The sequence below is a fragment of the Odontesthes bonariensis genome, chromosome 20, assembly GCF_027942865.1.
Source record: "Odontesthes bonariensis isolate fOdoBon6 chromosome 20, fOdoBon6.hap1, whole genome shotgun sequence".
Classification (NCBI taxonomy): Eukaryota; Metazoa; Chordata; class Actinopteri; order Atheriniformes; family Atherinopsidae; genus Odontesthes; species Odontesthes bonariensis.
The window spans coordinates 26,322,695-26,394,783 of NC_134525.1; positions in this window are offsets into that span (position 1 = coordinate 26,322,695).

Below are 72,089 nucleotides of genomic sequence, written 5' to 3' on the forward strand. Positions count from 1 at the left end.
GAAGCTAACAGCAATTGGCATTGGTTAGAAGTCAAAAAGCTAAATTAGCCTAACATTGAATTAACATTGGTTCAATTTAAAAAAAAAAAAAAAAAAAACAACCTAGAACATAAGCTTTCAAAGCTAACATAGGCTAACCTTAACATTAGCATTGACAATATCCAATCCAATAATTAGCTGCATCTAAGCTAAATTTAGCCGAGCATTAAATTAGCATTGATTAGAGTTAAATAATTAGTTAATTTAAATTGACTTTCAAAAAAAAAAAAAAAAAGGGGGAATACGAATAATAAATAAGGAAAATTTAGAAAATAGATAAGTAAATAAAAAGGAAAAGTCAAAAGTCAATAGAAGGGAACTAACTAGGTGAAACAATGGATGTAACACCAACAATAACCATCAGCGCCAAACATCCTGAACATTCCAAAGATATTAAAAAGATATCTCTAAAATGGGAAAAACGAACAAAAAATAACGTCTCACCCTGGCCAAAAGGTGGCACTTTCAATGTAACGGCCTGTAAGATTATGGAACAAAGGATTAAAGCTTACAAACCAAAGGACAAAAGCAAAAAGAGACAGGAAAAGAGAGAGCTTGAATTAAAAGTTTTACATTTCTTTGAAAATGCAGAGCTATATCCAACACTGCCAGGAGCAGCAAACATACAAGGAGATTCTGAAATAAAAGATCATAAAATATCTCAGGAACGTCCAGAACCACAAATAGCTACATCAAGCAGTCATGGAGCTCCTGAGCCAGACGCCGTCTGTAATTCAGATCAGGCAAGGGGACAGCTCCCACAATACCAAAAATCACCCGAACTGGCACCACCAGTTCAAAAGGCATCTTCTGAAGAACATAAGAGCCCAACAGCGTCAGCACCGAGTTTGATGGAAATGACGCAGGGACAGTATGTGCCGTGGCAGACGCGCGTCCTAGGGGGGCTGGTTGCCAGACTGCCGGACATTCACACAGGTGCAAGCAAATGGATAAGAGCTTTTGAACAAGAGACTGTGCATAAACTGTTGTCTGTTGGACACATTAAGGCAGTGTTGGCACTGTGTTTTGGAACTTCTACCATGGAGGGCATTTTGAGACACAGTGAGAATGACTGGATGTTGAGCCACCGAGCTGATGGAACTGACTTTAATGCATATCGAGCTGAACTCTGGAGAGCGTTACGAGCTGAGTTTCCTGCGGGAGTGGACCTCGAAGCATTAAAGGGGGAACCACTGTCAGGAACAGAGAGTCCGGCTGTGTACATTGCACAACAATTGAAGAAATGGAGACAAGAGTCTGAGGGAGAAATCGAGAAGAGCCCAGCTTGGGTGACATTGTTCAGAGTTTCCATCAAAGAGGCTCTGCCTGCCCCAGCTCAGGGGAGGCTGGAGGACGTGGTGGGGTTGAATTCAATGTCACATGGACAATTCCGAGACCATGTGGTGCATGCAGTAAACAAATACAGAAAAGAACTGAAACGGAAGGAGCAGGAGAAGGATATGCAAAGGGAACTTGCACGGTTGCAGTTAGAAGAACTGCAAGCGAAGCAAGAAGTACGAAATGAGGCCATGACAGCGGGGGCCGCTGAACAGCCATCACAGGGGCAAGTCCATCGTGGACCCTGTCAAAGGTCAAGAAGAGGTGCACCTGGAGGACGAAGGTCCTCGGGGGCATGTTGGGCCTGTGGCGAGAGGGGACACTTTGTTTACAGCTGTCCGAGAGCACCGAGAAACCCGAATGTTCGGCAGGACCGTGGCCAGTCCCTGCGGGGCGGAGCAAATGGCCCGGCAGGTCCAAGGCGTTCCTCTGGCAGAGGAATCCCAGTATTGGTTTACATTGACATATAGAGGTAAGAAGTACACTTACATCGGACGTACTCAAAAGGGTTTAAAAACCGCCCTCAGGTGTGTCATCATTACAAAACAAAACAAAGTTTTTAAGTTAAATGTGTCACGACTACTAAGTTTCTAAAACGTGAATTTAAATAGGTCACTGTTACTAGGACACAACAAAACAAAGTTTCTGAATTTAAAATTTAAATGTGCCACCATTACGAAGTTCTAAAATGTAAACGGAACGAAGTTTCGAATTTAAATTTTAGCATTGATAGCCTGAATTAGAGTATCTATTTAGCCCATAGGGAATTACTGATATCTCTCCATCCCACTTGGAGGGAGTAAGAAAAGCGCCATGTCCAAAATAAATTAATAAATAACTAATGAATAAATAAATAAAATTAAAATACAACAAGTATGATCTTCTTTTGGGAGGATTATGCAATAAAATGCGCTTCCTCTGGAAGGAATCATGAAAAATCCAAAGATCAAAGGTTGAAAGCACAACTGGAGAGGACAACCGAGGCTAAGTTAGCCTTTGAAAATTTGAAACGAAATTAGCAAAAGTCATCCAAAACGGCCAACACTAGTCTATGAGAAGCCATTTTTCTTATATGTCTCCAATAAAAACCATAAGATTTCAGAACTAATAAATCAGAGTAGGTATGTGGTGACTCGGACAGGATGTTTGCAGGTTGTGCATCTTTTGACACGTCCAGATGTGAATACAGGAGGGTACTACATCGGGATCTGCGGATGTCATTCCACGTGAGTTTGAAGGAGAACCACATGAGCGTGTGTCAGAAGCTGTGAGATACATTAAAGCTATGGTAGGTAATCCTAGAGAGCTAGCAAGAGAGCTAGCAAGATTCGAAAGTGTCCCCTCCTCTAAGCTCCACCCCCCCCTCCCCATTCCGTCAGTGCTTCATCCAAAGCCGGTAGAACCGCATGCGCACATGGAGCAGGGAGCCGGCAGAGGGGGGCGTAGGCAGAAAGCAGAGGCATCTGATTGGTTTTTTGTAGGCGACCAATCCGAGATCAGCGTCCCGCTGATCTCGGATTGGTCAGCTTTTTCTCAGTCCTGCAGCTGCCACAGAGGTCTGATTATTTTCGTCCCTTTTTCTAAATACATCTTGTATAGATTTCTCTCAGGATAGATGGACCATTTCACCCAGTATTACAAAATGTGTTTCTGAACAGGATTACCAACCATGTCTTTAAACTGAGACCTGACTTAGGAGCAACTCCACTTGTTCAGGCTGATGTCACTTATGTTGTGTGTGGATCATGTTGTGAGATCATTTGGGTGATCATGCAGGTTTTGCAGTTGTGAAACAGGAGGGTGGAAAACTTTGTGACGGTGAAAGCTGAGAAGTGTGACCGGCCATGTTCGGCACAGTTGGCTGAACTGAAGGCACTAACGGAAGCATGTTGACTGGTGAAAGGTAAGGTTACGAATGTGTACACAGATTCTGCATATGCTCATGATATTTGCTATTTGTTTGAAGCAGTTTGGAAGCAGAGAGGGTTCAGGAGGTCAGACGGAAGTCCAGTGCGACAGGAGGTCCAAATGAAGGAGCGGATTGCAGTCATGAAAATTGAAAATTGGCAGTGATACAGTGTCAAATAATCGTAGAGGTAACAAAATGGTTGGTAAAGGTAATATCGCGGCTGATGAAGCAGCGAAAGAAGCATCAAAGTGCCAGCTTGCTGTTTTGGCACCAATGGTGTTACTGGAGCCAGAGGTCGCGCCATAACAAGGATATTGGTCATACATATTGGATAAATAGTCGTAAATTTTTTTTTGGTAAGAGAATTGATTCATCTGTTTGTCATTCCATCAGAGATTAGCTCAAATAATGGTTAAGTGTTTGTTTATAAAAGTGCAAGAGGCATTCTGCAGCAGCTGCGAATCAAGCAGCGCTGTGGGGCCGTTTATCATCCACAGAGTCAAGGGATGGTGGAGAGGATCAATGGAACCTGGAAAGTGAAATTGAATTGAATCTGTGCTTCAACTAAACTAACTAGATGCTTTGCCGCTTGCACTAATGAGATGTCCTATGCAGACTCATAGAGTCACGCACTAACACCGCATAAAATGCTAACGGGTCGACCCAGGCCGGCACCTCAGTTCCCACTTGAGCAGGTGCAAACAGAGTGGACAGCTTACATGAAGCAACTAACTGCAATCCACAGAACAATCTATCTACAGGAGGAGTCAAGAGACTTGAGTTTCGAACAGCTGGTTGAGAGGCCAGTGGTGCCCGGCGACCAGGTGCACATCGAAGTGTTCCGAAGGAAGTGGCTTGAGCCAAGACGGAAAGGGCCGTACACAGTGGTGCGAGCAACGCCGACGGCAGTTCAAGTGGAAGGTAGCAACACATGGTACCATTTGAATCACTGCACTAAGGTTCGGACTAAAGACACAGACGGAGTTAAGTCCGAGGGGAAGGATGAACAAAAGGAAGAGGTTAAGATTTCTGACACTGTGAGCATCCAGGTGTGGGTGTTGGCCGACAGCATGGGCTCAGGAGAACGAAGCCTGGAGATGTTGGGCGGGATCCCGCAGACAGCAGAGGCTGGAAGGGTCCCGTGATGAAGCCACCCTGCAGGGGAAGTAGCCAGCCTGGGTCAGATGAGTATGATGCAACAATACACACCCACTCAGACCATGCCATGCCACAAACTTTGCCAGCAGTACACACTAGAGCTAGTCGTGAAGAGGTATCTGCTAAGCTTGAATTTAAGTTCATGGAATAAACGATTTGAGGAAGTGTGGATCATGGGTCCGGTGGAGGAGACGACCAAATCACCACCTCCGGACGCCACAACAAAGGGGCAATCTGGTAAGATCATGTCAGATCGGGTCAGAAGTAGTTGTTCACAATGGTTGTAAGAATAGAAAGATTTTTCGGGAAAGGCTAGGGGGATTTGCTACCATTAGCACTACAGGACAGAATAATCATGTTAATCCAAGAACAGACGGAGTGTACATGCACAGGTGGAGTCGGGAAAACAGTGTAACTGTGGAAAATGGGTTAAGGCAGCACAGGATACGTGGTATAGTTGGGCATGGTACACTACGAGAGAACTGACAGCGACGGAGTGTCTCATATGAGCAGACGCTCCAGGAGCATTGCCTGTTGTTGTTCCAGAGCCACACACCTTCAGGGATTGTGCAGTGGTCCAGCAACAGGAATGAAGAGAAGGTAGGTTCACATCGGAAGAGGATAAATGGTTATTGTTTCCTATGTGTGGTATTAAGTGCGGATTGATGTTTGGGCCAAATAAAGTACATAGTTATTTTCAAAATAAGGGAGGGCCACAAATTGGAGTCTTCTTGTGCTGAATTTAATCTGAGTACATCACAGGATGGGCCTCCGTCTGATGATAGAGTAGATTACGATGGTGAGTTTGAATGCTTTTGGAACTCGCGTAGGTAATACTACTGTTAAATGAAAACAAGATTTATTGGGATTTATTTATTTGGATCAAATTGTGAAAATATAGTAATGATCATTTTAACTCTATATCTTTTTGGGGATCAGACACACCCAGTAGCTGAGAGTTACTGGATGTGTGGAGATGATGTTTTGTTAAATGTGCTACCCAACAGGGAGATAGGTCTTTGGGCACTGGTGAGGAGGAACACATCAGTTGTGGTAGTGTATGACAAGGTAAACGAGATGCGAGGTTTGGATGTGGAAAAAGGGAGAGTTAAAACATATAGTGGTAACTACATCATGGATAAGCACGTTTACCTGGATGCAATATGGCAGCCGAGAGGGGTTCCTTTTGAGCTCAAAGCACGCAGGGAGATTGCAGCTGGATTTGAGTCTATTTTGCCGTGGATCATATTTAACAAAATGGGGAATGGACTAATTACATATAATACAACCAACAGGGAATTCTTAGCTACACGAGTGAAGGGTTTGCAGGCTTTGGAGAACAACTACATGAGACGAGTATGATGGCTTGGTAGAACAGACAAGTTTTAGAATGGATATTAGAAGGGAAAATTGGTGTTTGCCAGATGGTTGGGGAAAATGTTGTACATTTATACCCGGGAACACTGCAGCTGATGGGACGTTTACAACGGCCGTGAAGGAGTTCAGAGAACGGAGAGAGGAGCTGACGTGTGATGCTGGTGGAGGTGAACGGTGGTGGACTGGTCTGTTTGGGATTTTGGGAGAAGGGGGAGCGATGACAGTTAAGGCGGGAATAGCAATATTGTTGATAGTGAGGATGGTTTCCCTATTGGGGTGTTGCATTATACCCATTCTGAGAAGGTGTTTGCTGCAAGTGATGTTCAAACAAACAGTGGAAGGAATCCGGAGGCAGATGACCATGCGAGACCAGGTCTGAGGACCAACGCATGGGAGAGCGGGTCAACGAATGAAGGTTATCAACGGAGGGTTCACAAGTTTCTTTCCTCGAGGGTGGAACCAAGTATAGTCTAATAGGGAGAAGAGATGCTGAAGATCTCTTTGATTGGGAGTGACGTACTGGCGACCTCTCCTCCCAGAGTTAGCTTAGCAGTTCCAGACCCAGCCGGACGGATGTTCGGCCAGAAGCAGACGACACCAGAGTACAGGAGATGGGACGGGACTGGAGGAGCTGCATTACATTGCATTTTATTACTATTGTTGTGTGATAATCCATAATTTTATGTATTGTACTTGATACAAAACGGTGATTAACTGATTTGAAGGTGATGTATTCAGTCTATGTGTATTATCAATCAGAACTGATCACTAATATGTCCATTGCCAATTGTGTCGGTCAGCTGTTCGGAGTGCGACCTTGGTAAAGTGGTCGGTCGCCAAGTGGGGGGGGGCCGTAGGTGAATTTTCCCAAGATAAGAACATGAGTTACGAAAGTAGCAGCCGGTGGGTTTTTCGCACCTATGCACTGCAAACAGTGGACAAGTGTGATGGCAATGTAAAACTTGTAGTGTTGTTGAATTCAATATCGTTTAATTTAATTTAATCATTTAATGTGATTCGAGTACACGCATATATATATTCCTTTTCATTTATTCAAAATGGTCCCGTTGATTGATATTGTAGAATTATTAGAATAATTTAGTGTTGATTATGTTAATTAATTCTTAATTAACTATGTGGGATGATTTTCTTTCATTTTAGATTATTTCTTTATTAAATCACTGATAAGTGATTTCAGGGGGGACTATGTGGGAGAAGGATGTCATGACATGCTCATGACTTCTGGCCTAGTTACATCCTGGGCCTTGTTGACTGGTTCATATGAATATTGTTGATAGTTAGAATGAGCGTGTTTATGATAAACTGCGAAAGCTCGGCGCCTCCAGAGAGGGCCACGTACACTTGTTATGATAAAACGGTATAAAAGGGTGTCACAAAATGAGCTCGTCGGACATTTTGTACATTCTGTATGCATATTTGCTGTGACAGTTTGTTCAATAAACTCCCCAATGGACGGCTGACCAACGCGGGATTCGACTCTAATTTCTCCACAACAGTACTGGCACTAATGGCACTTATTTTTTTTTTTGTTCATCTATTATGATCAGTTGCGCTGCCAACAGTAAAGCTGTTTACATGTCGGGGTTGCTGACTGAGCTTACCAACTAATAGGCAGGTAAGATCCCTAATCCAGAAAAGTTGAAGATGAAACATTGTGGACATAGAGCTGGAGCACAGTGGAAATCAAGGAGAAAAAGTTTTAAATTAATTTCTTCTCAACATGAGGAATGTGAAATTGCTGGCAAATGAAATGGAACAGTTTAAGCTTCTAAAATGTACACAGTGGTAATGTTATTCATACAGTCTTATCAGTTTTTTCCAAGATATGGCAAAGGGAACATTTTCCAGACTCAACTGGCTGTCAGACTATACAGGCAGAAAGATACTCCAGGCCAAGCAGCATGAGGAATTACAGTGCTTGTAAACTCCAGATGGTGTAATCCTGAACATGTTACAGAGAAGTTTACCATTGCCTACTGAGAGAGTTCACTTTTGTTTCCATGCAGATGCTGCATGTGATTTCATCAGCTCTGTTGTCACCCAGCAATAATTGTAGATTCATCCACCATCTCTGCTAGTCTTAAATATTAAAAGCTTGTGAAGCGATTTTGTTCATTTTTATTCATTTATTTCTTATCTATTTGTTTATTTTCCCTCAATCGTTTGTACTGCAACAAAGTCATTTCTCATATGGTTATTTAAAACACTGATAAATTCAATTTCATTTCCAGTCTCTGCTAGAGCCCTGTAGCAGCCACAGATGTGAGTTGATTCGATCTGATGATTTGATTTAGTGCAATTCAACGCAATCTGATGCAATGGAAACACAGTTTTTCCCCAAAAAGAAAATTACTATGGGGTAGATTCTGATATAATTTTGACACAAATTTTCAGGATTTTTCAATATTTAAATTAAATTGAAATGACGGTGGTAGTTTGTTTGGTTCTGCCCACAGTCACAGTTTTCATAATTATAAGAATTAGTTTAAACCTAAATTTGAAGAGTATAAAATGACAAATGTGTTTTGGATTCAACAACACTACTGTAAATATGAGCAGAAATTTAATAACAAAAGACATTACATATGCTGCAAATGATACCCTTTGACAGGGGTCTATGTGAGCTGTATATAAATATATCTCTTATTTTAAAAAATCTACCTTGAGATGGCCTTCTCAGATCAAAGTGTCAGATGTACTAAAATCTGAATATATAATCTAACAAAATCCGTAGGCCTACATAGGGCATGTAGCCAAACCTCTCTTTAAACAACAGAGAGAAGTGCCGTTGAAGTGAACAGCTAATTTTAATAAATAAAGACTAATCAAAGGTTGTGCAAGTCAGTAGTTAACTAGCCCCTGATCAGATGTATAAATCTTCACAAAAGTCACATCTTATCTGTTTAGTCCATGCCATTTAGTTTTCCTTTTTGTTAGTCATAGTCTTTAAAACCTCAGTTTGCTGTTATTAACTAATATTTCTGATTACACTCGCTGCTGAAATAAGTCATTAGAAGCACTGAAAACAGTCTTCTAGTCTATGTAGAAAGCTTAAAAGCGTTTCTTGCAAGTATGTTAAATCAAAATTCAATATTATAAAAAAGGATTTTTGTCTGTAACGGTGTTTAATGTCAATGCAACAGATGACAGCACGGAGAGGCAGTGACACTGTTGAAAGCCATTGTGGTTTGATGTAAAAAAAAAAAAAAAAACTCAAAATAAATTGCTTCTGACATTCTGACACCATCTGAAAGGATTTTGATTTTGTTGTGGCATGTCAGAACTAAAGGTAGCTGTGGCGAAACCTTTTATATTTTGCCCACAACATTAATTTTGCCGCACAGTGTCAGCTGCCTTGCTGTGCATTTCTGAAAGATCAGCACAAGTATGATTTATTCATGTTCACACAAAAGGAAAGCATCTCTTTTTAGTCATTTTCCCGCTGTGCTCCTGCAATGTCTTCATACTGTTTAGGTGGATGCAGTTCTTTCAGAACCTTAGCATTCTTTTAAAAAATATTCCGGGGTCCAAAATCTGAAATATTTTATAGCATGTTGAAGCATTGAACTGTAATGAACTTATATAAACTGCTTTAGTCATCTTCGCAGGTGTCATATACTTTGTCCTTGAGTCTGGAAAGGTGGAGGTACAGGTGATATATGTAGTGATTGCCATAATGGGAATAGAGTTGTGGAAATTCCTTCAACTCTAAGGTGCCACACAATAAATTAAATCATCATGTCCTTATCATGTCTTGAAATTAGATAAAAAACAACCTCAGATCAACAACATGACATATTACACTGTGTCATTATTCAGGTAATGCATTAAAAAAACAAAGTACTCCCCTTGATTTAATATTTTTCAACGTCTTAAATAGCAATAACTTGAGGTGGTCATTTTCTATATGACATTATCACTTAGCTCTTGGGTTTTTTGCAGCTTCTCTGAGAATTGCATTGAATCTGACCTTGGGGTGAAATATACTGGCATGTCAACTCCTGGGTAGATTTGCAACTGTCTTGAATGTTTCCACTTTTGAATAATCTATTTAACTGTAGAATGATGGCCCTGTGATGGACTGGAGACATGTCTAGAGAGTATCCCGTCTCTTGCCCCATGGTGAGATAGGCTGCAGCCCTCAGTGACCCTCAACTGGTATGGAAGTGGAAATAGAAAATGGATGGATGAACTGTAGAATGATCGACTCCAAATAGTTTGGAAAAGGCTTTATAACTCTTCCCTGATTGATGGGCATTAGCAATTGCTTAAGATGACTGCTGATGTCTTTCCAGACGTCTGCTTTTATAGAGATGCTCACACTTGCTGATGATCAGTTAATCAGATGCATATGATCAGCAGCAGTTACTTACCCAGTCAATTCTTATGGAAGAAGTAAGGGTGTAATTAAGTTGTTTTCCCACTGCTTCCGAATTTGCTATTTTTGTTAAGATACCCATGTCACAATTATTCACCCATTATAATATTGTTGTTTTTAAAGCGTTCTGTCCATGTGACTGCAAGACACCTACAGGATGACCTAATGAAGTCATCTTGAATCACTCAAGACAAGTGCTTCAGTAGCAACAATAAGAAGTGCACTAAATAAAAAAAAGAATTCATGGCCAGACACACTCTATTCTTGACCACAAGGAACATCAAAAGTATACTAGAACATGTCAGAAGGAATTTGGATAAGACTAGAGAGTTTTGGGAGACAGTTTTATGGACTGATGAAACCAAACTGGAACTGTTTGGACATATGGACCAGCAGTATATCTGGCGTGCGAAAGGCCAGGGTAATGACCAGGAAGAATACCATCCCCACAGTCAAGCGAGGAGTTGAGTCATTGATGATGTGGGGCTGTTTTTCTGCAGCACAAACTGGCAATCTTGATCATGTACCTGGCTTCATGTATTCCCAGAAATACCAGGCTATTTTAAAGAGGAATGGGATGTCTTCTGTTGACTAATTAAAGCTTGGTGATCATTGGAGTTTCCGGCAAGACAATGATCCCAAGCACACCTCCAAGTCAACCAAAGCTTGGTTGAGAAAAAGATTGTGCAACGTTCTGGAGTGACCTTCTCAGTCACCAGATTCAAATCTGATTGAAAATCTTTGGATTTAGAAAAGGCAGTTGCAGCACGTCATCAAAGATCACTGTGCTGGAGGCAAATATTCCGATCGAGAGGTGTAAGAAGCTTCCCGGGACTCACTAAAAACGTTTATTAGAAGTTATTAAAGCAAAAAGATTCTCAACAAAGTATTGAAGTTGGGGGTTGAATAATACTTCACATGCAGATTGGAGAATTTTTTTTATCATTTTTATTTCAATGAAATCCAGGATATTTAAGTGGAGGGTGTGGCCCATGTGAGCCTTTTGAAACCAGGCGGTAATTTAAGGTGAGTTGGCCTTGTTTTTGTTGGCATTTTTAGTGACTGTAGGACTGTTTAGGTGCCTCCACCTCTGGTACCCTCTGTACTTTCATTACCCCCTACCCAAACCAGGGTTTGAATCCCATTCCTACTTATCTTTACCTCTTCTATTTCTACCCCCTACCCAAACCAGGGTTTGAATCCCATTCCTACTTATCTTTACCTCTTCTATTTCTACCCCCTACCCGAACCAGGGTTTGTATCCCCACCTCGCTATGCTGGTGTGCAGTTGGTGAGAGGCTGGGGTAGCTTGTGGTTGTGAAAAAAAAAAAAAAAGATGGTTGTTGTGGTGCGAGGAGCAGTGATGGTTGGCATTAGGGGGGTGACTCTGGGACGCCAGTGATCACTGTCTAGCCTCCTGGAGGTGTTGTGGGCCCAACTAGACGAAACACTGATGAAAGGAGGTTCCCACCTGATTATTACCAGAAAAAAAGCATTTCACTCTCTGTTGTACTAAGTAGAACTTCAAGTGACAAATAAAACTCTTGACCTTCTCAATTACCTCACTTCTTGATTGGCCAAACAAAATGTAATCGTGAAATATAAATTGCCTGCTCTGGAATAAGACTATCACCTATTGGACTGGACCTTATTTACTGAAACTGCAGCTGCAGGCAAATCCTGTACGTTTCAGGGCAAAGTCAATACAACATCAGATAAATATCCACCACTGCCATAAGTTTATCAGTTGCATCCCTACTATACACACACACACACACGTATACATACAGTATGTATATATATATATATATGCTGTATGTAGAGAAGAATTGAAGAATTTCAACAATTTTAAAACTTCTCAGGTGATAACCTGAAAAACCGAATGACTATTTGTGAAGTGTGCTGGTGAGGAGAACAACAGCTTAGACTTCCTTCAGTGGCTGACGGTATCCATAGCAATACTGTGCTCCTTTAACCTTTCTGTTCCAACATAAATGCTTCCAAAAATAGAAGAACCTAATGAACTGAAACTATTTTCAGGTTTTGGAGGGAATGTATTGCAATTTCTTTTCCTGTCAAGTGTTTGGTCTTTTTAAAAGATTAAACTTATAAAAAAAAAAGAAAAAAGAAAAAAAAAAAAATCAGGAAAAAGTTACAAGTAAATTGAAATGGAATTTCAGCTTGTTCAAGGTTTATCTTAATGCATGCAAAATTATTTTTTTCTCAGCACACTCATCTGTCCTCCAAAAAGGGGATTCTTTGTATCAGAAGGAACACTGGGATTCAGAGAAAAAAGCCTTGAGGCACATCACCAATTTATCCAAATCAAATTGTACCCAAATCTTATTATTTTCTCCCTCTATATATAATGAGGAGCTTGACATGCAGTAAAATGAAAGACTGATCAAACAGCTCCCCCTTGGCCACCATTGACTTGCTTTTCGACGAAATGTTTATGAAACCATACGGTTTGAAGGACAGCGCATTATTTAAAAAGGCTCGTCCAATGAGTGAAATCAAGGCCTCTCTATTTGTGCTGCAGATTTTAGAGACTTGATGAATGACAGACAAAATTTGTAGAGAGGAGGAGGCTGTAAGCTATTCAGGGACTTTCTTCATTGGTTTTGATGTCATCTCATTTAGAGTGTGCCAAGCCTGTGTCTGTGCAGCTAAAGCAAAGAGAGTAATAGAAAAGTGGAAATTAGAAAAGTCCTTTAATAAAGTCATAAGGTAGTCCAAAGCCACCAAATTAGGTCTGCAAGGAACAAGCAGAGAAAAAGGGGATAGGAGGAAAAGAGTTTAACTTTGCAGAATTTATCAGATGACAATTTTTAACAATAGCCACCAATTAGGAATTGTTGAAGCTGGTGTGGATGATTGGTCATTTTCTGCTCTTAGTCCAATACAATAATTGGTAGTCTACTAGCACACAGCACAGACAGGACCAGAAAAAGGAAGCACGCCACTCTGAAAGTAAGATTCCTCAAAAAGTTAGAGAGCATGATAAATCTCCTTTGCAGCAGAATCAAAGTTGATTACTATTTGATGTAAAAGATTATAAGCTATTAGTGTGTTTAAACATAGTAACAAATGTATAGAATACAAAAAGCCTATCGAAACTTCAAACATCACCAGCCAAAAGCAGATAGACAGATTTGACGGATGTTTTTTACCGTGCCTGGAAGTGGCAGCAGTTGCTGTGGAATGAGAGGTCACTGTCGATCTGTTTCTTCCTTAGATGCTGCATTATCTGGGAATTTCATCCCAGGCAACGGCTCGACAATCAATGGCCTCAAGCTGGCCCTGGGAGGGCTTTATAAAATCTATGTGTGTGTGTGCAAGTGAGGTTATTAGTAAGGTTAGACCAATATGAGTCTGTTATTGGCCTTTTTTGTCTGATATGAAGGACATGATGCGCGATGGCTGATCACACAAATTCTGGTCCTCAGTGCAGTAAATTGCAAAGTTATGCAACCGATCATGGCTAAACTGGTGGTCATAGGAAACTAAACAGATTCATATGACACGTTATAACCACCATATGGGCTGTAACAAGACTTTCCTGTTATCAAACCATTTAACTGTATTGTACTTGAATAAATATTGACTTGCACAGACTGCTGCCAATGTCAGTATAATTAATTAGCATCTACTGCCAAACCCGTATTATCGCAATAGGTTATTTTCTGTTATTTGTTATTATTTGTGCTTAAAATAAGTATAGAGATATGAGATTTCTCATGTGTCTACATTTTGAAATCCTCATTGCTGGTTTTTCCCATGTGACAACTGAATCATGGATGACTGATGATGAAAGCAATGTACAGTAAAGCATAGCAGAGTAAGGAGTATGATCCCAAAATAACATTATTTAGACCCCCAGATGAAGCTGCTAGTTGACTTTGCAGGGCCATCTGCCATTGATTACACCTCCACACCCACCTGCTATAATTTCTGATTGCAGGCAAAGACATAAAGCTATTGTTCCTCTTTGTCGTTGGCGAGGATGCTGCCTATATTCAATCTGAAATGAATGGCAGATACTATGGCAAAGAGCTGCCTGTGTAGATCTCCTATGTTCTTAAAATAACTTCCATATTCTTCCCATCAAATCTTGACATTTGATAAGTGCTCATTTATCCTAAGCCACAAAACAACAAAACCAGCTTTCAGTGTGATTACATTCAAATTTTACCTTACAGCACAACAACATTATGATCAAGAACAGGATATGGCAGATGATACCAAACTTTAAACAAAATTTGGACAAAAATAAAAACAAATTGTTCATTAAAAAGGAATTTATGTGCAGTCGAGTGAATTTTTCCCTTTTGTTACACTTATCCTAAATTGGCTAGTCTCCCTTATGATACATCACTGCTAGTTGTACAAATCCTTGAAACTAAAACATCTCAACATGTTGTTGGGCAAATAATGTCTTTATATATCTATATATCTATAGCTATATAGATATATATCTATGTATATCACATATATAGATATATACCTATATGATATAAAATCCTAGTTTTGTTCCTACACATTAAGCAGTCAATGGGTTATTTCACTTTCTAGTTACACTTCAAAAGATAGTGTTATAGTCTGCCCAATATACATAGGAAGTTTGTTCAAAGGTTTAGAGACAACAAATGTGATGGCCCGGTCATGTCTATGCATGTCTTGACATCAGGACAAGTTAAAGCTGAGTTACCTTAAACGTAGGTTTTTAGGAGGGAGGGTTTTTTAGCTATTACACCTGGGTACGTTATAGTCATTATGATGACAATAAAGTCAACTGTGTACCGAAATTATTCTAAAGACAGATGTGAGGCAATATGTCTGAAAGCTGAAACTTTGCTGAAATTGATAAATATAACAGGACAATGATCCCAAGCGTAGTCAAAGTCCATAACTCAACCTGATTGAAATGCTGTGGTGGACCTTCAGAGAGTTGTGCATTATTGAATATCTGCAAAGCCCTCTTGTCAGGATCTGATGTTTGCAGCATACATCTATATTGTTGATGGGGTCAATTTTTTATCCCCCAACAGATAGGTCAGCATGAGTGGGGATCCAATGCTGATACAGTGCAAGGTTTGAGCCTCTTTTAATGCATCAACATTGAGAAGTGGATCATTTACTTGCATAATAGGCTGTCGTTGAAGGAGCTCTTCATCTATGGGGTCTTTCTTGCTGTGACTTCCTAACTAGCAGCTATCCAGTAGTTGAGAAACATGACACACCAATCTTCCAGGGCCCACCAGAATGACCACCAGATTCTTCTTGTAAATGCAAAAGAAGCTATATACATTTGCATCCATATCATATCGGATTTCTGAAGTAGATAAAAATGATTAGGTATGTTTTGGTCACAGTTTTACCATACTATCAATACACACTTCCAGCATAGAACCCTTCCTGGGGTTCTATTCACATTATCAAGGGGATCATTACAAACCCCTTTATTGAGTGCTTTTGGAAAATAGGACTCTTTTTTTATAGGTCTTGAAACTACTGGAGTAGTTGTTTCTACCTTTTTGTATCCGTACAGCAGGACGCACAGCTGAGCACAGTTCTTAGAACTGCCTTCATATGGCTTTTTTTTAGCCACTTTTAAGTAGGGGCTTTCCTGAGATTAAATAAATCATCTCTATTGCAACAGTATGGCGAATATTGGAACCCGCAATTACGAGAAAATATTGGTAAGAAGTTGACCATATAAATGACAGTTCAGTTAGCGTTAGTTTCTAAAAACCTAAGGAAAACAAAGGAGGAATAGAAACCCAATACAGTAAAGGATACATGAAGCCAATACAGAAGCCAGTAATTTATATTGTTCTACCACCTGCTAGGTAGCCATTACTTCACTTCAGTGTTTCTGTTTGAAGTGCGAATGTAAATGAATGTGTATTTACATTATTCACAGAATTATACATTCAGTACATTAATATATATTTACTTTCAGGGTGCTTCCCAGTTTCCAATAATCCTCAGAGATCAATTAGAGCTGTTTGGTGTGAATAAACCTCGCACATACTTCAAGAAACACTGAGCCTCCCTCTACCTCGCTTGTATACCTCTTTTGAAAGACATCAACACAACACAAATAATGGGTTAGGGCATTATCTTGACACCAAACTATGGTGTCAGAGCCAGGAATGAGAAACATAATCTCAACCTGAGCTGGAAAAAATAATCCAGTTATGCAGGAGACAGATGACAGTTTAAAACAAAACATGAAAACAATCAGTGTATTGTTTTAAACCCATAATAAACATCTGTTTGAAAAAAACAACCGCTAAAATGGTAATTTGTAATTTAAACACATCAAAAGAAGCTTGATAGGTGTTAATTATTCAGTACTATTTATATTTAATGCATAGAGTTATAGACACCTCTTTTGCAGTTCTCGAAATCACACTACATAATGTATCTTTAAGCATTCATTATGTTAAAGGCCTAGACTTCCTGAGTCTGGTTCTGCCGGAGTTTTCTTTCTGTTAAAAGGGAGTTTTTTCTTTCCACTGTTGCTTCGTGCGCACTTAGAACGGGGAATTGAATCAAGGAGAAGTTTTGATGCAATCTGTTGGTTTCCTTCTAGGCAACTCATTTTCTTTAATTGGCTTTGTATGAATTGGACTAATTTGGAGTTTAATCTGATTTAATTATGATTGTGTTATAATGAAACATCGCATCAGTGACCCGTTACTGCCAATTCCTCCTCTACAACATCCGGAGGATTCGCCCCTTCCTCACCGACAAGGCAGCACAGGTGCTCATCCAGGCTCTTGTCATCTCCCGCCTGGACTACTGCAACTCCTTCCTTGCTGGCGCCCCGGCTTCTGCCATCAGACCTCTGGAGCTGGTTCAGAAAGCTGCTGCTCGTCTGGTGTTCAACCTCCCCAAGTTCTCCCACACCACTCCCCTTCTCCGCTCTCTACACTGGCTCCCTGTAGCTGCTCGCATCCAGTTTAAGACTCTGGTGCTGGCCTACAGGGCAGTGGAAGGAACAGCTCCTTCATACCTCCAGGCTATGGTCAAGCCCTACACCCCCGCCCGACCACTTCGCTCTGCGGCCACCAGGCGCCTGGCTGCCCCGTCACTGCGCACGATCGATACGGTCACGGCTTTTCTCTGTTCTGGCGCCCCGATGCTGGAACGATCTCCCGACTGATATCAGGACAGCTGAGTCGCTGCCCATCTTTCGCCACAGGCTGAAAACCCACCTCTTCAGGAAAAACTACCCTGCTCCGTCCTAGTTCCTTACGCACTTATTGTTTCCTCCACCACTGGCACCCTCTATATTTTCATTACCCCCTACCCGAACCAGGGTTTGAATCCCATTCCTGCTTTTCTTACCTCTTTTATTTCTTCCCCTACCCGAACCAGGGTTTGCATCCCCACCCCGCTGTGACTGGTGTGCAGTTGGTGAGAGGCTGAGGTATCTGACTTATCGCACTTACTCTAGCACTAGTTTTGCTCTTAGCTGTTTGGTATTGGATTTGGTATTTGGTATTATGATTTCTTGTGACCTGAAGTTTTTTTGTCTACCGATGTTGAACGCACTTATTGTAAGTCGCTTTGGTTAAAAGCGTCTGCAAAATGACCGTAATGTAATGTAATGTAATAATGAACTGATTGAAATTGGTTTGAACTGTACTGCATCTTTGAAGTGCCTTGAGATGGCACTTGTTGTAGTTTGGAGCTATATGAAAAAAACTGAACTGAAATGTATTTATATATTAGCTGTAAACACACCCTTTAGATGTTCAGTGGTTCTTTAAAAGTCTAGTAATTACCACCTATGTACCTCTTAGATCTGTTCTAAATGCACCCACCTCTGACCATACTTGCTGTGCCTTGGCATGTACAGTTGAGCATACTTGGAGATCTTCAACTCACATAAATAAATATACTGGTGTGTCACTGTCATAAGGGAAGCCATTAAACTCTGCCCACCCACTCCCAATCCCCAACATAAATCTGCAGTGCGGTAAATGCTGTCTGTGCTCCTGAAAGTTATGTCACACAATAAAGAAGAATAAGGGGGCATCTTGAGAAGAATAATCCACTGACAAAATTAGACTGTCCTTTTATTTCATCTATAAAAATAGAAAGTGTAGGAAAAGGTTGAGATATGAGCACGGTAAAGCCTGTATCATCAGATGATAGGGAATTTAGACATGATTATATCTGTGTGAGTGTTGGGAACAGTGTAATTTCCCTGCTTTCTAGAATGCGTCTCACTATAGTGGCAGCAAGTTCAAGCAGCTCTGATTTTTCACTGAGCTTTTTTTTTTTTTTTGGAAAACACTGATTTTTAAAGAAAAGCTATGACAAGCTTCTGTCTGTAGAAATGGTTATTGTACTTGAAGGCAGTGGAGAGGCAAAGGTTCAGCAGGACACAGATCCCCAGGATTGAAGCTGGTTCTGTCGTTCAGTGAGTCTTCTTGCAGCCATTTCTTGACAGTCTCCACCACTGCTGAAATCGGTAGACAAGTAAGAAGTGAAGTAATATCAAGGGACATGTTGGTTTTACTTGGAGACAGTTTCAGATGTTGGATCTTCTTTACAAAGTCTGTGGAGTTCTTATGATGCGGACTGTTTCCTTCAAAGGGCGCTAAGATGGAGGCAAGGTATTTGGCAACAGAGTTAATACTGCTGATAATGGGTCTGAGTGGGACTGCCTCCTTGTGTATCTTCGGAAGTCCTATTTATGCACAGTGGGGCCTCACCAGGTAAAGTCTGATAGAAAGAGCAGTCAATAACTTTGTCCTTTTCCAGAACTTGAAGACAATCTGGGACTTCCTTCTTATAGTTGTTTGTAAACTCCCTTTTCAGGGCTTCGTAGGTGGTGTTATCACTCAGCAATGTTATTTTTCTGTGATAATCGGCTATGTTGAGAACCACAGTGCATCCTCCCTTGTCTTCTGGCAAAATTTCTCTCTGCTGAGAGATGTCACTGCCTTCCTTTCCTGAGGTGTGCGTTAGAAGGAGGAGTTTTAGTGCTAGAGAGGGCTGCTGTTACCTTTATGTAGCTGTGTGTTATTCCTCACTGCAGATTCAGCAGCTGTAATGAGCAATGCCATAGTTGAGTCCTTTGGCTAAAACATCCTTATCTGGTTGAGTGAGGCCCCTATCTGATAAATTCTTCACCAAGTGGCTCAATGTCCATGTCAACAGTGTCATCATTTCCTTGTCTGACAAATATATTGGATAAGCATTGGCTTTTAGCTGTAGGGTTTGAAATGTTAGCTTTTGGCATTCCTTGTTCTTCTCGCATTGTCAAAGCTGTGCTTTAGTAGACAAGTAGACAATTTATACGTGAGAATGACATAAACGACACACACTTTAGTCGGGGGGCTTAGTGAAGCGTGACTGTAACGATCCTCTGCTTATATGCCGATACTCCCCACCATTTAGTTCAGAACTGAAGAAGCCTTTCGGATGAGCGGTGAAACATCTTCAAGATCCAAGAAGAAGTCCAGTTACCCATATTCAAGCTTGTAGAATTACCAAGACCAGGATGATTGAGGATCTACATCAACAGTTTCCTCATAACCTACCACAGGACTATAGAGAGGAAATCAGAGAGACGAATACCTAATTCAACATGGAAAAGCACCAACCAAAAATTGCAATTGCATTGTCACTTCAAGGACAGTCTTACCACGTCAAGATATTTTGATATTTATTAAAATAAAATAATTTTTTTTGTGTGTTTCTTCTCTTTTTTTCCCCTTGTCCTGTCAAGCATTATAGCAGCAGAATTGTAATCTGAATTTCCGTTTATGCCAAACACATTTGCTTTGCCAATGGAAGCTTTATGAAAGTAAAGCTCCCCTTGATGCCCATCAACTGCTTATTTATTTATTAATTTTTGTTACAATACTAAACGGAACAGAAATAGGAAGAAACAATCAGAGAAAACAATGAAAAATCAGACAACCAGCTGCTCCACCTGTAAAACAAAACAGAAGACAATCCACGGCCTTTCTGAGGAATCCAGCCTTAGAGGCACCAGGAGCACCTGTAAGCAGACAAGCAGAGAACAAACACACAAACAAACAAACAAAAAAGCACCAGCAGCAGCAATCACATATGACACAACTGTGGATACAGATGACCTCGAACCACAGGACAACACAACAACTGCCTAGCGAGCATGCTACTGGGCTAATGAATGTGTGTGTTTGTTTTTCCGTGTTTCTTCTAAAGCCTCTGTAAAAGTCATTATAATTACTCATCCCATCCCTCTTGAAGCTCACAGGGACAAATTTTGTCTGTGACTTGCATGAATTCACTGAAATATTCAAAATATATAAAATTTTAATTTAAATTAAACTGAACTATATGAAGATTTTTTTTTTATCAGAGGTTCACTCACTGATTAGTTACAAATGTAACCCTTTACCTCCACCAATCAGTATGTTTCTATCCTCGCCAATCACAGAAAATTCAGATAAATACCGTCAACTACCACACCAGTTTATCTGACAAATGACAAAATAATTTTTTGCTCTTCCAATGGGCTAACAACAACTAATTATGTTATGGTTTGAGGTAACATTTTCTTTGGGATTATGTCATAAATATGTAGAGCTTACTCTTTGACTTCCACTGCACAGTACTGTGTTGCCAAAATAGTGAGACATAAAAGAAGATCAGCTATCTGTCTTCCACATATCCATTTATACATTTTCTATAACAGAAATCCAATTCAGGGTTGCAGGTGCAACACCTGGGTTGGCTATAAGAAAGCCTAAGACTCGATGCCACACACATCGATACTGGAATGCTTGGAACTTGAGAGCCTTCATCAAGAAATCAATGGAACTCAAAGTGAAAGTAACATTAATAATAGAGGTATTTGGGGTTGTACAGAAGAGCAAAGTTCAAGTTACAGCTAAAATACTGCAACTCTCAAACTTCTGGCCCAAACTTGAAAGGGGGCTTAATCAAGCCAGTTTACCGCCATATGCTTCAGATTTTAGAGAAACCCTTCCTGGATTTTCTCCATGGATGATGATCAATTGAAAAAGCACAAGCTACAAAACAGTACACATTCAGCTTTCAATTTGTATAGTGGGAGACACAAAGCACTGAAATACTTTGGTATGAAGCCTCAGAAGAATGTAGCAAATTACATTGATCATAAGATGGGACACACATTTGTTGGCTCATATCTGAAAATCCCATTTGTAAATATTCCACTGAAGTAACAAAATGGGTATCCGCACACCATGCATACGTGTGCACATCCTTACATTTACCCACTTGCCCACACTCTCAGATTGACATTCAGGCACTAGGCAGCATATAAGAAAGATGACTTCCAATCAACAATCTTGGCCCCCATCAGTCAACAAGTTCTATAGCTTGTGTCTCTATTTCTTTCTGTTCACAGGCACACACACACACATACGGCAGCCTGTGGCTTCTTAATCCATCTCAAACAATCAGAGCATCACCATGTGCTCCAGGGCTGACATTGATTCATTGACGTTTCCTTATTCAGCGATCTATCCGGGCTGGGCTTGAGGAAGAGTCCAGGTGTTGTTGGTCTGTTGGCCAGAGCCAAGGGCAAGCTAAATATCAGTGAACAGTAGTGTAATACATTAAAAGGAGATAGGCCAGATAAACAAGTGGTTTCAAGCCTCTGTCTCACAGACAAATTAACTTTCATGTCTGGGGTAGACATTGGATTTCCATTGTGGCAGCAGATCCTCTCAAAGGCCACAAATTTTGGAATTAGAAACATAATTATGATGATTATTATGTCTGTTAACCACACAAAGCTCTTGTGCAGTTTTGGTTATTGATTATACAGAGATTATTGCAACTTAAAATCCACAGTTTATTATGAAATATGTCCTGTCAGTGAGGGTTCACAGGGACACTGTAACTAAGAGAGTCTGATGACAGAGAACAAGGAGTTTGAGGCAAATGAGGGAGTGTTGAAGAAAATAGAAGTGCCTATAAATATATTGGTTTAACAGGCTGTCTGTTGAAAAACAAGAATAGTTTGACTTCTTTCTAGACTACCATGAGTTCATTATAATTATTTATTTGAGTGAAACTTTTAATAGTTTTTTTGTTTTGCTTGTGTTGTGCAGATATTCCTTGAACATGTCACACAGCATAAATTCATTAAGCTGAATACTGTAGATTTGTATCTCTCGTCTGCATTGGCCAGCTTTTGCTTGGTGAGTTTTGCTGCGCAAAAATATACAGAATAATAAAAGATGCAGCTTTTGCACCTATTAACCCTTGAAACACCCCCAAATAGAGGTTAGCAGTACTATTGGAAAGAAAAGTGGAAAAAATAATCAACTGCTTGTCATTACCATTGGGAGTGAATACTGCCATTTTCTCAAAGCTGCTCGATTCTCAGAGATGCACACAGATGTTCTTTTGTGGACATCAGGTTATGAGGGTAAAACCTACACTAACACATCTTAAGTTATTCTTGAAAATAATGATATTCTAAGGAAGGGTATTTAATAATAATGTTCCTTAAAACAAGATATAAAAAAAATATTATTTACTCCCGTAGAACAAAATGCATGTGTTACAGCAGCCAGTAACTCATAAAATGAACATGAATAAAAATTAATTTTGGATTTAAAACACAAATAAAGAATAAAGAAATCAACATTAAATACAAAATTTAAGATATAGAGAATGTTGAAAGCAACACAATAGACTTACATATGGGTGATAGAATTTACATACATGTATGATCTATTAATGTGCATGGTATAAATTAGGGTAATATTGCACTGAAATGTCATAGAAACAGAAAAAATAATCACTATGTAGTCGAGACAGTTGATAATGATAAGTTATGAATAAATATTGACCAGACAAGTAAAAGAGAATAGTAGCAACAATTGTTACACTTTGCTGTTGTTAAAAGTTGGACTTCTGTGGGGATAAATGATCTGCAGCAGTAACACTTCCAATAGCACGAGTGGATCAGTCTGTTGCTCCAGGATCTGCCCAAAGCTCAGTCTCACGCAGACAGTGCAAAACTGTTAACCATGATTTGATGTTAGCTTAGCTAATGTTCTCATATGATATCAGAGACTGTCTTTGAAAAAAATGTATTTGGTAAATAACTTTAGTAAAGACAGAATGGAGGGGCGGTCGGTGGCGTAGTGGGTTAAGCAGCCGCCCCGTGTACAGAGGCTACAGTCCTCGCTGCAGCTGGCCCCGGTTCGAGGCCCGCACCGGACGACCCTTTGCTGCATGTCTCGCCCCCCTCTCTCCAACTGTCCTATCATTAAAGGCATAAAAAGCCCAAAAAATTATAAAAAATTTAAAAAAAAAAAGAGATAGAATGGAGCCCCACAAAATGGACCTGTCAGAACCGAACATCGGCAGAACAGAGCATCCCCTTCAGGACTGGGAGAGGCAGATGTGCTTATGTCCATGCCTAGACAGGCTTGCTGTGGGACAACTCAGTACCACGTGAAAGGGTTTTCTCCATAGCTGGAGAGGTTAGTTCCAAAAGAAGAAACCGACTGAGCCCAAGCAAGATGGAAAAATGCTTTTTCTGAATAAAAAATATTAAAGCCACCATCATCCTAATATTCATAAGCACAATCCCATCTTTTGAAAACACTGCAACAGTTTTAACCTAAACATCTCCGGTCTTGTTGGATTTATTTAAACACTGAATGAAATTGCCTTTCCCCCACACATTAATCAAAAACAGATTAGATGAATGAACCACGCAAAATTAAATTTCCATTCTTGGCAGTGATTATTCCCATGCTGACACTGTTGCAAGACAGTGAAGAGGCCATCACAAAAAGTTTAAATGACAGTAAAGGTTTTGACCAGCAGTGGGGTTTGTTTGCACATGAAATGAGAAATTAACCTTTTTTTTTTTTTTTTACCAATTGGAGCGAAATCTTCATCTGACCTTCACTAAATGCAAGATAACCAGGAGGCCATGATCAGGAAGTCAGAGCAGGGGCAGGACAGGAAGTGATATAAAGGGGGGAGAGTAGCTCAAACAGGGCTTTATACTGGCTGGCTTTCATCAGGGGTACGGTCAGGCCAGGGCTGCGTTCAAGAGCTCCACTGCAAAACGTTTGGCTTAGAATAAACCTTTTCCCAGCATTAACCCTGGAGGTTCGAAACAGACACTTAAAGGTACCCACTGTGTAATTGCGCTTTTCCTCTACCTCTACACGGCTTGCCACGGCTTGCCACGGCTTGCCACGGCTCGGTTTGGTTGTTTTTCCAATACACTTCATGCCTCCTCGACGTGGGATGTGTCGTCGTAACACGGCTGCTCACCCTGTGGCTTTTTGTCGCACAGAAGGCAAGAGAAGAGAGCCAGAGAAGACTCCTGGCCGCCAGACAAAACAGTATTGAAAAGTACCGGAGAGTTTTGTTACGAGCTTCAAAAAGACGACGTTTGGAGGTAAGCTAACGGTTGCTAACGCTAGCTTATATTATCCACGTTATGACGCTTCCAGTGACGACACTCATCGCCCAATCAGTGGAAGGCAGTCGGCTGACGTCACGTTTTATTAACGCTTCGGCCCGCTTGGAACCAGGGCTGAGGTTATACGAAAAATCGTGCCGGTTGCAGGTACGGCGTGCTAGTGGAAACACACAATAGCGCGCCGAGTCGAGCTGAAGCGAGCTGGTGGAAAAGCGCCATTAGAGTTTGAGGCAGACAACGAGGCAGCATGTATAGCTTTGGGAGTGAGACTGAACTCTTCAGAAACACATGCAGCAGAACAGTGTTATTTTAGTCTGATAGAGGTGGTTGATATTAACGAGCTGCCACTGCAGCCAGTATCAGTAGAGGTGTCTTGTTCAAATAGAAGAAAATGACAGAACATGCTTCATTATGGAAAGCTGTGTTTTCCTGACAGGACCTTTCTAACTAAACCACGTTTTGGGATCTTTCTGAGCCTTTATCTTCTCAGCCAGATAAAAAGAATAAGAAATCTCCCAGCTGTCTTTAACTGTAAAACAATACAACCATATTGTCATCAGTAGAGTTTGAGCATAGCATTTTGTTGGCGACAGATGGGAGTTTAGAGTTGTTATTACCAATTATCATTAAGAGTTTAACAACAGTTATCAATATTCAATAAAAATCAATCAGGGACAGATATGACATGTTCAGAGGATGAATCACTGATCTTTGCAACCAGCAGTTATCACAGTACGCATACACAATGATGACAGACCATTTCCAAACCACTTTATTAAAAGTGGTGTGGTGGTTAGTGCCTGGTTTGAAAACCTAGCTGGGGTTTTTCTCTGTAGAGTTTGAATGTTTTTCCTGTGCATGTGTGGGTTGATGACAATTTAAATCATAAACACTATTGAATACTATACTGCCACACTGTGTACAAAATATACAAGAAATTACAGGGCTGAAAGATGAACTACGAATACACGTGCAGCACATTCATTTGTCAAGACACAATCAGAAATAATCAGATATAGATCTGAGCTTTAATGATGTGACAGTGATATTGATCAGACATTCACAATATTGGCCTTCTTTTTCTTTTCTGTCATCACATTAAAACCACTGACAGTTAAAGTGAGCAACAGTTCTCATCTTGATCCAATGCAATGGTCTGCTGGGAAAACTTGAATCCTGGGACTCTCATGGACTTTAGTTTGACACCTGCCGAAACACTTTTGCAAAGCAAAGTGTTTCACAAAGCAAGTTCAACCAACTCTGAGACTATTCCTGACCTCTGAGTTGATCTACTCTGAGATAGAAAACTCTGAGTTTTCGGTTTCAGAAACGCTGATTTAAGTGAGGTTAATCAACTCTGAGTAGTTTCACCTTGAGTTTAGCGCGTGCACCACCACTTTAAAAAGCCAGCATCAATGGAGCCCCGATTCGACGAGTCACCGTGGCAACGGGGAAGAGGAGGGGCAACGTTTTTCACCAACCTCGAATTGGAAATCTTAATGCGCTCATACGGCGAGTTTCAATACGTTTCTAGAAATAAGTGCAACACCGTTGCAGCAGCAAAAGTGTAAGTTTAAATGTAGTCCTTTGCAATCACAATAATATTACAGGGAAACTGCTTGAATGGTAGCCCATTCATTTATTTAATTTAGATGCAATCCCACGGGGGATAAGCACACTTGGCAGCCGCTTAAGATGAAATATAAAAACATTGTTCAAACAGGTGAGACCTCATTATGTAGGTACCTCATTTTGTTCATGTTTTACACTGTAAAGTAAATATTAAGTGGCTATTTGACTGTGCAGTTATTTTATTCCCAACATAATGCTGTTTTCACACACATAAACTGTGTCTTCTCATCTATATCATGTTCTGTTAAATAATTAAACTTATTTAAACTAACACAGACTTCTACTGAGCCAACAGAAAGAAGGCAGATGCCCGTAAAAATGCACGAGTGCCTTTATAAAATATAATAGGCCTATATATGTATTTTTTAAGCCTATTCATACAAATATTTATTTGTCTTTTAGGTCTTTTTTTTCTTTTGTCCCAACAAAATTCTGATGGTGCTGCTCAAAAAGATAATTATCTGTAAATGCAAAATCTATGCGCGGTCTGATAACCATCTCCGACGAATATTTATTTCTCTGCGCAATAATGCTGCACCTTCATCCACGGGATCGTTGTCAAAAGGACATGGCATGTTGGTGAAAAAAGTCGCCTCCTACTGTGCCCAATGGACTTCTAGAAGTAGAAGAACTCGCTCTGCTGACTGAATGAGGAAATCAAATGGCGTGTGTGGCTGAAAGAGGGCGGAGACAGAAAGAAACTCAAGGTTTCTTGAGTAAAACCTGGTCCCGACCAGGTTAGGTTCAGAGAGTCTGTTACTCAATAACTGACCGAGAGGTTAAGTTACCTCTCTTTGTGAAACAGACTAGAGTTACCCCTCTTTCTCGAGGTTGAGTTACCTCTCTTTGTGAAACAGACTAGAGAGGTAACTCAATCCTCTTTCTTGGGGTTGAGTTACCTCCCTTTGTGAAACGGAAAACTCAGAGTTTTCCCTCAATTCAGGGTTAATAAACTCAGAGTTTTCACTAAACCTGCTTCGTGAAACGGACCTCAGGTCTTGTGTTTAGTTTTCATGTCATGCCACCCTCTCCTGCCCTGCAATCAGCCTCACGTCTCTCACCTGTGTTTTCCCCATCAGCTGCACTCAATCCCTAATCACCCTCCACAGAATTTTAGTTTCCAGGTCCCCTCATTGCTTTGTGAGATCCTTCCCCGTCAACACCCTCCATGCCATGCCACGCCACGACCCAGTTAAGTGTTTTTTTTTCCATGCAATGCCAAGTGTTTTGTTTTGTTAAATATTTTTCCACAGTTTAGGTTTTTTGAATCCGGCTCAGCCACACTTTCTGTTGGTACTTTGTTTTTTGTTAAATAAATCAAGTTTTGCTTTTTTCAATATCCACTTCCTTCTCCCTACACCAACCCTGACAAATTGAAATTAGACACGGAACTCAGTTGAATCACAGTAGATATTTTAATTTTATCATTCATTTTACTTTCAAAGGAACAACTAAAACGATTTGATTATGTCTTTTGCATGGATATCCAATGATAGTGTGTTATGATAATATGGTTTTTATTCATCAACATGAGCTAATTTTCCTTCCACCACCCCTCTGGATTCATGCAGAGTGCCAGTCTCAGATTACAGCTCTGCCTTCACCTGATTTATTAGCAGTTGACCTCACCTTGCACAGTAGATGGTATTACCGCCTCTAAAAGTCTGCTTAACTCATTAAAAACTGCTGAATGTATAATTAATGCTCAATTATGCTAATGTTATTACATTTTCATATCCTTTTCTGAGTAGAATTAAATACATCATATTGAAACTTAAATTATTTACCAGGCTGAAGATGTAGTTTCACAGGCAGAGAGCGAGAGCTCGGAAGAAAAAGAAGTCAAGAAAAGGCAAAAGTGAGAGAGAAGACAGAGATGCACACGGATAGAAAGACTGAGACATTAGCAAATTTCATGGTGACCCTCAGCAGATTTAAATCTCACCTAAAATTGTTCCAGGCCAGCTTGAAATTCATTGTAGTTTGCTGTGAAATTGCTTGTGATCCAAACCTTTGCACAGTGCTGCACAGAAATTTTGACATGAATAAATGTAATAAGAAATCCAATATGTTTGAAAATTTAGATTTCATGCTAAATGTGGATGTGTGATTAGGTCCATGCTGTAAATTCATACAACAGTGTTCTCCCTGATTGGGTCATCCTCTTACGGTCAGTTCCACCCACTTAGGAGGTGTGTCTCTCGACCTCACACGAAAAACTCCTCGTGATTACACTTTGTCATAAATAGAATCAGTTTTACACTTTTTAAAAAAAAATTTATTTACTATCTTCGACAAATATTTGATAATTAATTTGGATGAAAACAAACACCAAAATTGATCATTTAGTTATCACACAAATAATCATAAAAAGCTTTAAATCAAGTTTAAAAATGTATCATCCCTAAAATATGATCATACTTCGTGTATCAAGATTCGCACCATTACCGTTAAGGAAAAAAAGAGACAAAAAGATAAAAACAGCAATACTGACATGTACAGATACTTTCCTATCTAATATTCACACTGCTAAAACATAAAATGCACCTGTAATGCAGCAATACCACTTGAGATTTCATGAGGAAAGATTCAAATCTGTGTATGTGTGTGTTTGCAATAATTCTCTGAGGCTTAACTATTTGAAACTGACAACTTTGAGAAGATCTTATTACTATTTAATGCATTTTTGGGGGGGAAAATAAGACCAGACATTTAATTACCCTAAAACAAAAATGTAAATTCTCAGAGACTGCGATAGAGGAACATTTCTTCAGTTTTCCCAGATGTCTCATGAATACAACATAAACCCAAAGACACCAGGGAGAAGGAAGGACTGTAGAAAGTAACAAGTCTCGTGGGAAATAATTTCCTCCATTTCCTACAGGTGTAATGTTGAAACTACCATCTTTTTATTATAACTACATCAATCTGTAGATTAAATTAACAGCATCAGTTGGATAGTTTGCGTGAAATAAAGATGTAGCCTGCAGTATAGTGGGTGGGTAGGGAAGCAGCTAATGTAAGTACTGAAAAACACATGAAAAACAGATGGGCGGTTGGTCTTAAACACAGGCAGCCGAATTCAGCTGGTTTACAGGGACTGGGTAAAGATATAAACCACTCATTGAGACCGTAGCCATAAAAGCTACAAACTGGGGTTACTGAGGGAATCACAGACAGGAGCAGGTAGACCAAGTGGGGAAACTGGTTAACAGATTGTAAAAGACAAGGTCTGAGAATTTTTGCAGCGAAAACAGGGACAAACAGGAGAGCATGGCTCTGAAGTCAGAGAGGAAGACAGGAGCAACAAGCAGGTTTACGTAGCACTAGAAAAAAAAATGGGGGTTACTTCTTAAACACTACTTTTAAATTGTTATGAGTCTGTTATTCATGTTAGTCCGACTGACATTGAGCTTCTCTGTATATCAATACGGTCGAATTTCCAACAAAACTGCTGCCATTCATATGTGTCTCCATTTTATTTTGTCAAATGGTTAAACACATTTCCACAATTTCTTTGATGATTGCATGCCTGCATCTTCAAAATTAAACTTCCTGATAAAAACAGTTTCAGACGTGTACACCTCAGTCAGCAATCACCATAACTCTATGTGTAACAGTATGTTTGATAGTCTTTAACCTCAATCAGATTCTGAAGTGTCAAGTGTCATTTTGTGGCCTCCAGGTTGAGAGCCACTGATCTAAAACATCTTCTTATTGTTGTTAGTTGGTGGAAAATACAAATAAAGATCCACCCATCCATGTATCCATTTTCCAATCCTGCTTAATCCAATTCAGAGTTTCAAAATCAAACTATAGATATGTGAACTATTTTTGTGGAGGGGCTGGAGTTTCTCCCAGCTGCCCTTTGAGCGAGAGGCAGGGTACACCCTGAACCGGTGGCCAAGTGAAACATGTAGCTCATATTAGCAGTTACATGTGAGGGAAGCAAGAGGCATCTTCTGGAACTGAAAAGTGAAGCCAATGCTACAAACACTGCAGTTCCTTAGAGTCTTGCTGCAAGTCATGTCAATCCCCACTGACCCCTGAGGGAGAATGCAGAAAATTACAACAGACATATACATGTTTAAAGCCTGATTAAAAAATGGTTATACGGTACACAGCTAATTTGTCTCTTGAACGATTGCTAAATGCTGCAGTGTGGGCTTCAAATCAGCACTTCATAAACCACTGGGTGATGTTTGAAGTCTAATGCTGCGTGTACACAAAGGGCGACCTACGCTGCGGAGGTAGCTGGAGAAGCTTCGCTTGAGAATTCGCTTTGGTAGCTTTGTTCGCTCGTGACGTCACATTTAGAATGTTCAATTTTAAGGCCCCGCGGCTGTGCAGCACCCCCGCGAAAAAGAACAAAGGAGGAAAGAGAGGGCAGGGAGACGAATAAACGTGTTGTTATTTTCAATCTGTTATACAAGATATACATCACGTTACAAATTATGTAAAACTACATTAGGTACACCTGAGAAGAGCGAGCAGGAATAGCAGAGGCAGCTGTGAACCACTCCACTCTCCAACCACCTCACTAACTCTCAACCATGCGTCTTGTTTGTTTTTATCATCCCGATATGCAAATGTTGTGGGGTTGTACAATATCTGGTGGGCGGACACCGCGGCAATTAATTTTTCAGTAGCCATGTTTAAAGGACGTAGGAACTAGGAACTAGTTTACACGTCTGTTTCCGCGAACCCCCCTACAATCTGTGGATTGTCATTGGTTTTCGCCGAACCGCGTCATAGCTCACCCTCCATTTCAGTTCGCTCACCCTCCATAGAGAAACAATGATTTCCGGCGCTCAGTTAGCGTAGGTCGCTCTTGGTGTACACAAGGCATAAAGCACCAAATGTTAAAACTGTGTCATCAGTAGTGTTGTGATTAGTCCATCTTCTCTTGCCCACTTTACTTCTCTCTCACACCATGCAGACTGCAGTAACATGCTTTACTGAAATATAGAGCAGCCTCAAGAAGGAAGACTGCTTGTCTGCCAGTTGGAAGGTCAGTGGTTCGAACACAGGCTTGCCCAACCACATGCTGAAGAGTCCTTGGATGCAAGACCCTGAACCCCACGTTGGCTCAGATGAATCCATTACTGTGTGAATCTGTGTGCCAGAAAAGCATGCATACCCTCTAATACTCTATGGACTGAGAATAGCTGTATGAGTGAGTGTGGATAGGTCATTTTCAAACAGTACACTTAACCTTTCAATTATTGATTACATTTGAGCATTTTTGTTTTCATGTAAATCCAAATATTCATCAATGAAGACATGGAATTATTTTGAATATTTGCTTGAGCAGTTTTGGAGAGGGGAAACAATTTGTACATTTCCCTGGCTCCTGTGTTAGTAATTGCTCAGTGTCTCATTTAGCCCCAAACACATTCACAGGCAGATTGAATGGCGCTTCTTGGACGCGTCTCTAAAGCCAATGAATGCAATGTGTCTTCTTTTCTCAGTACAACTTCTCTTGAAGTACCTCCTACTCATCACCATGGCAACCAGGCAGCCAGAGGGTGTAACGTGATCCACCAGATCCAATTAGCTGTATGGGAGAGGATTAGATTTGAATAGATGTGATTGCATTAAGGATAGATTAGGTTCATTGCATTATTAGCTTTAGAAGGGCAGCACGACTGAGCTCCAGACAATTGGTGGGGTGGTGTTGTGCGAGCTTGCCACATCTGTTTTCTATTTTTTCCAAAGCACTCGAGTAACAGAATAGAGACTGTCGCCAGTCATGTCTCTTACAAATTATATTCATAGTCAATTACTTTGTAGCAGTGATTTCCATTCACACAACATTGACTGCTTTTAACCTCAGTGCTTGAGATAAAATTGGAATAACATTTTGTAAAATCGAAAAAGTATTCCACCTTTTCTTCACCTTTGTTTGGTGCAAATCTTTTCTTCGTAGGACTTCACTTTCCAAAGCATGAAAAAAATTATGTAAATAATAAATATAATCAATTTTGCTTTTATCTTTAATTCCATTTTTTTCCTTTCTTTCTTTTTTTCTTGAGACCAAATCCCTCTATTCAATTCTCTTCCCAGCATGCACCCAAATATCTGATTGCAGTGTCTTAACGGTGTGAAATATCTCTACCAAGAGCTACTTAATCATTTGGAAATCTTCTGTATAGTGTCTGAGTTAAAAAGGCAAAACTCAAAGAAAGTTAAGAGACTGTACCTGATGAAATGAAAAAGGAACTGTTTGTATAGTACAGCGGCTGAATAAATCAGTTTTTCTCTGACCACAAACAAAAATATATAGAGAAATATGTATACATAATTATAATTAGAAATTACATACACAGGTAGCTACATATTGAATAATATTTTGGCTTGGTTGAAGGAGATGTGCTATGGATTCCCATCTGTTGGATGTATTGATGCAAAATCTGGTACAGACATGATTCTGTTCATGATCATAAATAATAAAAACTTTGATGATTTTCTAATTTCTGACTTTGAAAAAGAGTCTGGTTCCAAAGGACTTTTCTTCAGCATCACCATATTGTACATCAATTTGCACACATTACTGAGTTTATTTGTAAATCAAAACCACTGGCACTCTCCTCATCATCCAAGTTTCAGAACATACGTTAGCCCAAAGGACTGCTTCAGGCTCAAAGAATCCCTCGCATGTCTCATTTACTAAATGCAACCGAGCTTTGATGTAATATAAATAATTTGACACATTTTAGTTTACTGAATTTGCCTGAACTGAACACAGTTCACACACTCATTGAACAATGGATTATAGTCATAACATCTATGTGTATTAGTCAATATCGTAACACTGTTGCAAGCATTAAAACCTAAAGAGAAATGCGCCTATTGTTCACTGAGAGTCAACTTGTTATCCTATTAAGGTGATTAATCATGTTATCGCAGGTAAGTAATTTTTTTCCAAGATAACATAATTATCTTATTACAAGAGAAAGATGAACATTGTTTTCTGATGCTAATGAGATAATTCATCTCATATTGCAATAAAAACCAATTAGTGACCATGTGTTTTGTTCACATCGGCTTTGTGTTGCCGGAGTGGCTAAATAAAAAACACACAGTACTCAAAGGGAAAGAAAAAATGTCTAAAATGTACAAACTGCAGTTTGAGGTTTTGATATAATATTACCTTTTGTGTTACATGTCTTACATCTACAGTCTCTAATTCAGGTAGCATTCATGATTGCACATTGGCCAAACAGTTTATGTGCTTGATCCTTGAGGTCTTTCACACAGCAGGAGACTGTGGCTGGTGTCTGCGGGATTTGTCCACTGAAGAGGTTGAGACCTTCAAAACTTAAGAAAGAAAATTCTATAAAAATTCTGTACATTTTCTTTACATGGGTGTCTTTAGTGAACCATCAGCATCTGCTTAGATCTGGGTGAGTGCTGTAAGTATATTGTTCTCATGCTTTTGTGACTGAAGTACATTAAGCTGTCAGGACTTAGAATGTCACATTTCATCATTTGTTTATAACAGTTGTCCTGCTGGACCATGATGTGACCAAAAAATGATTATTTGAAGATTAATATCTATTTATTTACAGAATTATTTTCTGAAGGACCACCTGGACATGTTGCAAATATTTCCTCATTCATAGAACCACTCCTTGAAAAATGATGTTGTGATGACACCTATATGATATTTGTTATTGATAATGATGAGAAATACTGAAGGACAATGAGTTTTCTATTCTGAGGGACACACACTTTGCAGAACAACTGAAATGAGAAGCTTCACCAACAAACATTATATATATTTTTTCCTTTCCCTCTCATTTCCCTTGTCTGTTATTTGCTTCCTCTTTGACCTTACTCACTCATTTATGTACCATTTGTCTTTATTGACCACTGTAAAACTGTAAAAGTTCTCTCATGAGAAGCTCTTGCGAAATCCAGTCGAGCTTTTTATAGGATTGTCCCTCGTGATCAGAGGAGATGGAGGGGTTGCTAATATCTCTCTCCATCTATTGATTGTTGGACAGCCTGCATGAACAAATAGCACTATTAGTGGAACAAGGGTCCCAGACAAAGCATAATAACAGACTGAACATCAATTCAACCAGTCAATCAACTTGACACTTCTCTAGTCAGCCCAGACCTCCTTTCAGTTCCCATGCCTGTTTTTCTTGTTTTATTTCCATGTCAAAAGGAAATAGCCTTGTCCTTGTTTGTAGCTGCATTGGTGATTCTAACAAGTGGAAGCTGCGCTCAAAAGTGAGGATGTTTTTTTCTTTCTTTTTTCTTGCTATGCATTTGCAATCATTGTGAAGTACAACTCTGTTATGTTACTTTTTATTCATTTGGCAAATACCACATTAATGGCTTAAAACAGATAATATGTTCCGACAACTATCTGTCAACAATTGGCTTTAAGTAAGGCAGGGTCAGTCAGTTACTCCACTTCCTCGGCCATATATATGGACAATAAATCATCATTTAATCTACCCCCAAAAAACTGGATGGTATGAAAAATGCAATTTAAAGTTGCATATTTTTACATTTGCTTTGATTATCTAATTGCAGACAGTATGAAATCGTTTTTTCATGTTTTGTCTTGTTTATGTAATTCCATCTGTTAATACAGATCAAATTTTGTGTTTCAGGCCTGGACCACATTTCAAATTAAAAAAACGTGGTCAAGGCAGCATATGTTGCTCTAAAACCCTCACAGAAGTGTAAATGACCTATGCCAAGTGCACCGATGCAGCCCTCTTGTTGTGAGGCGACGGTGATATGAGTTTTGATATGATATGATATGAGTTTTTTTTTTTTCTCAGTGAAGTTTTAAGTGACATAGTCCAATAATAATCATTTGCCAGTGTAGTTATTTCATAAATAAAGGTTTTCGGGATCAGAACCTCCTTGATTAGTTTGATATTATGCCTGTAGAGCCCTGCGATAGACTGGCGACCTGTCCAAAATGTACCCCACATCCGGCCCACTGGCTACTGGGATGGGCTCAAGCCCCCTTTTAAACCCTGAATGAGTTCTGATGCTGGTCTATAAAGCTCTGAATGGTCTAGGACCAGAATACATCAGTAACCTCCTGACCCAGTATCAGCCTTCCAGACCCCTCAGGTCATCTGGATCTGGTCTTCTATCAGTTCCCAGAGTCAGAACCAGACACGGAGAAGCTGCTTTCAGCTTCTATGCTCCACATGTCTGGAACAAACTCCCAGAAAGCCTCAGATCAGCTGAAACACTCAGTGTGTTGAAGTCCAGGTTGAAGACACACCTATTTTCAGCTGCATTTGAATTAAGCTCCAAATCTGAAGCTTGAGTTTCAAAACTTAATCACATTTTAACTACTGATTTTATCTGATTCTATCTATTGTTCTTATTTCTTTCTTTTTCGTTTAAAATTTAAATCATGCTTTTCATTTCTACTGTTTTAATGTCTCTGTAAAGCACTTTGAATCACCTTGTAGTTGAATTGTGCTATACAAATAAACTTGCCTTGCCTTGCCTTGAATAGGATTAGTAGGAATGGAAAATGGATAGATGGATGATTTGTAGAGGGAGACATGTGTAAAACATGAAAACAACCATCTGTTGACATCCCCCTTTTTTTTTTACATGTCAGCTTTTTTTTTCTGAATGCCAGAAGAAACTTTTTGGGCTTTCTTCACATACACATTAAACCACTATCAGCAAGAGAGAAGAGTGTGAATCCACCAGTCTAACCCGCTTAATTTTTACTTGAACTAACAGAGAGCACAAACCTCTGCTTTCACATCCTCAGCTGTGGCTTGCAGGCTGTGTGAACACAAATCCTAATAACAGCATAGCTATCTGCCTCAGCACTGCTCCTGCTGTTCTGCTGACTGCCTGCTCCACTTGTGTACTGAAGCTTCACCTTTCACCTTGCAGTTTTACATCTTCCATGATAAAGCTCACTGGCCTCCATCAAGAAGGGGGCTATAATAGTGTAATATCCACATGAGAGCTCCCACACACACGCACACAAACATTTATGAGCCCCAACGAGCAACTAAATGGTTCTGATGGATAGGTGTGGGAGAGCTGCCTCATTTTCTCTCCTGGACCATAAAGGCCTGCTTGGCCATTTTCAGCAGCCCACTGGTCAAACAGCCATCTATTTCACCTTCGCACCACCATAAATCTGTCCGCTCCTTTAGCCAGCCCCTCTCCCTCATTCTCTCTGTCTCTCACACTGTCACCGTGACAGTCTCTGTGTCTCGTTTAGTTTTTTAGTTTTTTTGTTTCCGAAAGAGAGTCTTCCTGCTCTGACTCCAATTTAAACTCAAAGAGTTTAGCAAAAAAAAAAACCTATCTCCTATAATTGGTCTACTGCCACTGTTATGCCGGTGATACTGTCATGTGATAGTGGGAAGGTGGCTGGAACATGTAGAAGTTTAACCTATGGAGGCATCTCATGGAGTGTGGGGAGCTCTGGAGATTTAAGTAAAGTTTTTGGTCGAATTAAATCTCATTTTGAAGATCTTTGTTTGATAAAGGCTGATTATCACAACAACATTTTCAAAGGTTGGCTGTCATTCATCATAATATTGTTGACATTTAAAGATCAACCTTGAGCCTCATTTTTCCTTCAGTTTTGATCCTGCTGTTGCTATAACACCATTGTCACATCTCTCTGCACTACTTCCTTGTTAAAAGAAGAAATGAATAGGAAACACACACAGTTGAACAACAAACCTTCAGATTCCTTAAAGTTGGTTGGTGGAGAAGAGCAAGGGGAATAGACTGAACAATACAATTTATGGACCCAGTTTGATGATGGCATAGATTTGTAGTTTTTAAAAAAAGTTATTATGGTTAAACATGTGCTTTAAAGAGGTGGTGGTCCCCCTCTTTAAAAAGGGGGACCGGAGGGTGTGTTCCAACTATAGGGGGATCACACTCCTCAGCCTCTCTGGTAAGGTCTAATCGGGGGTACTGGAGAGGAGGATCCGACGGATAGTCGAATCTCGGATTCAGGAGGAGCAGTGTGGTTTTCGTCCTGGCCGTGGAACAGTGGACCAGCTCTATATCCTCGGCAGGATCCTGGAGGGTGCATGGGAGTTCGCCCAACCGGTCTACATGTGTTTTGTGGACACCTCCCTCGGGGACTCTTGTGGGGGGTGCTCCGGGAGTATGGAGTGCCGGACTCCTTGATACAGGCTGTTCGGTCTCTGTATGACCGGTGTCAGAGTTTGGTCCGCATTGCCGGCAGTAAGTCGGACATGTTTCCTGTGAGGGTTGGACTCCGTTAGGGCTGCCCTTTGTCACAGATTTTGTTCATAATTTTTATGGACAGAATTTCTACTAGAAATTCTAGGCGCAGCCAGGGCGTTGAGGGGGTCCGGTTTGGCAACCTCAGAATCGGGTCTCTTCTTTTTGCGGACGATGTGGTTCTGTTGGCGTCGTCAGGCCGTGACCTTCAGCTCTCACTGGAGCGGTTCGCAGCCGAGTGTGAAGCGGCTGGGATGAGAATCAGCACCTCCAAATCTGAGACCATGGTCCTCAGCCGGAAAAGGGTGGAATGCCCTCTCCGGGTCGGGAATGAGATCCTTCCCCAAGTGGAGGAGTTCAAGTATCTCGGGGTCTTGTTCACGAGTGAGGGACGAATGGAGCAGGAGATTGACAGGCGGATCGGTGCGGCGTCTGCAGTGATGCGGGCTCTGCACCGGCCCGACGTGGTGAAGAAAGAGCTGAGCCAGAAGGCGAAGCTCTCGATTTACCGGTCAATCTATGTTCCTACCCTCACCTATGGTCACGAGCTGTGGGTAGTGACCGAAAGAACGAGATCGTGAATACAAGCGGCCGAAATGAGTTTCCTCCGCAGGGTGTCTGGGCTCTCCCTTAGAGATAGGGTGAGAAGCTCGGTCATCCAGGAGGGGCTCGGAGTAGAACCGCTGCTCCTCCGCATCGAGAGGAGTCAGATGAGGTGGCTCGGGCATCTGGTTAGGATGCCTCCAGGACGCCTCCCTGGTGAGGTGTTCCGGGCCCGTCCCACTGGGAAGAGGCCCCGGGGAAGACCCAGGACACGTTGGAGAGACTATGTTTCTCGGCTGGCCTGGGAACGCCCCCAGAAGAGCTGGAGGAAGTGGCCGGGGACAGGGACGTCTGGGTTTCTCTGCTTAGGCCGCTGCCCCCGCGACCCGATCCCCGGAAATAGCGGAAGATAATGGATGGATGGATGTGCTTTTTTTTTTTTTAAACCTAATATAATATAAATTTATTCCATATCTATATTTGGACAAAATTTTGTCAAATAGTGCTGAAATTTGGTTCTCTTGTGTGACGGTTTCTGGTTGTAACACCATGCTGAGCACTTTCCTAACTCCTTATAATGTTGTTTTTTTTTTCTTTCTTTTGCTATTTATTACCACTTTTGTCAATGTTTAAAATGAGACAAAATGCAAGCATCCTTCAACGAGCTAAGAAAAACGTCTTTAGGTCTTGGAAATGACAAACTAATTGGTCAGACTGGTCATTTTTTGTCTGGTTAATTATTGAATATTTTCTTTTAGATAATCTTACAAAAAGATCCTTCAAGAAAGACCATTCGAAGAAGACTATTTTTGTTGTGTTTTTGGACATATTTCTGGCTGGCTTCAAGTCTTTTATTTCCTAATAATTGGAATTTCAGTCCCGTTGGCACTGGTGTGTTAATCACATTGATATCTGTGATATAAAGTGTCTTGTCAAAACAAGAGAGGGGAAAAAAATGTGGTTAATTGGCAAGTCACTTCATTTTAAGCTTTGAGTTACAGAGACTTTTCTGCTGACAGCTGTGCTATGTGCTTTTCCTCTGATTAACCAAATTCAGCAAAAAGCAAACGCTAACAAGGTCCATTTCTATTTCTGTCTCCTCCACTCACCCTGCAGGTTGTAGCAGTTTGTCAAAAGCTGCTTTAAGGGGCCAATACTGAAGTGCAATTAACCTGCAAATAAAGTTGTTGTTTTTTTTTTTAAAGGTGATGGGCTTTTTAGATATAATTTTTTTTTCTAAAGATGAAAGATTTCCATTCAATTCAACACATATTTAATAATGCAGCATCATACAATAACTGGCAGTGGGGAAACTGTCTGTTGGCTTGACAAACAGCAGGGGTTTTCCTTATATGAAATGAAGTACACAGCTACCTGTAAAAAAGGCAAGATAGAGTGGTCCTGGTCGGGACAGTAGAAAGGGGAGGAAACCAGATTTACTGGCATCCAGGGCTGAAGGACTGTAGCACTTTGTGATGTGAGGAACAATACAAAACTAATGCACAAACCAAACAAAGAAAAAAAAAGAAGAAAGAAAAACCAGAAACAAAGTGGCCTACGGAGTTGGTTTCATCAAGTTAGATTCTGTAAAATGCACATTTGCTTGTAATCGGGACCAATAATTTGGATTTTGGAATCTCTTTCTGACTCACCAAAATTAGAGCTATTCAAAGTACCATATCATTTAACTTCTAGAAATCGTAACAAATCATAATCACATCAAAATAATAAAATATAAAATCCTTTTGCTTATTAAAAAATGTTTCTACATAGTTGGTATGTAAGCATCTTGAACCCCTTTCAGACACGCACTGCTATCCCTGTGCTGGTGTCATGTGTGAAGATGCTGCTATTTTGAGGCAATCTCTTCTCGGTGAGACCTGGGAACATATACGTCTCACTTTCAGATACATACAGCAACAGTGACTGAATATAACGTGATCAGCTGTTCAGAAGCTGTACAGGGGTCCGTTTCACGTAGCAGGTTCAACCAACTCTGAGTCTATTCCTGATCTCTGAGTTGATCTACTCTGAGATAGAAAACTCTGAGTTTTCGGTTAATCAACTCTGAGTAAGTTCACCTTGAGTTTAGCGCGTGCACCACAACTTTAAAAAGCCAGCATCAATGGAGCCCCGATTCGACGAGTCACCATGGCAACGGGGAAGAGGAGGGGCTACGTTTTTCACCAACCTCGAATTGGAAATCTTAATGCGCTCATACGGCGAGTTTCAATACGTTTTTAGAAATAAGTGCAACACCGTTGCAGCAGCAAAAGTGTAAGTTTAAATGTAGTCCTTTGCAATCACAATTATATTACAGGGAAACTGCTTAAATGGTAGCCCATTCATTTATTTCATTTAGGTGCAATCCTGCGGGGTAGAAGCGCTCTTGGCAGCAGTTTAAGATGAAATATAAAAACATTGTTCAAACAGGTGAGACCTCGGCATGGAGGTACCTCATTTTGATAATGTTTTACACTGTAAAGTAAATATTAAGTGGCTATTTGACTGTGCAGTTATTTTATTCCCAACATAATGCTGTTTTCACACACATAAACTGTCTTCTCATCTATATCATCCATCCATCCATTATCTATACCCGCTGAATCCGTCAGTCGGGTCGCGGGGGGGCTGGAGCCTATCCCAGCGGTCAATGGGCAAGAGGCGGGGTACACCCTGGACAGGCCGCCAGTCCATCACAGGGCGACATAGAGACAAACGAGACAAACAACCATACACACTCACACTCACTCCGAAGGACAATTTAGAGTCATCATCTATATCATGTTCTGTTAAATAATTAAGCCTATTTACACTAACACAAACTTCTACTGAGCCAACAGAAAGAAGGCAGATGCCCATCGGGTGGTGGCCAACATCGCCACCTCTAACGGGAGGGCAGTGGCTCAGGGAATCCCCGGAGGGAATCCACCCCCAAGACACGAGTGCCTTTATAAAATATAATAGGCCTATATATGTCTTTTTTAAGCCTTTTCATACAAATATTTATTTGTCTTTTATGTCTTTTTTTTCTTTTGTCCCAACACATTCTGATGGTGCCGCTCAAAAAGATAATTGTCTGTAAATGCAAAAATCTATGCGCGGTCTGATAACCATCTCCGACGAATATTTATTTCTCTGCGCAATAATGCTGCACCTTCATCCACGGGATCGTTGTAAAAGGACATGTTCGTGAAAAAAGTCGCCTCCTACTGTGCCTAATGGACTTCTAGAAGTAGAAGAACTCGCTCTGCTGACTGAATGAATGAGGAAATCAAATGGCGTGTGTGGCTGAAAGAGGGCGGAGACAGAAAGAAACTCAAGGTTTCTTGAATAAAACCTGCTCCCGACCAGGTTAGGTTCATAGACTCTGTTACTCCGGTAACTGACCGAGAGGTTAAGTTACCTCTCTTTGTGAAACAGGCTAGAGTTACCCCTCTTTCTCGGGGTTGAGTTACCTCCCTTTGTGAAACGGAAAACTCAGAGTTTCCCTCATTTCAGGGTTAATCAACTCAGAGTTTTCACTAAACCTGCTACGTGAAACGGACCTCTGGTCTTGTTACTAAATAAATGAAAACACTATTCAGACTTTCCTTTTCCATGCTTTTTACCTTGATAATTTCCCGCAGCACTAAATCGTGTTTTTCTTTTCTCAGCATCCAAGTGAAATTAGCAAGAGAAAAAGGTTTTTAGCTGTAGCTATTTTGTAACACAATGCTCTGTGTTTTGTTAGCGTGATAAGAATTCCAAGGTGAAATATTGTGAGAAAAGCACTTTTATTCTTCCAGAGTTTTGAACGGTTCTGACATACAGCCGTTACTACACAGAAGTTGTCCTCAGGTGAATTAAACATCACATTTTTCTTGAGTTGATAACATGTGTTTTTCTACTGAAGTGACATCAAACCCTCATGAGTATAACAAACTCTTTAACAAGCTTCCACAAGTGATTTATTCTGCTACTTCCAACCATTGCTGCAATGTTTTACACAACAATTGTGTGTTTGGCATGCTAATACCCACAGATAATGTGGCAATATGTTGTCTCCATAAAGACTGTTATATTGCAAAATACTTAATTCACTGTCCAATACCGAACTAATTTCAAATATCATGTGAAAACATATCTGAACGCAACGTGAGAATGTTAGGGTTTGTGGTTTTCTGAACTTTGGTTCAGTTTTTCTGTGTTTTGTTTCTATCTGGTTTTCTTGTCTGTTATTTAGTCATTTGTTTTAGTTGGGATTTTTGCTGTTTGTTTAACAGAACATGATATAGATGAGAAGACATTTATGTGTGAAAACAGCATTATGTTGGGGATAAAAAAAAAACTGCACAGTGAAATAGCCACTTAATATTTACTTTACAGTGTAAAACATGATCAAAATGAGGTACCTCCATGCCGAGGTCTCACCTGTTTGAACAATGTTTTTAGATTTCATCTTAAACTGCTGCCAAGTGTGCTTCTCCTCTGTTGGATTGCACCTAAATTAAATAAATGAATAGCTTACCATTAAAGCAGTTTTCCCCTGTAATATTATTGTGATTGCAAAAGAATACATTTAAACTTACGCTTTTGCTGCTGCAGCAGTGTTGCACTTATTTCTAAAAACGTGTTGAAACTTGTTTGAGCGCATTAAGATTTTCAATTAGAGGTTGGTGAAAAACGTAGCCCCTCCTCTTCCCCGTTGCTATGGTGACTCGTCGAATCGGGGCTCCATTGATGCTGGCTTTTTAAAGTTGTGGTGCACATGCTAAACTCAAGGTGAACCTACTCAGAGTCGACTAAACTCACTCAAATCAGCGTTTCTGGAACCGAAAACTCAGAATTTTCTATCTCAGAGTAGATCAACTCAGAGTTCAGGAATAGACTCAGAGTTTGTTGAACCTGCTTTGTGAAACGGACCCCGGGTCTATTTCCCTTCAACCTCCGGTCTGCACTTGGCTCCTCTCCTCATCTCTTCACAACTGTAACAGGGAAACATTTGTGTGAAAGTGACAGATGAGTGACCGACTGAATACTGTCACTTTAGCAGACTGATGAAACCAATCATCTGCTTATCTCATGTGTGAATAGGGCTTCAGGGAGTGTGCCATAGCTCTTCTGTAGATTCAGGGTGTCTCGCTGTCTTTCTAATTTCCGAATGACTTCATGACACCGAGGTCAGGATTTTGTATGGTTTATACCATCAGTCTCAGGGCTTCTCGCTCTTCTTTCGGCTGAAGATCAAGCTTCACCTCTGGTTTACCTTATCATTAAGGAATAAAAGTTCCATCACACTTAAATTGTTCTGTGGACAACAAGAATGAGTAACATCATCAACTAGCTCTTCTATAATGGAAAAAAGAAAAGAAAATGTGAATGAAATATTTACTCATTTGTGTAGTAGCTACAAGCAGTGCACATTAATTTCTAATATTAAAAACTAATTGTTGCACTTAATCTGGGCAAGTCAATTTATAGTAGTGTAATTTATCAGTGAAGGACTGTTTGTTCATCAGCCCATCCTCTGACAGTTCTATTTAGTTTCATTTACATATTATGTACCAGTCTCGATGATTCTCTAATTAAATTGTCAAAGTGAGTGACGAGACAGACACTACAAGATCTAAAAGGTACATGGGTATTTACTATTCCACATGTCCATAACTAAGTCATCAAACATATTCTTCAGTGAGGTTAGTTTTACTCACAAAGTTAAATATGAAAATATGATAAAGTAAACCATCGTTAAAACTTCAGACCAGGGGGTTTTCAAACTGTGCATCATCCTCTCCTCCTCTGAAAGGGCCAGAGTACTGTGTGATGTGAAAGGGGAAGGCTTGCACTGGCACACTAAAAACAAAAGCTGGGTGATTACGGTATTATTGCAGTTACATTTGTGGTTCTAACATTTACATAGACAAATTAACGACTAAGTTACTTGTAAATGTACATTTACTATGATGTGTTTTTTTCCACTTTCTCTCAGGCAAGCTGTATTCACAGCATCACGAAAGAAAACAAACCTTGATCCATTTGTAATTAATAACCACAGAGCAGTATTCCATATTTCTTTTGAGTAAAATACTTGAGAAAACTGTCTATAAACAACTGTATGAATATCTTAATGATAACATAAATGATCATATGTACCAGTTATTCTTTACATGCCCCTCTTTGGTATTAATATAATATGTCTTGTCGTTCACATGCTATGACGATCTGACTTCTGTTCACCAACTGGTGAACTGTGTTGATGCCTTTTTTTTTTTTTTAAACTGAACCAAACAAAACAGCAGAACATCTGTTTTTAGTTGTCATCGCCGTCTATGACACCCAAGTCAGAAAGCTTGGCACTGTGTTGGACGCTGATCTAAGTTTTGATAATCATATTACCAACGTCACCAGAACTGCTTTCACTTTAAAAAAGAAACTTCTTATCTCAAACAGACCCTAAGAAATCCATGCAGGCTGGATTATTGTCACTCTTTAGTTACAGGATTATCCAAACAATCGGTAGGAAAACTTCATTCATTCAGAATGCAGCAGCCACAGTTCTCACACAAACAGGGTTATTTGAACATATTACTTCAGTTCTAAAGTCCCTTCACTGGCCACCTGTTCAGATCAGAATTACCTTTAAAATAAACACACTAGTCCATGAAGCTCTTAATGGTTTGGGTACATCTTTGACTTGCTCAATGTATATGACCCGATTAGGTGATCTCACAGCTCATGGAGTGCAGTTCTTTTAGCTGTTCCCAGAAAAAAAAAAAAAAATGTCTGCTGAGGGTGCTTTTAGTTACTGAGGTCCAGTTCTCTGGAAGAACTGCTAAACTTAAAAAATTTCTTATTATTACAGACCAACACTAAATAACTGTGCTTGGTGAGATTTTGTTCGTTGCAGTAGATAAATTCAACGTAACCTACTGTACGTATCAATAGAGGTAAACTGTGCTCAAGTTCATATGCATCAGGAGATAAATAAAACAAAAGATATAACATCCCCTTAATAAGTAGCTTAAATTGAAGTTAAAATTGAACAAAGGTTGTGGTCAAAAGTATTAGAAACAATGATTTAGTATGGGAACATTCATTGAAGACAGAGGTAGATGACTTTTGAGTCCAGCAGCCAGACAAACACACCCCTCACTTCAGTCTTTCTTTAGAAGCTTTGCCCTTAAATACATGAATGTTCATAACCATGGTAACCGCACTGACACCCGGTTTATGTGACCACAGGAGAAGCATTCAAATACTATGCAATGTTATATTAAGAGACCATACAAAAAAAAGGATAATCAAGCACAAAAATGCAACCAATAAAACCTGCCTGAGTAAAATTTTAGTGTTTTTCAAAACTTATGGTTACTGAACAGAGGAATGGATCCGCTATAGCTGGTGATCAGGTCTTTCGGGTTTAGGAAAATACACAATTTCATCATGTTATAGACATGGAAATATGTCACTTCACTATCTTTTCCCGGTGCATTGAAAAATGGTGCTTAGGGTGCTCCGTTGTGATTTGTTATAAGGGGTCATGACAAAAATGGAAGAATATGATGCCATCATCGTATCATCAGACGGATAGAAAGAGCTGGATTATCCACCATTTTGCAATAAATCGAAATAATTTCACAAGGATGACACTGAGTTCAGGCTAGACAGAAGGTAGCTTTTAGTGTCAGTTTTTAAAGTAGCAGGTCCAACGATGCATTCCCACGTCATTCCTGGATGCACTGAATGCTATAACCCTTTTAAAACCCTGCCACAATCTTTTCCTTTCCAGGCACTTTTTGCCAATCTGAGACCAGGAATATACTTGCTTTTAACCACACATTCATGGAAATAACTTGCTCTGTCGTGGGAATAATTGTTGTGCACTAAGCCTGTTACCAGAGGATTCCACTTGGGGGTACACCAGATGACTAATATTGGAGAAAAACACTCCATCTGCACTGTCCAAAATCTGTGTATCCAACATCTTCCTCCATGCATGGACGTCTCCAAAATGGTACTGATCTATCGCCAGCTATTTTGACAAGCAAATCCGTCATCGTGCTGTGGCAAAGACACATTGAAATGATACAGGTAATTGTGAGACTTCCCCACAGAACTTGTCCTCAAAACTTCCCACCATTTTTAACGCTGCTGATCCTACATTGGGTTAAATTTTGCCCTATACTGGAACTACTGGTCACCTATATATTACAGCTTTAAAATGCGTAGCGTTAACTTCTGAGGATGACATAGCTCCAAACAAACGCAGGATATGAGAGGCAACAATGATAAACACAGATCCAAAATAAAAGCAGAGGTGGGAAAAAAAAAAGCTCTTGCAACATACAGTAAAGTGTGTAATTTCTTAGATAATGACCTACACACTTAAATTCAACAAAAAGCTACTTTTTTTCTTTTTTTTTTTTTCAGAAAAGAAAAGTACTAAAGGAACTTTATGAGTTATTGGATAATGCAACAGCTCAGTTACATCATTTCATTAGTTCCAAGACAATGATGTGTGTGGGTGTTCATGTTAGTTGCAACAAGATAGAATTTGACAGTCAATTAGCATGGTAGCTAATTGCTGTGGCTAATGCATTGCTATCTGGCAACCAATGAATTTAGCTTTTATCCTTACATATATTACAGGTTGGAGAATAGCTGTATTTAGCTGGAGGTTTTTTTCAGAAAAGAAAGGGATTAAAGGAACTTTATGAGTTATTGGATAATGCAACAGCTCAGTTAGATCACTTCATTAGTTCCAAGACTATGGCTGTGATCGAAACCGCATACTTCTCCTACTACTCTTACTACTCATACTGACTTTTTTCCCGAATGCGTACTAGATTCGCCGAAATGTTGGGTATGCATCATGAGGTTACTACTCATACTCAAACTACCCAAGATGCAACGTAACTTGACGTCGCCGATCGTCATTTCCTGTCAAAACAGCAGTTTCATGCTAGCTACAATGAGGTTAGGTTCACTTCTTATTTTCAAAACAAAAGCACCAATTGTATCATAATGGCTTTCCCTATGATAAAAGGCAACAGGTATTTTATTTTCTGAAAACAACCGGAAGTGCGTTGCTCACTGCAGCTAGCTTTAGTAGCGCCTTATTCGTCGGAACAAAATTGTAAATAGCCGGTATTTTGGCAGGTTTTCAACACGTTGGGGTTCTAAACGACTACTTTCTCGCCTGAAAATGTTTCAAATGTTGCTAAAGTTTACAGAGTTTAGAGCTTAGGTGAAATCAGCTTCAGGCCTCTGATTTCGGCTCGGGTAGGAGCGAAATGCATTGTGGGTAAACGCCCTGCATACTGTCTGATCGATGAGTATGCAGTATGGTAGTATGTAGTATGTAGTATGTGGTTTCGAACACAGCCAATAATTTGCCTAGTTTAATACACTTGCAGTTGTTAGGTAGTTTGACAGTTCTACGTGTAAGCAAAAGGTTTACTGTCAATTAGCACGCTAGCTAATTGCTGTTGCTAATGCTTTGATATCTGGCAACCAATGAATTTAGCTTTTATCCTTACATTTGGAGAATAGCTGTATTAAAATACAAAGATGACATCGGTAAGAAACCTGTAGAGTCTTTGTGAATTTACAGTTGTTTTTTAGTAGACTACATGCAAATAGCTCGAATAGTCCCTGTCTACCTTTGCTAATTCTCCTGTATGGATTCAGTTTAACTCGAAAAGAAACATTCTTTATACCACAATGTAATATGATAGTAGTACTCTGATACATATTATTAGCGTGTATCTGTATCGAATGGCTGCTTGCTGTTACATCCCATCAGTTTCCCCAACACTTTGACTGGCAGAAAGCATAATCTGACGAATGCAATAAAATTCTGGACTGGACGGACTTTCCATTTTTTTTCTTCTACTGGTGTGTGTACTAGTGACAAAAAAAAGTAGGTACGTGTAGTACTGTTGCACAGAATTTGGTGAAGCTGTTATAAATGAGGTACCTACGGAATTTAAATGAGAAAAACCTCTTGCACTGGATGGTGGAGTACCACACAATAAGTTCATCCAAAGAACCCAGGTTTGTTTCCCTACTTATCAAATATTTAGACTTTATTTGACTGTAAACTTCCCTTTTACTTTCATTCACTGTAAGGTCAGGTACAGGGAGGTAAACTGCCTGGTTTTGTAATAACTTTAAAAACCTTTTTTATGTGTCTAGAATATTGTACATTGTTAAATATTTGAATAGCCGTTCAGTCCTTCTGCTGTGAACATGAAAGGTTGTGCTGCAAATGTTTAATCAAGATGTTCAATATGTTAAATGAAAATATTACCTTGGATGGTCAAATTGATGTGAAAATGATTGAGTTTTACATTTTATCTATGTAAGTTCATGAAATAGCGTGTGTGGGTGTTTGTCTTGTGTGTCTCTGTGTGGCCCTCTGATGGACTGGCGGCCTGTCCAGGGTGTCGCCCGCCTCTCGCCCGATGACCGCTGGGAGAGGCTCCAGCCCCCCCTGATGCGTTTTCATTATCTCATTTATGGTAGTCATGTTCCTGTTATTGTAGACTACAGATACGTTTTCCAAACCCTAATTTTAGTCAAGGATACTTTTCCCTGTAATTACAAATCATTTTGTCTGGCATTTATTCTCTCAGGCTGTATACACTTGTTTCATTCCAGCAAGCATGCTTTCATGGGGGTATGCATGGCTACAGCCTTGGGGAGTGTAAACGGCTTCCACTCTCATGCTATGCCGTTCAGAAAAATAAATCTTCCTCTCAGAATAATTCTACGCTGGGCCCTGACCCCTGTAGGGTGTTTGTCATCAACACAATGTAACAGCAGACATGCCGTGATCCCTGCATTTTGCTGCATCACACTGAAAGACAAATCAGCATGCCCGCTGTCTGATGGATGATTATTGATGTTTTCTTTTTTTAATGTAACCGTTGGAGCTGTTGTGTGTATAGATATATACACGTATATTTTCCTTTCTGTGAAGCAATTATAATTGACTGTTGATCTTGAAAAAAATTAAATAATCTACAGATAAGAGCTGATTTTGTGTTAAAACTGAACAATTGTGTGTACTCTGCACCTATTCAGCTCATGATCTGTGGAGAGTTGAGCTTTGGATCTTTTTTTTTTTTTTAGACTCACCAAGAGCAAGTCTTGTATACATGTTTGGTGAGTTTGTATACATTTATTTTTTTTTAAAATCTTGAATTTGGGTGTAAATATTTTTAACGGATTGTCTTTGTTCATAATTGTAATTTGGTTGAAGATATGACCAGTTTCTAAATCTAAAGATACAGGCTATATATTTTTCTTTATTCTTAAGCACTAACTGCCCTGTTTCTTGTCTAATGGAGAACAATAAAAAAAAATTCAACTCTTTTTTTTTTTTTTTCATTGTAAATTTATCTTTGTGCTCCACCTGATTTAAGCCCTCATCTGTCAGTTCTCCTCAGAAGGCATTTGCAATAAAATTTCCATTCTCTTTAAGCCTGTCTAGGAATCTGAGCATCTGCTGAAGATCTGAGATGTAAAACCGAGGGCTCAAACTGAAGTGTGTCTGCAGCCTCTGCTATAACTCAGGGTTTAGACATGTGTCTTGTGTTGTTTGACAACTGTGCAGGATGGCGTTAGGCCATAAGGATCCAGTGTGATTACATTTAATTAATAACCCCCTCATCTTGCTTCATTACTGAGCAGACTATAATGAAGAGAAGGAGATACTGTCAACCCCAGGTGTGCACACTATGTGTGTTTGCAGGAGATTAGATATGTGTGATATTGTGTTTATGTCAGTGTAAGCAGGTTTGTGTGTGCAGTAGTTTCGAGTGTGTGCGTGATTTGCCTAATTGTTGGGTCCCTCGGTCTCACAGACTTCAGAATTGTAAAAATTAAATCTAAACACCACTGAAACATGCTTATATTGAGAATATACATTTCCTGAAAAATATGTAAGATTTAGAATGTATATTTGACCAAAAAAAAATAGATAAATTGATGAATAAAGATGAATAAAGACTCAAGACTAAAGTAAAAAGAACTTTTCAGCCATCAGCCTTCAACACAAAGCTGTTGCTATGGAAACAAAAAAAGACAAATTAAAGGCATTCAATTATGGATGCAAATCAATATCACAAAAGGCCAGGCTGTAAGAAGACTAATATGGAGAACAAGCTAAATCAAGAGCCAAGCTGTTTTTGGACCAGCACAAAAATTTTAATTTCATCATCTGAAAGGCTCATACGATAAAAGAACACATCATCACCCAAGAGTCACACCGCACAGTTTGTTTTTGCAGTTGTTTTCAGCAGAAAAGGTCAAATCTGTGAAACTAAAGAAAAGCCAAGTTTGAAACTGCTATTATTGAAGTGAGTAATTTTAGATTCTTTAATATCAGTTATGCTTGGTAGTTTCTAGTAGTTGGTAGTTTCTAAACCACATGTAAAATGTATTTATCTTCAAAGTAACAGGTATAAAACAAAATGTGTTGTTTTTGCCAACGTTTTAGATTCTAATCCATAGCTACCAGATATTTCAGCCCAAATGTTTGCGAAATTTGTCTCAAATGATGCACAAGACTGGTAAGCATTGAAATAATGTTGCAGCCACATGGCTTTGACACGTCTTCTATGACTGTATGAGTTTACATACACATTGAGTTGTGTTTCCATGGCGTCATGAGACAATATATTGACTTATTTCTTTCTTGTAGATTATTCAAAATATTTTCTTCATTGAAAAGCAAATGACATTGTTTTGGTCCCCACAATCTGGGTATGGACCATACAATGTTCAATGTTCAACAATACAAGCACAAACAGGACACCATGGTAACACCAGGTAATTAAGTGCTGTACATTAATGCTGTCAGTCTCTTTTAGTACCACCTATCAGAAGTGTCCTACTGAGTTCAGATCAGGTGACTGAGGAGCCCTCTGAAGGCTCTGAACTGTCATGTTCAAGAAACCATCTTTAGATGACAATGATAGTAAGTCCACATAGGTCCATTGGCTGATGCTGTAAATGCTAACGTCTGACCTTTAATCTGCAGTTTTAGTAAAGGAAAAAAAAAAGTGATTGATCAGACCAGTTATTGTGAACACGTGGCCCCCACATATACAGTTTTCTGTTCATGTCTGACAGGAGCAGAGCCCAAAGTGGTGGTGCTTTTCTGTTCCCCACACAGGAAGTGTTATCTGTAGCTTTCTCTCAGTCTGGCAATCCTTCCCGCACCTCTCTTATAAAAAAGGTCTTTCTGTCCACAGAACTACGGGTAACCTGATGCATTTATTTTAATTTTTTTTTACCATTCTCAACATTGACTGTTATGAAACCCCCCGAAGGATCAGCAGTTTCACAAATATTCAAACTAACTAGATTGTAAGCAACAAGAATAATGCCATGGTAAAGGAACCAAGTTCACCTACGAGCTGTTTGATCTTAAACATGAACTGAAGATCCACACTCGAATCCAGGCTTCTGCAGTGTGTTGTTGTCAGACTACCTGCTAATAATGGATAAATGTATGAAAATGGAGGTGAGCAGGTACGTCTAACAGCGGTTGATGGGTATATATTCTTTGTTTGAGGGTTGCTTCATCATTAGTCTAATGACAGTGATGATGATGATGATGATGATGGTTGCATGTTAGTGAGGTTTGGTAGCTGCACAGACACTTCTCACCAGGAGAGGGAGCTCTGGCTTTACATTCACAGTAGAACTTGACTGCGTGGACCTGTGTGTTTGTGTGTGTGTATGTGTGTGTGCGTTATGCATATGTATTTATTTGTGTGTCTAACCACACTTTTTGAGTCTATTTGTGTGTGTGTGTGCATGCAAACACGTGTGCATGAGTGCATGGAAATTCTAACATGGTGCGCAGTGTGTGTCGCTGCCTTTGTGCGTGTGTGAGGGGGGAGGGAGAGCCTGGAACCAGTCCAACACGGTAATACCTTTACTTTTGTCCGATTCCCACTGCAGCCCAAGGAGAGAGAGAAAGAGAGGTGTTGCTTTATACTTGCCATCAGCTGGTTTCCATGACAATAATAACCATAACCCGATTTCTGCCCCCTGTTTAGTTCACTGTGTGTGTGTGTGTGTGTGTGTGTGTGTGTGTGTGTGTGTGTGTGCGTGTGTGTGTGTGTGTTCCGTGCGAGTACATATGTGTCTAGCTCAAATGTAAAGCTAGGCATTGAAAACTAATTAGAATGTCACACTGAAGTGTGGAAGGTTGGGAATTAATTAATAATAAGTTTAATGGCATTTTTTAGAAAGCTTTATCATTTTGTGTTGTGGCTAAAATGGTGGAGTCTAAATAAAAGGAAATTAAACATAGAACTCACAGAAAATTATAAGAATGAAATTAAATCAACTTCTGTAAATAGACTGACATATACTGACATCAAAATCCCAAAAATGTTTGACATACATGACACATGATACATGCATAGTTGGAGTAAGAGTGTATAAAAAAGGAATAACAAAGAGTAAGGATTCAAATTTACTTTTGTGTATTTCATGATATGAAAGAGGCTGCTCTTTTTTCAAAAGGTAACGATCACATGTTTTGATACTTCGTGGTATAAAGTAAACCTGAGTTTTCCTGGGGCGTTTTAACACGAGTTGCTTCATTCTTAATCGAAAGAACGATTTCTGCAATGTGTAATAAATGATCTGCAAAACTAGTGCACTATAGGGTGCAGTGGAACAATTGGCAGAAATAATGGGGGGAAATGCTGCTTCCAGCAACTTTACTCGATAAAATCTGAAATGTAAAATGTAAAAATGTAAAATTTCTCACGACAGACGTGTTTGAGAAGGCAGAGATTGGATGAAAGGTGGGTCTCACCCTGAATGGGTTGCCAGTCCATCTCAGGGCTAACACAGAGACAGCCATTCACACTCATGCTCACATGTACAGCCAATTTGGAATCCCCAGTTAACCTAACATGGATGTCTTTGGACTATGGAGGAAATCCAAAGAAAGATAATTTCTGCCTGAAATATGATAAATGGAAGGGTTTGGAATCAAATAAAGGAAGTGTCCCAATCACTTGTTTTAGAAGGTAGTCTGGGTGGTTGGTTCCTCTGCTGACATCCAGGATTGAAGGCTGCTGTAAAAACTGATAATGAATAACATTATATTACAGTTGAAATTGTCTCTCTATTGACAACGTTATAATGTAAGACATTAAAAAAGTGCTTCATGTTCCTGAATGAATGATCATACCTATATTATTTAAACCGTTTTATTAAATGTTTATGCTTTCAACTAGGATTAATATTAATGCATTTTAACAATGATGATGATATTCATATTAATGTTGTTCCTTGACTATTGTACGTCTTAGTTTAGTCACTCATCTATTTATCTATCTTTTTTCATGTCTTTTTAGCATGTCCCTCCTTCATTTCCTACATCCATTCTGGGGCACATAAAAAGAAAGTCAGAAATACCTTTAGTATAATGCTTTGTTGGCTTCCTGTCTCCATGCCTGGTTGTTTATGATTTGACAAGGCGGAACGTAATGCTGTGCTTTGTGCTAGCTAAAGACGACCAGTTACTGTGTGTTTATTGCTGTTCTTGGTATTTACTCACGCGACACAAAGACAAAAACTAAATTTTGTATTCTGATTTTCTTTCTCATTTTGTTTGAAATATAAAGAAAGAAGAAAGCGTCGGATGAAACTACAGTTAAACTGTAGTACTTAAAACATGATTCTGGACTGGGACTTTTCGGACAGCAGCCTGATAGCTGATTTCTTGCAGGAAAATTTAACAGCCAGACCATCAGCCAGTCAGCAGTAAAGAGTTTTTGTTACTAATCAGACAAAAAAAAAAAGAAACACACTTTACATCATGGCTGACTAACTTGAGTACTGATGGAATGATTTGGCAATTTGTATTTTTTACAGCCACATCAACATAAATGCTCTCCACCTTCCACAACAAGTCCTTAACTCATGCAGAAGTTTCATGTGACATAAGGCTGCTGTGTCAGCGAGTTGCTATAGTTTACTGCCTGGAGTGGCATCCTCCTCTTCCTCTGTGGTGGGCTGAGCCACGTGTTAAAAATGACAGTGAGATCTTTATGTCTGAACTGTGCTAAACGTGAACTGGGCCTCTGCAAAGTCTCACACTGCTTATATAGGATATCAAACAAGCAAGCTCCCTCACATCCTGGTTGATTGAAGTGACATATGCGTCGCCCTGTGCGCCTGATAAGAAAAAAGAAGCATCTGGATGCAGCCGTACATCAGAATGCACACTCATGTACGCACATACACAACGAACAAACATCCAAGCAAAGAGAGGAGATCTTAGAAGTGTTCCGGACACACACACGCGCACACACAAACACACACACACACACACACACACGGGGATAGAAGCAGGTCTTGGAGCACATCACAGGGTCAGCGGCACACATCGGCACGGATTATCACACTGTCACACTCCTCCTCACGCCTTCGGATAACAAGCTGCAGACATCCACTGGGGGAGGTGTGTTGTGTTTTGTTCTCTCTGTGTGTGTGTGTGTGTGTGTGTGTGTGTGTGTGTGTGTGTGTGTGTCTGTTAAGGGGAGGCTGAGGGGAAAAGCAACAGAGGAAGAAGAAAAAAAACCTGCTTTGTGTGTCTCTTTAGTGTGCTATGTACAATGCAGGCAGTCTTTACATCATTTCTGTGAACATGTGTGTCCGAAGATTTGCATGCGACATGGTGCCTCATAGCTTTGGTGTATCTTTCATCATGCCAGTGTATTAGTACATTGTGTCAGTGAATAGTAGACCTTCTAAAGCATATTATGGTCTGTCCTGCTGATCCTGTACAGGCTCTGCTGCATGAATATTACATAGAACATACCATCAGTTTTAAGAAGCCAACACCGAGGGATGTATGCAATATTCAGCACAGTCTGTCAAAGGGGATTGAATACTCTTTGCTAACCTGTTTGTAGCATCTCTGTTGATACTCCTTCAATAAAACAGCCCCCCCTTTATCATCTAAATAACAGTGGTGCCAGATGTGGAGCTATTTCTGATATGGACGAGTGGGGCCACACGGTAGCAGCACCACCTGACATTAACACTACTGTAGACCAGTTTACAGCCAGGATTACACGGATGCACAGGGCAACGCAGTATACTCAGTAGGATACATTACAGCTTGTGGGAAACTTATAAACAACTGCGCAACAAGAAAAAAAACTTGAGGCTTTATTGGAGGCAGGCAGTCAGGAGAGACAGTCCCGTAATTCCTTGTCTCTCAGGTTTGTAATTCTTATATTTTAATCATAGTAGTTGACCCCTTTTTTTTGTTGTTCCTCATCAGATTGCCATGCTAATTCTGATTTCATGTATGTAATATTGTAATGTAATATTTGTTGTATTCTTTTTACATGCTTGCCAAAAGAATTGTGATTTTATTGTGATAGTTTATAAGATTATGACATATAGCTGCCGCTTTGATAAAGTGACACAATTACACATTGCTACGGAATGTGATTTAAAAAGAAATATATTTAAAAACATCATAATAACTTAATAAATAAGTGTTAAGTTTTTGATCAGAAAAAAAGTTATGAGTTTAGTTGTCATACATAACACTGAATTTGAACAGAGAAATTACAGATACGATGCCTGTTTCTATAGTAACTGTTACATTATGTGTTTTTTGTAGCCTTAATGAGGCCTGAAAAATAAACAACTCTGCCTACGTGGAATACTGTAGCGATATTCAGCCCCTGAAAGTGCTTGATTACCCTCCTATAGCCAACACGAGTGTGTGACGACTTGTGGGTTTTTTTTCCTGCATTGTAGAAAAACATTCCTGGTGTGTGATAATGAGGGCATCCTCCGGTGTCTTTTCAGCAAAAGTAGAATAATGAACCAACCGGCTGTAAAATAGCCAAGAATTACAACTGTCTCTGAATGTCATGAAAAGCTCCGAGTGACGGTCTGGAACATCAAAGGGTCATTATTTCTGCTTCCAAGATCCTCCAAGACTCCAAGAATGTACCATCGACGATCCAGCCACATAATGCATATGTCATTCCACAGTATAGTATGCTTTTTCACACTTGGGAAGATAAGCAGAGAAAAGCCACAACTCAATTTCTTTTTCTTTTTTTTTTACCTTTCAGCATCTCTGACGACTTTGAGACTTTTCACACTCCTTTTACTTAAAAAAGAAAGAAAAAAAGTCAATATATTTTAAACATGCCTTAGTAAATTCATGTTGAAGCAAGTTGCCAGCGCCACGGTATGAGTATGAGGTCTTACTTCCCCACAGCAGGCACAACTGTGTCCTCTGTGCTCACAAAACGACAGAGGAGGGCAGCACATTCAGCTGACTGCATGGCAGGTGATGTAGATGTGAAGAAGCTGCGCATGTGGGAACATCTTGTGGTTTGTTTACCAGATGGAAGCAGCGCACTATATGAGAGGAAGAAAAATAAGAAGCACATTCATTTGCTTTTCACCTTCCCCTGAGAGATCGTTGGGCCTGTAAATCCAGCTGAATTCACAGCACAGTCGGTGTGTTTAGCATATGTGAATGCTTCTTTTGTCAGGCGATGTTGTGGTGATATTATCCGAATTTCAGTAGTAAATATGTCATGGTCTTTTGTTAAGCAAATTCTAAAAGAACAGAGGAAACAGGAGCTGTTAGAGACCAGTATAAACTTATACGAACGGGAGGAGAACTTTATTTCCAGTTCAGTTTTGTGAGAGCTGTATCCCTTGAGGCTTCATCTTTGCTTTGTTTCCCATTTTTGTTTCACATCAGGTTTCAGTTGCTGATTGCCACACACCTGTATGACATCAGTCATTACCTTCCCCGCTATATATACTACCTGGTTTTGTCAACTGGTAGATTCTTGTAATTCGTTCAAGCTTTGCACTTAGCGCTGTCTCTTACTCCATCCGTTAAATGTTTGCCGGCAGCAGAGAGGTCAGCCCATTTTCTCTCTGCCACACTTCCTCCTCCTGCTGTTGGTTATTGGAGAGACTGAATTATGTTTGGAAACAAAAGGATATGTTTTGAAAATGAATCGATGAAATTGATTTGCAAGTGCAGCTCATTTCAATGTCACCGGGCTGTAGTTGCTTTGCAGGGATGACAGAGGCGAAGTCGGAAAAGCGACTCCTCATAGTGGGCTCCTCCCTGGAAGGGAGCTGTGGTGTGTTCCACAAGTGGCTAAGAAGGAAAAGTAGCTGCAGCACAGAGCTTGCTCACTAATAGAGTGGAGAGGTGGTTATAGTAAGTAAGTAAGTACATTTTATCCACATGGCACTTTTCCAGACCAGCAAAACCTGAAAACATGTTTATCAGAGACTTTTGGAGGTGTGAAAGCCTTCTTTAAGAGCATTGTTTTCACTCTGTCCAACAGCACCGTGGACCGGAAATAAAATGGTGGCAGAGATTAAATTAATGTAGTTGAACTTTAAGGCTTTAAAAGAGTAAACCATGCAGGAGTGTAATCCCTTCACTCACTTTGAGCACACCGTGTTGTTCTAAACAAACAGCCACAGCAAAAAGACTGTCAAAACGTGGGTGTTTTATTCGCTGAAGATCAGACAGGAGTTTCAGCACATCGCTGTCAGCTGCTGCCTGACTGTTTGTCAGTTTACGTCTATCCTGGGACGTGGAAACGTAACATTCACTTACTATTTACTTTGTTTGAACTGGTGAATGTTGGTCCTCATGAGAAAATTCTCGAGTATATCGCTGGTATAGTTTTTCCTAACAACTGACCATGTGTTAATGTTGTTTTGACACGTTCATTTCAGTTCTTAGTGCATGTTAAAGTGGTTTGAGTTTATGTTGCCCATCCAGAGAAGTCTGGAGTGCACTTTATGTCATTTCACCAATCCAAAAATGTAACCACACAATCCAAACTTTTTTTTTTTTTAAAGGAGTTTACATCTGTGACATCAAATAAAATGATTTAAATGTTAATATCAGTCTATGTGTTCTGAAACTTATCAAAATGCTTACTGGGAATCATACAGTGGCAGGTTTACTGTATAGATAATGATGAACTACAGAGTAATTGCTATGTATGAGGTTTTTTTCTTCTTCTGTGTGTTAATCTCTGTGAGGTTTAGATGTGTTGCATGAAATGACCATGTATCAATTTATTGCCAAGAATATCGGAAAAAAATGATCTGGTTTCAATTATGTTCCTTTTGTAGTTGTCGTGTAGTTTCTTAGTTTTATCATAATCTAATCAGTCCTGTTCTATTGGAATACAGTTTACTTTCAGACTCTTACATCAGAGATAAAGTAGAATGACACATTTCACATGTACTGTATGTATTGATTCGTGCTTGCCAGCTGCCTCTCCAAAGCAGCTCCAAGCTGACCCTGATGGTAGGCCGACATCCTCTGCACCAGAACAACATCGCTGCATCTCAGTCAGATCATACACGTCCACGCAGAATCAAGCCTGGTTTTGTTTCCTCTCTTTCAGCTGTTTGTTTCATTGTACAATGCTTTAGAGAGGAGAGACAGACTTGGAGAATATCTCTTCATCTCTCCTTCTCTCTGTCGCTCTTCGTTAGGGGAGCAGATGGTGTGAGTGAGCAGGCCGGTCATTTCTAAATCAATCGTCAGCCACATGGGAGTCACTGTGTGTATTTGGAAAAAGCTCCTAACATGTACACTGTAGCATTCACACACACACACACACACACACACACACACACACACACACACACATACGCATATTCACAGGCAAAAAGACCAAGCTTTTAAATGCATCGTCCATGACTACAAAATGCAAAGGAAATGCAAATGCAGAAAGACATACATATACATGCAGGATACATTTACACAGAAACTTGTTTATAAAATGACACACACTATGTTTTTCTACACAGACACACACACACACACACATACACACACTGCAATACAACAAATGGGGGTAGAACAATAAGTGAGGGAAGGAGATGGAGAGTAAACCAACAGCCCTGCAGCCTATTTCTGCAGACAAGCTGTTGTTTAATATGACTACAGCAGACGCTGGTCCCACGACAATCATTTAAACCACCAGAGTCTGCTTGACTGGAGAAGATGCAAGTATCACTCCTTTCCCTCTCTCTCTCTAAGTTACAATGCTTTTCTGTTCCCCTTGCTCTCATTTCTTCTTCCTTTCTCGCTCTTGGTGAACAACAGCAGGAGCCGGAGGTGGTGGAATCATATTAATGCTTCATTAAAGCCATAATCCACAACCTGTTGTTGTCTGGTTCTCTTGTGAAAAGATGACTGTCAGTAAGATATAAGGTAGTCTACTGTGATTTTATTCTCTGCTCCAGATGCTTCTGATTTGTAAGCATCATGTCATCTTGAAGTTGCCGTTTTACAGCAACACCAGAGGCAGCTTCGTTGTTTGGTCTGATTCCATTTGAAAGGAACAAGCGTGTTTCTGTGTTTGATTTAATGCTCTGAGGATACGGAGCTATGATTCATAAATTGGTATATCTACTGCTTTTTTTTTTGTCATTATCTTTTTTGGGGATATTTTTCCTTTAATGGACAGGTTAGTGGAGAGAGACAGGAAAGAGGGTAGAAAGACACGCAGGAAAAATCATATTTAAGTTTCCTGAATGGTGATTTTCTAGAAATGATTTGGCAACCATGACTGTTTATAGAGACAGATTTAAAAAAGATAAAATGTGGAGCATGTACAGAGTACCTGGGCCCATTTGAGTCTATTTGAGCATATACACATGAGGGAGTGTTTTGAACCCCAGCTGCACTATCTGGCTGCTAGTTAGTATTTGTGAGCTTTGACCTCGACAGATTTTGGTCGAACTAACATGTTTATGTGCATTCTAAAATTTAGATGGATTTATTATTTTTATGTTTGTTTGTTTAACCGAAACCAAATCTAAAAAGAAATCCAAAGATAACAGTCCCACTTGACTTGAAAGAACAAAAATAAGATCGGGTTCATGGGATCTGCATAACATTGTTGCTAGGATACGATCTCAAATTCCAGCGTCCAGGATCAAAGTCCAGAGTTTCAATATTTCTTTAACCTTCCAACTTTTACTGTGACTCACATGGGGACTCAAATGCAGCCTTTGGCTGCTGTTTCCCAGTTTGTCATCTCCTCTCCATGCACAGACAGACAGCATATCCTTTGGTAGACCAGCAGGTTTATATCACGCTTTCGAATTTTAACATTGTTCTGGTCTACCAGCGCTCGTGGCTCATTGGTGTTGTTTTTTTTTTTTTTTTTTTTTTTTTTTTTTTACAAACCATGTATCTGTAACTTTATTGTTTAATTAATTTCATCTTGTTTTTCCCTTCACTGGGGAATAGAACAATTAAGCGTTTTACAGACCAATGAGGTGCGCAAAATAAGCTTAAATTTTTCAACACAATTTTCATAACGACAGATGCAAGAATGGTTCAAATTACCCATAATTGTTCTTTAAATGCTTTCATAACAACTGACTTTACTTTCAGGGTTAAACATTGCACAGACTACCACTCGGGTTTGCACAATTTGGGAGTAAAGCATTTAAAAATTTGATGAAACTGAGAAGAGTTTCTGTGCTGCAACAGCAGAAATTAAAGCCATATTTGAAGACGAGAATCATTGATGTGATCAGCCAACTAGATTCAAACTAGAAAATAGTAATTACAAATAATGAATCCCCAGTAATCTCTTCAGAATGGCACTTTGATTTAATCGATGTGACTATTACACTGCAAATATCTAGCTTAACATTTTATGTAATGATGAATCCTGAAAAGGGTTTGAAAGGGTCTGAAAATAACATTTCTATTTTCACCCTGGAAGTGACAACAAATTAGTCAGGCTCTCCATGAAGTGTCAAAGATCAATAAGCTGTATCATATTTTTTTTCCTTGGCTTTAACTTACAGACTGTATTCATTTGGATAAATCAACAGTCAATATGTACAGCATCATGAAGAAAAGAAAGATGTCGTCTGATATTGTGAGCCGTTCTCATTCCTGTGCAGTGTAATCTTGCAGAAGTGGGCAAAAAGGGAAATAAGGAAAGGAAATGAGCCAAACAACTAATCAATTAGTTTATGAAGTACTCAGATTGGTTCTGCTTTGTTCACGGTGTTGATTGTAACTTAGCTCCCAACTAGCTTCATGCTAAATCCACTTAGTGAGAGGAACTGAAAAGCATTTTCACTTTAATAAAAACCAAACAAAGATCCACTTTAGAAAGGATCAATGAGAAGCTATTATGGCCTTTTGTTTAATGCCACTCCTCTGATTGGTTGGTTTCTTTTTTTCTTGGTATTTACTCTTATGTGTGTAACATTTATGACTCTGAATGCTAGAGTGATTTGTGCTTTCCAAAATGTACTTTTTTTTGCATAAAATGACTGATTGGCTATGAAGTTTGATTTGGCCGAGAGATGTTGAGCTCCATTACAGATGTCAGCATGGTGACAAAGCAATGCTATGATGAATATAGTCCCACGTGCAGCTGGCCATTGTTCCCATATTCTTGAACAACTGTATCAAAAATATATTCAATTCAATTCAATTCATTTTTATTTATATAGTGCCAAATACAACAAATGTCATCTCAAGGCACTTAGATAGTAAGTCCAATTCAAGCCAATTGGAATTCAATTAATTAATAATAATCATAATTCATAAAATAATCCAATTCGTTCATATAGAGCCAATTCAAAAACAATTTCCTAGCTAAGAAAACCAACAGATTGCACTGAAAACTGTTTGTTTTTCGGTCCAATCTCCCGGCCTGAGCGTGCCTGAGGCGACTGTGGAGAGAAACGACTCCCTTTTAACAGGAAGAAACCTCTGGCAGAACCAGACTCAGGAAGGGTGGGTATATCAGTTTTGCATAGAAGTTGGAGCTTTTCAGGAGTTAATTCTACCAGGAAAAGTTGTCAAATATCCAACCTGACTTCCGTCAGAAGCTTGATGATAGCTAAAAACATTCTGATCAAGGTGCAACTTGTTTAGGGTGTTATGGTATTTGCTTACTTTATCAGTTTTCATATTGCTTCTTGATTGGCCTTTGCTGGGATCTCCAGGCTTTTTTGGATTAGTCTTGATTCTTTTATTTCTGTCGCGTAAATCTTCTGCGATTTTTTTTTTTTTGGTATTTGCCTTGTTTTGGTTATCCATACTTCCTATTTTATTTCTTAAGAACCATCCCCTGGTGCATTCCCTTTTACTTCCTGTTATTGTTGCTTACCTGGTTGTCTGGGAAGACCCAGGACACGTTGGAGAGACTATGTTTCTCGGCTGGCCTGGGAACGCCTCGGGGTCCCCCCAGAAGAGCTGGAGGAAGTGGCCGGGGACAGGGACGTCTGGGTTTCTCTGCTCAAGCTGCTGCCTCCGCGACCCGATCCCCGGAGAAGCGGAAGATAATGGATGGATGGATGGATCAAGGAAAGGAGCTCCAGTGCTTCCTTTATTATCTCAGTTAACAAGGAAATAATTCTATCCCACAATTCCTTGGGGCTGCAACTTTTAAATAAATGCTCGATTATATTAATTGGGATTTGTATGGATAAATATGATGACAGGTTCACATGTCACAGTGGTATCCTTCACTTTTTGTTTCCTTACTTTTATCAATTACAACAACCTTGACTGATATTATAACTTATTACGCCCACATAACACACATGTGATATAAGCTCTGTGTAGCAACGTAATGAGATTGCACTAAACAAAGCATCCAAAGCACTTTGTTGAATATTTATTGAACGTCGTCGTCTCAGTGCTGCAAACCAACATCACAGCTCATTGAAGCATGGTCGTCTTTTCCTTAGAGATTTCCACTCCCATCCTTCCTTAAACTCATGATGTTTTCCAATGCTGGAAAAGATTTCATGTCAATATTTTTCAAATTTCTTTCTTTGAGACCGGGCAACACAGATTAACCTAGAATGTTTGCACAGAATCCAAAAAATGTTGGATTTTCTGTACAAACTAATACAATTCTTGCCCTCGCTGTATCAGTGTAAGCTGTAGGGAAAGCTGTTTTTAGCACCAATAAACTCTCCTTGGTATTTTACTCATAATCTTCCAATACAGCTACCAAATAAACTCCCCGAGGACATTGTGGGCCTGGGTGAAAATTGTGCAGCCTTAATGCTCACCTTTGACAGCAAATCAACACCTCTGTGCATTTCCACATCTTCTGGTAGCAGGATAATGGAATTTCACTTTATAACTACATCATTTAGGATAGCTCTATTCCACTGCTGCACCCAGGGTCACACGGCAGTGCTCCATCCTCTGCTATTCGTGTATAACAACTTAAGAACAGCAGTTTTGAAGGTGCAACACAAATAAATCTGAGAGTAAACACATTAAACCTCTGTGTGACTCTGTAGGAATTTACTGGAATGTCTGCATATGCAGCAAACAGAGACAGAAAAGCTGCGTCACATGATCAATCAGTGTGAATGTTCCATTTTTAACCCTTGACTATGTCAAGCCACCAGATCAATGGCATAGCCACCCAAAGAGACAGCTGGCACACCCAAAAAAATTGCAGTCGGACGAAGCGTTGCGACACCTGCACCTGCCAACCTGGCGTAGCGTTATTTCTGATTAAATAACGAATGCGTTCACTCGGTAAGCCACGCCGTCTTCCCCTTTAAATTGGGAACTGCTCAGTGTGCACAGTTAAGCAGCAAAATCGTTGTGTCCTTTACTCTGCTGCTAAGCCCAATAGTTGTGTTCAGATGGTTAAACAGCTTTGTTGATCATGCGTAATGTGGATACGTTATGGCTCTATGAGAGATAAATGAGTGTGTTATATTTCACTATGTTCATTGGGCACGCAATGTCTGTATGTGTGTTGTGTTTCTGCGGTGTTTTTTTGAAAACACAAAGTGTGCTTTTTGTATTACTTTGTTATTTATTGATTTGAGAGCACGTCACAAGTGTGAATGTTTAGACCACCTCGAGGTCCGTTTCACAAAACAGGTTTAGAGAAAACTCTGAGTTTATTAACCCTGAAATGAGGGAAACCCTGGGTTTTCCATTTCACAAAGGGAGGTAACTCAACCCAGAGAAAGAGGGGTAACTCTAGCCTGTTTCACAAAGAGAGGTAACTTAAGCTCTCGGTCAGTTACCGTAGTAACAGACTCTCTGAACCTAACCTGGTCGGGACCAGGTTTTACTTAAGGAACCTCGAGTTTCTCTCTGTGTCCGCCCTCTTTCAGCCACATACGCCATTTGATTTCCTCATTCATTCATTCAGCAGAGCGAGTTTTGGCGTAGCAGGTAGTTTTTCTAGTTCTAGAAGTCGATTAGGAAGAGTAGAAGGCGACTTTTTTCACGAACATGGCATGTCCTTTTGAGAACGAACCTGTGGATGAAGGTGCAGCATTATTGCGCAGAGAATTAAATATTCATCGGGAGATGTTTATCATAGATGTTTTACCATTTACAGATAATTATCTTTTTGAGCGGCACCATCAGAATTTTGTTGGGACAAAAGAAAAAAAGACAAATACATATTTGTATGAATAGGCTTAAAAAAATATATATATAGGCCTATTATATTTTCTAAAGGCACTTGTGTCTTGGGGCTGGACTCCCTCCAGGGATTCCCTCAGCCACTGGCCCTCCAATATTCTGGCTTAGGGCCAGCTCCTCTGCCTCCGTTAGAGGTGGCGGTGCCGGCCACCACCGGTTTTACGGGCATCTGCCTTCTTTCTGTTGGCTGAGTAGAAGTCTGTGTTTAGTGTAAATAGGTTTAATTATTTAACAGAACATGATATAGATGAGAAGACATTTATGTGTGAAAACAGCATTATGTTGGGGATAAAACAACTGCACAGTGAAATAGCCACTTAATATTTACTTTACAGTGTAAAACATGATCAAAATGAACCTCCATGCTGAGGTCTCACCTGTTTGAACAATGTTTTTATATTTCATCTTAAACTGCTGCCAAGTGCACTTCTCCCCCGCAGGATTGCATCTAAATTAAATAAATGAATGGGCTACCATTCAAGCAGTTTCCCTGTAATATTATTGTGATTGCAAAGGACTACATTTAAACTTACACTTTTTTAGCTGCAGAGCATTAAGATTTCCAATTCAAGGTTGGTGAAAAACATAGCCCTTCCTCTTCCCCGTTGCCACGGTGACTCGTCGAATCGGGGCTCCATTGATGCTGGCTTTTTAAAGTGGTGGTGCACGCGCTAAACTCAAGGTGAAACTACTCAGAGTCGACTAAACTCACTCAAATCAGCGTTTCTGGAACCGAAAACTCAGAGTTTTCTATCAGAGTAGATCAACTCGGAGTTCAGGAATAGACTCAGAGTTTGTTGAACCTGCTTTGTGAAACGGACCCCTGGTGTGAACTATGAGAACGCACACAACGTGTGGATATATTTTGTGTTGATAATGTTGTATTCCAGAGATACATTCTTTTGAATGTTTGTGGAGGTGTAACACTCTGTTGAAAATAAATTTGGCACACCCAGTATTTGCTGGTGCACATCCACTGTCTTTTTTCTGGCTACGCCAGTGCACCAGCTCATAATCATATTAAATAAGTTAATATCATGTTGGGCTATTCAAATGATAAACATTTTAGCAAACAAAATCTATACAAAATAGTGACTGCAAGTTGTTGCAACAGATTATGAGCAACATGATTTTAAACAGAAGAAAAGTGGTGCAGAGAAATGTTACAGTAGAAGAAAATATGTTCATTATCAACCTTTATGCCCGAGTGAAAGTTCTGTTTGAAGCAGCATATGTGGACATTAGGCTTCTACACCTGACTTTCTAAAGTCCATCTGATACCTGATTTTGTGGTGCAAGGCTTTACATAAGATTTTGGATTCTTATTTTCTGAAATTCTGATTTGAATCACAAATGAAAGAAATTGATTTTTTTTAACACACGCGTGTCTTCATGCTTCTGGACTGATGAAGAAGACAGAGACTGTTCAGACACTGTTCATTCCTGAGACTGTTGGTGTATAGAGTATCTTTGTCCATTTTAGAGTCGGTTATCAATAAGGAAATGCAGCCGGTTCTGTCCTCAGTGAATTCAAGCATTCGGAGGTGCTTCAGATTCAACTTTGTTCCAGGGCAGAATGAGACGGATGTTTCCCAAAAAATCAAGGTTTGCAAAATGTTAGTCTTTCGGGAAAACCACAAATCTTACATGATCCGCCAACAGCCACAGTTGAAACATTCAGGTGCTCACCAATGCACTGACATAGTACCAAAGTCCCAGTGAATTCTAATCTATAATGCTAGAATTGGTTCATACATGTTGTAACTTGTACTTATCTTTTGTAATTTGTTTCACCATATTTGAATGTGTGAAAATAGGTACAGAAATAAAATGAACTTGTTGAAGTCATTTCTGAAATGACTGAAATTATATCCCAGCTTTATACACACCTAACTGAATACCTGACAAACATATTGCATGTTTCCACTAGCAGGCAGTACCTGCAACCGGGTAGACTTTTGGTATCACCTCAGCCCTGGTTCCAAGCGAGCCGAAGCGTTTCTAAAACGTGACGTCGGCCGACTGCCTTCCACTGATTGGCCGATGAGTGTCGTCACTGGAAGCGTCATAACCGCGCGACGACTGACTAGAATGTAAATAAATACAAGACTCAAGACAAGACTCCAAATTCTACCGCTTCAGTTTGTACTGCTACGAGACGTCACGGTGGTTTCGCGCAGCCGTGTTACGACGACCCCGCCCACGTCGAGGAGGCACGAAGTGATACTCGGTTGTATGGAAACACAAACAAACCGAGCCGTGCCGAGCTAGTGGAAATGCGCCAATCGTCTGTTTTACTCGCCAATCAGATTTGTCTTATTGCAAACCAATTACAGTGTGTGTGTGTGTGTGTGTGTGTGTGTGTGTGTGTGTGTGTAAACACAGATATGAAATGAGCCTAACTTCTGCACATGCTACAGTGAATGAAGCAGAAACTTGTTGCTTGTGTTCATACCAAGATGTAATTTGAACAAATTTTACATCTCAAACATACAACGCCGTGCTCACGCTCACATTTCTGTTTTCCAAGTTGATCAGACAAAAACAAAATGACATACAAACAATACTCTTAGCTAAAAACACGATCAGCTGTCAAATTAGTAAGTATTTTTCTCAATTCTCCAATATATTTTCTTAATCATTGCCCGTTAGTTTTCATGGTCTTACTCGTCTGAGTTTTGCACATTCTGAAACACTCGGCAGCATTTGTGTATACTGATATCTTCTCCAGGCAAAATCCATTCTTCCTGTTTGCCTTTCTGTTTTCATCTGCATGTGTTTCTCTAAATTTCTTTTGCATTTGCTGTCAAAGTAAAAAACTGTCGAACGAAGAAAAGGCGAGTTTACTGTTGTCAGAGGTGAAATGTGTCCTCGTGTGTGCATGTGTACGCGCATGTCTTTGTGTGTCTGTATGTTTAGATGGGGGTGTGTGTCTTTGTGTGTGTGGGGGCTGCCGAATAATAAATGTTCATGAGGGAACTCTTGTCTGCATGTGTGCGTCTGTGAGCATGTGAGTGTTCATCTCCCGCAGATAACAGCTGTGTTGCCAGAGCAGGGGAGGGGTGGGGTGTTGAAAGGAAGACAGCGAAGGGAGGAGAGTCAAACAAGGGAGACAGCAAGAGAGAGGTGGCTCCCAGAGGTGCCTCTGGGTGCCTAATAGTCTGAGAGATTCTGTCATAAAATATTGCCTCCACTGTTCTACGGGGGAGCCTTGGGGAGAATACGTGGGTGGAGAATGATGAGATGGGGTGAGGATGAGAAGATATGGTCCTCCCTTTCTGGCTCCTAGTCTGCTTCTGCACCAGCTGAGCAGCTGAGGCTGTGGCGAGCTCACTGTAGGTTGCCATAGTTCCCCAACAGTGGGGTTAATGGCCAGAAAGCCAGCTATCTTTTTTTTTTTTAGTCTGGCATGTTTAGAAATGTGTGAATATAAAAATGTATATATACACATATACACATATATTGCATCCATCAATCTTCAGCCTAAGCTGACTACTCCAGGTCTTCCAGGGAAACACCAAGATGTTCCTAAGCCAGGCAAGAGATGTAACCCCATCTGTGAATCCTGGTTGTGCCTCGAGTCCCCTTCTCGGTAGGACATGTCCCGAACAGCTCCCCTGGGAGGCTTCTGAACAAATCCTGACCAGATGCCTGAACCACCACAACTAGCTCATTTTGATCCAACAGAGAGTGACACGAGTCTGAGCTCTTCCTGGATGACTGAGCTCCTCAGCCTTTCATTCAAGACCCACTCCTGACCATGCACGAGGGTAGGAACAGAGATCATCCGGTAAATAATCAATACATTTTATAGGACTTTTATAAGAATCAATGACTTTTTATCAAATCAAATCAAATGTATTTGTATCGCACAATTCAAAGTGCTTTACATAAAATAAAGCATTGCAGCAGGGAGTGGAAGAAGCATTAAAAATGCATAAAAGAATATAAAGAGAAACAAATAAAATTAATTTAAATGAATTTAAAAACAAGCAACAGTCCAGATAAGTTAAAAGATATCGTGCAGATTTCATGCATAGACACATGAGAAAAGAAATGTTTTTAACCTGGATTTAAAAATGTCTACATTTGGTGAAAGTTTAATCTCCACTGGCAGTTTGTTCCACTTGTTTGCAGCATAACAGCTAAATGCTGCTTCTCCATGTTTAGTCTGGACTCTGGACTGGACCAGCTGACCTGAGTCCTTGGATCTAAGAGCTCTGCTGGGTTTATTTTCTCTGAACATATCACAGATGTATTTTGGGCCTAAATCGTTATGGGATTTGTAAACCATCAGCAGGCTTTTAAAATCTATTCTGTGACTGACTGGAAGCCAGTGTAAAGATTTCAAAACTGGTGTGATGTGTTCAGATCTCTTAGTCCGGGTTAAAACTCCAGCAGCAGCGTTCTGGATGAGCTGCAGATGTTTAATGCTCTTTTTGGAAAGTCCAGTTAAAAGAGAATTACAGTAATCGAGTCTACTGGAGATGAATGCATGGATGAGTTTCTCCTGGTCTTTTGGGGAGAGGAAACCTTTAATTCTGTTGATGTTTCTGAGGTGGTAAAAAGCTGCCTTGGTGACAGCTTTGATGTGGCTGCTGAAAGTCAGATCTGAGTCTATCAACACTCCGAGGTTACGAACTTGGTCAGTGATTGTAAGGTCCCGAGTCTCAAGATATTTACCAACGCTGACCCTCTTCTCTTTGCTCCCAAACCGAATGATCTCAGTTTTGTCTTCATTTAATTGTAGAAAATTCTCTCTCATCCAGATGTTTACTTCCTCCAGACACTGACACAGTACGTCTGCTGGGCTGCAGTCGTCCGGTGACAGAGACACATAAAATTGTGTATCGTCTGCATAACTGTGATAATTGATGTTAAAATTCTGCAATATCTGACCCAAAGGGAGAATACACAAGTTAAATAGAAGAGCTCCAAGAATTGACCCCTGGGGGACTCAACAAGTCATGGCCACTCGCTCAGATTCATAGCTGCAAATTGTAACAAAATAATTCCGGCCTGCTTAGTAGGACCTGAACCAGTTAAGGACCGCTCCAGAAAGTCCAACCCAGTTTTCCAGCCTGTGCTGTCATGGTTTTTAGGGTGTTATATGACCCACATGCAAGGATTCTCTCAGGAGATATAAGATGGTTAATAAAGTGTATTATACAAGATGGTATGAAGAGTCTCTTTGTCCGGCGCTGCTGCTGATGAGGTTGGAGTTATTTGGGTTCTGCAGTGGGAAGTGAAAAAGGTGAGTTCCAGAATGTTTATAGCCAGGAAGATTTTGTGAATGGATAACTTACAGGTGGGGAAACGGAAGTCCGCCAGGGAGAGGTGAGTGGAAGCTAGGGGCTTGGGTCCAAGGGAGGTTTCAGGTGAGGTCCAGAGAGTCCGAGGATCCTTGGAGAAATCCAGAGGGAGTTTGTAGTGGGTGTGAGTTGGAGGACGGACAGGGTTCGCAGGTTTGTTCACAGGGAGGAGCAGGTTACGCCAGCCGTGGAAATGGGTCCAAGAATCCAGTGGAAGTTAATGAAGACACAAGATTACTGAGGAGTTTGTGATGACTGGGATCAGGAGACAACAGGGAGGTAACCTTGATGAGAAAACACAAAGGGTTAAAGGGATAGTTCGCCTCTTTTGACATGAAGCTGCATGACATCCCATATTAGCAATATCATTTATGAACATTGACTTACCCCCTGCTGCGTTTTGTGAGCCGAGTTCCAGCCTCGTTTTGGCGTTGACGAAGGTAGTCTGGCTATTTGGCTGGGGCTTAAAAAAATAAAGCGTCTTGCTTCTCAAAACAATATGCATCACAAAATCGTCCATCCAGAAAAAGTCAGACCTCACAATCGCTTGGCGCTGAGAAGCAAAACGCTTTATTTTTTAAGCCTCAGCCAACTAGCCGGACTACCTTCATCAACGCCAAAACGAGGCTGGAACTCGGCTCACAGGACGCAGCAGGGGGTAAGTCAATGTTCATAAATGATATTGCTAATATGGGATGTCATACAGCTTCATGTCAAAAGAGGCGAACTATCCCTTTAAGTCTGCAAGGTAAACTTCAATAGATAATTTTGGTTTAACCAGGAAAACACAAGGAGCGGCTCAGACTACCATGTATGGCTAACACTCAGGTGCTGAAGGACTGGCAACCTGCTCCTCTTATCCTGCTGCTGATGATTATAGATGAGACTCAGGTGTGAGCAATAATCTCAAGACCGTCCTCCAGGTAGGCTCCAGAACTCCCCTAGTGGAGAAAAACAGAAAACCCAAACCCCAGCTTCCTAACATGTGCAACAGGATTCTGTGATCTACAGTATCAAACGCAGCGCTGAGGTCCAACAGAACCAGGACTGAAACATTACCAGAATCAGTATTCAACCTAATGTCGTTTAACACTTTGACCAGAGCTGTTTCAGTGCTGTGATGACGTCTGAAGCCTGATTGAAAGTTATCAAGACTTCCACTTTCATTCAGAAAGTCGTTGAGCTGGTTAAATACAACTTTCTCAATAATCTTAGATATAAAAGAGAGATTAGAGACAGGTCTGTAGTTGTTCATCATAGAGGCATCTAGAGTTCTCTTCTTTAGGAGTGGCTTAATGGCAGCTGTCTTTAGTGACTTGGGAAAAATGCCTGATGCCAGTGAGCTGTTAACTATTCGTAGGAGATCACTTTCTACTGAGGTAAAAACAGTTTTTAAAAAGTCGGATGGTATTATGTCCAGAGTGCAAGTTGTTGATTTCAGATGCCGAACTGTTTCCTCTAGGATTTTTAAATCAACAATATTAAATTGTGACATAACGTCAGAGTTATTTCTAGGTTTTCGACACAGATTAGTTTTCTTGTTTGTCTGTGTTGCATGACTGTTTTGTCTAATTGTTGGGTTTTTTTTGGCTAAAAAATTTGGCAAATTCGTTGCATTTCTCAGTGGAGAGGAGGTCTGGGTTTGACTGTTTAGGAGGATTTGTGAGTTTTTCAACCATAGCAAACAGAGTTCGAGAATTGTTGACATACTTATTAATCATTCAGATAAATGCAGCTGCCTGGCCTTGCACAGCTCATTGTTATAACTACGCAGGCTTTGTTTGTACAGCTCATAGTGAATCTGAAGCTTTATTTTCCTCCATTTACGTTCAGCTTTCCTGCATTCTCTTTTCAGGTTTTTGACCGTAGTGGTGTTTCTCCATGGGGTTTTCTGTTTGATCAAGGTGCTCTTGATTATTATCGTTGCAACAGCTTCCATTACATTCAAAATTTTTAAGTTGAAATGATCCAGCAGTCCTTCAACCGACTCTGCGCTCATTGTTGGTAAGATAGCTATGGCCTCCCTAAACTGAGCACTTGTTTTCTCATTAATGTACCTCTTCTTAACTGAGAAGCTGGTTGTTTGAACATTCTGAGTGAGAATAAGAATTTTATAACAATAAAATCACCTACCGGCTCAGCTATCTCTTCACCGTGAAAGAATGGTACAACATCCACATTACTGCAGAAGCTGC